Below are 63,696 nucleotides of genomic sequence, written 5' to 3'. Positions count from 1 at the left end.
GGATATACACTTTAATATTTACATCAATTACCGTGAGATGATTCCCTTTGATGACATAATCTTATACTCATGATGATTGGCTTGTGAGTCACATCTGATGTCTCCTTATCTCCCTGAGTGCATCGTGCGCCAGTTCAGTAACATGTAGTATATTCATAAAGATCCTTTTGTGTTTGCTCCTCCCATTATGAAACTTAGAGATATGGATGTTATGTTTGATGATTATGTTAATCATCCAGTACCAGATGAGGCACCAAGTACCATTGGTATCATTGCTGAGAACGACTAAAGTTACCTAGAAAATTACATCTGATGAGTTTTATGGGTGTCACGTACTTATATGGTACAAGATGCTCTGGGAGATCCACATAGGCCATTTCATCAGGAAATACTAGATGAGGAGAAGGCTAGGGCAAATCATGATGTTGATGTGTTACCTAGATGTTGTCGTATCACGGAGATTGGACAAATAGGTATTGACGAACGACTCTTTACGGATGGCTCTGAGGCGATAAACATTGTAGATATCATGATGGCGGAGGCTCTAGAGGCTCTGCAATACAGGAGACAGTGTAGGAACAAAGGGCACGAGTCTGAGCCCGACTATGAGTCAGTCATACGCAGTAGATTATGATACACTTACTCTAGATATTTTGGATTATATTTTATTTATTGACGCCATTATAAAATTTGATTTGGATTTCTATACTCTTGATTTATAACTTTATATATGTCATTTTCTTCATAGCCTTAGTATTGTCGATTCATAGTATACCTTCTAAATACACTATGCCAAATTTGTCTTTTAGCAGCACCCCTACGAAAGCGCTTTTAGGAGAAAGCGCTTTTAGGAAAAAGCGCTGCTATAGGTTTCGCTAAAAACAAAACAAAAAAACAATGGAAAAAAGCGCTGGTAAAGGGGGGGTACGAGAGCGCTTTCTAGAAAGCGCTGGTAAAGGGGGGTACGAGAGCGCTTTCTAAAAGCGCTGGTAAAGGGGGGGTACGAGAGCGCTTTCTAAAAGCGTTGGTATAGGGCACCTTAAGAAAGCGCTTTTAAAAGCGCTGCTATAAGTGTAGGATACGAAAGCGCTTTTATTTTAAAAAGCGCTGGTATAGGGGGGATACAAAGGCGCTTTTGAAAAGCGCTCTCGTAGCTAATTTAAAAATAAAATTTCTGAAACAAAATTAACAAAACACGCAATTTGCCTTCACTGTTCTTCTCTAAGCTAACGAAACCCATATCTCCCTTCGCGCTACTGCTACTGAATCATCACTATTTCTCGCCCAAAATCGCCGCCGTAGAGCTCTACAATCATCTCCTTCTCTTTACTACAACGACATTCATCCTACAATCATGTCCTTCTCTTTGCCACCGTAGCTCAACAACAAAGTTCACACGCGAAGATAACAAATCTTCCCATTCTGCATAGCTGAGTTCGAATCGATTTTGATTTTCACATCAGGTATCTTTGATTTCTAATGAATCTTGTTCGTTTAGCTGGGTTTTGTGCTCGAATTTTGAATACAGTCATTGCAATTGGCGTTAGGGTTTGTTTAATCAGAAAAGGTTTTATCGATTTTTTATTTAACTCAGACTAAAACTAAAACACATCATTGTCAAATAGCAATGGTACACGGCTATAGTGTTGCGAAATTTGAACAAATCATTGTTGCTTTCTGATACAGTGTTTTAGGCCAAAGTGTTTGAACTATAGTGTAATACAAATTGAACAAGCCGCTATTTTCTACCATATGCGATTGACAATACTGCTAGCATGATTAAGTTCTCATGACTCTGTCAATGTATGTTAGTTCTATATAAAAATTACGAAATGGTCTATAGTGCTTTTATCTAACAAAATAGTTGATGAAAACATTGGAGATCAAGGTGATATTGGTGTTGGCATTGAATCTTGTACAAGAAACGATCAAAATGAGAATGAATCTTGTACTAGAAATGATCATAATGAGGGTATTTGGATCAATCCAACCGTCCGCGTTGTTAAGAGACGCGTAGAACACAATCCTACCAAGAAAAGAAAGAGACGTTAGTGAAAAATGTAATAGTATACATATTTCGACTAATGTGCTTTATTCAATTTGTACTGATTGTTATATATTCAATTTGTATAGTTTTTTTCAATTTGTATTCTGATTGTTACAATACTTATTCAATTTTGGTGCATATTTTCGTTTTGTACATAACTTTTGAACCATGTATCCGTTTGTCGACTTCTTTACATGTAACTATACTATTTTGACGATTCTGAAGCTGCTCCTGCACTTATCTTTACATTTCTGGACTGTTTTTTTATCGGTTTTGTTTCTGCCCGTAATCAAAAGTCGGGCTTAGGGTCTGAATTTCGGAAAACCGACTTTATTTTTGAGTCCGTGGGGATGTTTTACCATAGCCATGTGTAATACGGTAAACTGACTTTTATCCGAAATGTCGCGGTTAAGCAAGAGTCGCCATCGACTTTTATTTTATCCAATTATAGAAAGGCTAAAAGAACAGAAAAAGACCTTTTGAAAAGATTTTGAGTTCGGGGGGTAAGTTATACAAAGGGAAAGTGTAAGGCACCCTTTGCATCCATGGTTATCCATGGGCTCTTAATTGCTTAGCTCACATGTTTGTTTGAATTTGTTTGAAAAGATTTTGAATAAGAAAAGATTTCGAAGAAGAACTTTAGCTTGTAAATAAGCGTAGTCTTTTTGAATTTGATTTTGAAAAGAAGTGGGAAAATATTTTGATTTGAATTTGAAATTGAAATAAGAGCAAGCAATTAATAACAACTACCCTAAGTTTTAAAATTCGTTCTTTTAGCTTTTCAGGCGAAAGGGTCTATCCATACCATGGGAGGGCAGGAAGCCTTTCAATTGGATGTTTAAGGGTCATTGAGAATAATCGTTTGCCATAAGACTGTCGCTTGCCATAAAGAGGGCAGGTAGTCTAAGGGAAGGATATAATAGTCATTAATCTTTTTAGGCATCATGCGAGGATACCTTAGCAATTGGGACAATCATCTTTTACCGAGGCAACTTCGAGGGACTAGATGATTTTCAATCTCTTTTTATGCAACCTTGCTTTAGGTATCCTCGGAATCGAGGGACTTTGACTATTTAGTATACTTAGAGGCAACATGCAACAGATAATAAGGCAACAAGGCAACGAGAGGAATTACCCTAAAGGTGTGTGGGTGCAACAATCACGTGATTAATATTCAGATAATTTTATCTTATAATTAGTGATCTAATTCATTTTCAAGGCTTGCACTCCCTAAGATTACTAACCACGCAGTTCTAAAATTGCAGAAATTAAAGGCGGAAAGATAAAAGTCCTACGCTATTACAATAAACACCTGCGGGGAAGGGAGAATAAAAACAGAAAATAAGAGGGAATAATAATTAGTTTTAAACATCCTTGAATGCCTTGATCTTCCTCGAACTCTGAAACTGAAAATTAAAAAAAAAAAGAAAATAAAAATGGTTAGTGTATTACAGATTCAATGACTATTGAGACAAACCCTATTAAAAGGCAGAATAATAAAAATAAAATGATATTTAAACAAGAGAAATTAGAAAACTTAGCTTTTTGATCTGGTAGCGCGTGGCTGAAGGATCTTGGTTAACCCTGAAAAATGAAGAAGAGAAAGGTAGAAAACTTTTTGTGGCAAATACAAGGCATTGATAATAAATAAAAGAGATTCTGAAAAAGGCAAAGGTTTTGAAAACATTCAGGGTAAACCCTGATTTTTAGGGAATGAAGGTTTTATGAGAAACTCGACACACTAAGTTAATCTGATTTTTAGGGAATGAAGGTTTTATGAGAAACTCGACACACTAAGTTAATGGACAACACCTACCAAAGGCAAAGGTTGATGATAAAACCTAAAACTAATAAGTATTATTAAAACCTAAAATAATTAGCCTAAAATTAATTAATTAAAATTATTAAACCTAAAATTATTAGCTTAAAATTAATTAACCTAATTTCTAAATTAAAGTTAACTAATTAAAGAAAATAATTCTAATTACTAATTATTTTAACATAATTAACTAATTAATTAATTTAAGAAAAGAGATTAAATTAGTTATTATGCTAATCCTAATTAATCATTAAAAAACTCTAATTATTAGTTAATTAGCCTAATTATTGAATGAAAAATAAAACTAAAAAAACAAAACATAAAAAAAAAGCTGAAAAAGAGAAAAAAAAAAAAAGGAAAGAAGAAACCTGGGGCGTTGGATCTAGTGGGGTCAGATGCTGAGTGTCCATTGTGGAGACGCATCCCAGACACCCTCGGATTTGAGCGTGCAAGCATCCTATGGTTGGCGCTGAAGGTGTATCGTGAGGTGCGTGGAGAGAGCCATACTGGATCCGCGAATAAACAATTGCTTAAAAATAATTAACGCTGCCTGGGTTCGAACCCAGGACTTGGAGGTGGCCAAATGCTTCTGGTTCCATTGAGCTGCGTATGTTAATTCAAATAAGATACAACTTGAATAAAATATAAGGAATAAAACGCACTAAGGATATTTTCTTTAAGCAAAAGTCAAAGTGGGTACCTAGTTATTGGAGAGAGCCAATGAAACGAGGAGAGAGGGATTGGTTTTGTTGACCAACCAATCAACACGTTACGCGTGGGAGAGAGAGGGACGGAAACGCTGACCGTCCAACCAGAAGCGAACACGCACGTGGTCAATGAGTCCACCATCCCAGTCATCATCTTCTTCCTTCTAACTTGCGGAAATAGCTGCGGAATCCTCCATGGATTTTCCTGCGGATTTTTCCGCAGGTGCTAACGTTTTCCATGGCTGCTATGTGAGACCTGCGAAAACACGCCAAACAACAAGAAGCAAACGCCCATATCACCTAAATCGGGCCTTGCGAACACAATGATGATATTAGTTTTCATTAAAAACGCCTGCAAGTACAAGAACGAAGGTGCATAACCTTCATGCCCTAGCCATGGTAAGCTTTGGTTTGGGCCTCAAAATTCATGGAGGATGGTTCTATTCTCCCCTAAAACACTCCATATACTCAAACAAATGGTTAAATCACGTTAAAGCATGTTAGTTTATGAAATACGAAAAAACAAAATATGCATGAGTATGGAGATTTTGGTACCCGAGTCTGCAACATGTTTACATATTATAAAACCTGCAAGATTACTCTATGATACCTTAGGAGTTGGATGAAGCAATCTTTTGGCTTTAGAAGTGGCTGGAATACGAACTTTTGATTTACACCTCTTCTTGGATTTTTTGGCAAACTTTGAAACTCTTCTTCTTCACCTAATTTTCGTTCTCCCTTGATGTGTGAATGCTATCTTATATATATGAGTGAGACTAGGGTTGGAAATAAGGGCTTGAATCATGAGATTGGTGAGAGAAAATATTTGAAGAAATTTGATTGAAAAATCACCATAAAACCTTCCATAATTGACTCAATCTTCCTTTAATCAAAATATTATATTTACTTGAGCCCCAAGAGTAGTTTTTATGATTGAGAAAATCGAATCACTCATTAATATGAATTTATGTTATTTTTCTTTGATTTATATTGAATAAAAATAAAAAATAAATAAAATAAAAATTCAATTTCTTCATCAACGAAATTCCCATGATTTCTAAATACTTCTTGGGTTCTTATATGATCCAAAACAAAGTCCTATAATTTAATTCATTATTTTTGGTGTTTTACCTAATTTATTTTGCATTTAAATGAATAAAACTCAAATAAATAAAAATAAAAAATGCCAAAGATATGAGATTGGCCTTATAGGTCCTTATTTGGGTCATATGTATGTTTGAAGTCCAAAACCTGAGCCCATTAGTTCAAAAACACAAAATTATTCAATTATGGTTTCATGCACTTCTTGAAATTTGACCAACTTCTGAGCCTCATATCTCCTTCAATTTTTGTGGTATGAACATGTTCTAGGACTTTTTAGAAAGCTTAAGGAGTCCTATAAAATCTCCTTTTGGTTTCATCTCAATTGAGTCTACCATGTTCATGTTATGAGCTTTGAGAAAAAATGCCTTTTGGCGATCTTTTAGAAGGACCTGTAATGTATTAGCTCATATCTCTCAAATGGTGCATTTCTGGCCTTGGCTTCTGAGAGACAAAATAGTAGAGAATTCAATTTCATTCAAATTGAGCTTTGAATGGAAAATTTCTGAGGTTCCATGTGAAAGTTATGGCTGGTCAAAGTTGGGTTGACTTTCTCCTTAAAACCCCTAATTTAGAAACTCTTGACTTTGTTGATTTCTGATCTTTTCTTGATGAACCACAATCAATTCTTGATCAAATTGTGAATAATACTTCAAAATAAGGATGTTGAAAAAAAGATCAAGAGTTTTGACTGTACTTTGACCACAGTTGACTTTTAGGTCAAACTAGTCGACTGTTGACCATTTGAACTTTTGACTGAGCAGTCCTATGAATCAGAGCTTGCAACTTGGAATGAGGATCCTTTGGGGCGTATGAGAGACCAAGGGTTCCATTTGAGGTCTTGTAACTTGATTTTGTCTTTGCAGAGATCAAAACCCTAGTTTGAGGGTTGTTGTTTAGGAGAGCGTACATTCAGTCAAGTCTTGAGCTTCTGAGTTTGAGTAAAGATGTGGTGGGCAAATTTTGGGGTATGAAAGCTGCCCCTGTTCAATTTTCTTAAACCTGAAGATGTGGAGTGGTTTGTGTGCCAGTCGGAATCTGAAGGTAGAAGAGGATTGAACACTAGAATACCCAGGAATTTGCCCTGGCAAAAACAGGGACTTTTGCCGGAGACGGGCTTAAGGATGTCGTCCAGGTGTATGAGAAGGGCTTAAAGATGCCATCTGATCTGATAGATATGAAATTCAGAATAAGTCGTTCGTTAGACTGTATCCGAGCTTGAAGTATTGAAAGGCATTTGTCGGAGATGGGCTTACAGATGCCATTAGTTGATGTATTGAGGTGCGTCAGACTGAGTCGTACATTAGACCGCATATGTGGTGTCAGAATTTGTTGGCTCGATTGCCCTGAGCGTCTGGATTATATGAGTGAATTGATTGTTGTGACTCTATCATCGTAACTCCATCGCCGTGACTTCATTGTCATGATTGTTTCTGAACCGAATATCGGGATTAGATATGTGACTCAATCGTCGTGACTCCGTTATCGTGACTCAGTTGTCGTGATTCCATTATCGTGACTCAGTTGTCGTGATTCCGTTATCGTGACTCAGTTGTCGTGATTCCCTTATCGTGACTCAGTTGTCGTGACTTCGTTGTCGTGACTCAGCTGTCGTGACTTCGTTGTCGTGACTCAGTTGTCGTGATTCCATTATCGTGACTCAGTTGTTGTGACTCCATTGTCGTGATCTTTTTTGAATTGAGTGTCATGATTAAGTCTGTCTCTTTCTTTTATCGTGTCAGTACCGTTCGTAGTAGCTGAATTAGACCTTGGAAGGATGATCGTGTCTACACCGTTCGTGATGATAGAATTAGATCTTGGAATATTGATCGTGTCAGCACCGTTCGTAGTAACCGAATTAGACCTTGGAAGGATGATCGTGTCTACACCGTTCGTGATGATAGAATTAGATCTTGGAATATTGATCGGGTCAGCACCGTTCGTAGTAACTGAATTAGACCTTGGAAGGATGATCGTGTCTACACCGTTCGGGATGATAGAATTAGATCTTGGGATATTGATCATTTCAGCACCGTTCGTAGTAACTGATTTAGACCTTGGAAGGATGATCGTGTCTACACCGTTCGTGATGATAGAATTAGATCTTGGAATATTGATCGTGTCAGCATCGTTCGTAGTAACTGATTTAGACCTTGGAATATTGATCGTGTCAGCATCGTTCGTAGTAACTGAATTATATCTCAGAAGGATTGGAGATTTTGTTTATCTGTTTGTACCTGTATTCTGAAATAGGTACGGTTAGTATTTATGCAATGTCATGATGCATGTATTATATGACGAGTCTCTCAAAATAGATGAGAAACCCATATGTTTATCATGAAGTAATGTATGCCATGTATGGATTTGTATGTGATGATGTATGACTGATGTTGCTTGGAGTGTTTTGAGAAAATAAATCTCTATATTGTTGTGATTTTGATGCCTGATCTTGTTTTGAAGATGCTCAGCTGGGGATTTATGATTTCTGCTTGGGGGTGAGAGCCATTAATCTTGATGTACCCTGACTGGGGATAAGAGATACGAATAAACCATGTTGGAGGAGAGAAAATTGTCGAGGAACCGGCAGTGTTGAAGATGTAAACTCCGTTGAGGAACTAAGTCTTTGTTAGGACGAGAACAATCGAAGATATCTTCTTAAGGATTACTCTGTGGGGATATGATCTTACGAAGCCAGAGTTGTGGGAAGGCATGGATGCCTTGAAAGTTGCCCTCAGTATTATAGTAACTACCACTCCTGGATTTTCATTGATTAAGACACACCACTGAGTATTGATCAAGATGTCAAACTAGACTTGCATAGATTTGCCCCTGCTAGTAGGGACTTTTGGAAAGATTCGCCTCGCGAGGACTTTATGAGATGTGTACCATGGGCGACATGCCCCCAGTAATCATAGACTTAGGATGATGCCCCATGCTGATTAGGAAGTAGTTGCAGATCCACTTGGGTGTATGCCCCTGGTTGTTTGGAATCTTGAGAGATTCTTGGAATCTTGACCTAACTGCCCCAGGTTGATTGGGTAAACCATGTCATGCCCCTTGTATTCATAAGAGTCATTGCTTCTGAAGTGGTTTTGTCCGTCGGGATAACTTTCAGTCATTAGTTGTACCATGTGCAAATTCTTCATGATGCTAACATTCGAAATTATGTAGCAAAATATGTTTAATAATGAATTCATGAGTGTAGCAACCTGCCCTAAAATTTTAGATTTAGAGTCGCCACCTCTTCTACCAAGGCGAATAGGAAACCTATGCAATTAAGAGATCAGGGTAAGATACTATATTCAGGTCGAGGGAAGGTGTTAGGCACCCTCAACCCTTTCCTAAAGGCTAACATCTCAAAGATAAAGGTTTATGGCAAGGGTTATAAAGAAAGGTGACAGAGAGTAACAAGAGTTAAAGGCTAATTATTTGAACATGATTAGAGTTTGGAAGAGGGGGACTCGCCTTGTTGCCAAGTGCCTACGTATCTCCTTATGGAGAATCAGAGTCAACGTAGTTCGGGCACAGAGTTGTACGCCTTAGAATTGAATTAGATTTGTTATGGTCGGAAATTGTTTTAAAGGCTTTTTGAATGGCCTATCACAGTTTTGAATGAGGATGAAAATCCGTAGTTTGATATTGATGTTTTGAAAGGTTTGAAAAGTGTTTTGAGGTTTGGGCGTACAACCCTGATTTTAATTTGTACCATTAATCGCGATGATCAATAGGTTTGATCACCATAATTAACAGATTAATAAAAGTATTGCTAATTATTCTAATCGATTGATTCGATTATCACCGTTAGCAAATTGATGTGTTTTAATTATTTAATTTTATCGTTATCCCTCATAATAAATAGGTTTGATTACAAATAATAACGAACTGATAAAGGAATGCTAATCATCGTAACCAATAGCTTTGGTTAAAACCATTTAGCAAAAATGAGTTTATTTGAATTATATTATTTTAATTTATAGGATTTGATTAATCAAATTAATCGATTATTAATCATCGCGACCAATAAATTTAGTCGAAACGAATAATAATTTAAATCCTAATATTTGGCCAAGGGCCAATGGGATTGAGCGAACCCTAGTGGATGGATAAACCTTTTTAGGGTTTTTGTGATTTATAATGGTTGATTAAAATTAATTAACTCGAATTAATCGAGGAAATAATCGGAGAGATAATCGGGATAATCCTAAATACTAGCCTAATCCTAATTCTAATTAATTCCTAATCCCAATTAGAAGCTCCGAAACCCTTGCAATGGCGGATTTCGATACCTGCGTCTAAAACACAATTAAACTATCCAGACAGAATCACCATGTCAATACAATCACAAATATGTAACTAATTCGTATGCAGGACGTGTGTAAGTGTGCAACCGAGTCCAAGAAAATTTGCTCTTTTCTGAACGTGTGTTCTACGCTTCTGTGCAGGCCGAGTTGAAGAAGATGATTGGGTTAGCCTCTAATAACACCAAGGAATTGATTGGCAATCTTGGAATGGTCCGAATGGAGTCAAATCTTGGTCTGTAATTCCCCTCCTTTCTCTGTCTTTTTTGTTCTTGAACCAGAGTTTATGCGGCCAAAATTCTCCCCCCCCCCCCCTTTACTTCTGATTATCTTCAGTATATATATGGGCCTTAATTAGGTTTAACAAACTTGTACCAAATCCTTTTCAATCGTGCGCTTTGATGATAAAAATTTGATTGGAACTTGATTACAATAAGCCATGAAATCTTTCCTTTTTTTTGCAAAATTTTGATTTTCTCTTAAATTAGGATAACCAACGTTGGACAATATACTAGTTATAAAAATAAATTTAAATTGAAACATCTTAAATTTATTTATTTTTTCTTTTTAATAGCCTAATAACAATGATAAATTAATAGTAATAAAATAATAGTAACACTAATAATCCCTAATGACAATTCTACTAATAATATTAACAATGATTAATTAGTAAAATTAATAATATTAATACTAATAATTAGTAATAATAAAATTAATAATAATAATAATAAAAAACAAATGTTAGTAAAAAACTATAATCCAAAAAAAAAAGATAAGGCCCTTGTAATAATTGGGCCCAAGGTTTGGATCCCAAAACACCTGTTAATTGCACCCCATTTTGTCTCGGGATATTTTATAAGAGAGCGGGTTTGACAATAGGAATGTCAAACCCCATGACTCTTAATTTTGACCCTTCGATGAATTAAAAGATATAGATCTGATCGAGCAAATTTTGGGGTATGACAATGAGATGCAGTGCGTATGTCTGTCTTGAGTTTTTGAAAAATATTAAAACTGGAGATGTAAAATCATGATATTTATAAAAACATGATGTTTGTAAAAAACAGGATATCAACCTAGCATTGGTAGTAAACCTTAAGGAGTCGGGATACCTTTTTGGTGATAGTATGCTTTCGAACTAACCATGCTTCAATTAGGACTTTCAAGGGTTGTAACGTGGCTTGGTTCACAGTTTAAGAAGCAACGGATAAAGGCTCAAAATTTGATTGTACCCACCCCTCTTCGTGATGATCTTCAGCCCTAAGCTCAGTTAATTCAACTTATGCATTCAGGTTCCACTAGACTCTTGGATTTGCACCTTTGATAATGATGATGGTTCACAAACAAAGGGAACTTTTGAGATGGCAGTCACTTCTTCCTTTTGGTAGTCGCAACATTGTGTTGTTCAAGAATTTGTTGACTTCTCTTTTTTCATCTTTTTGAAATCCCTAACTTTTGCCTGAATTGTCTATTTTGAGCTTACAGTCAGCGGGATGCCTTGATTTTTGCCTAAGTCATCTTTTTTGATTCTTGACTTAGCAGGCTTTTCTTTGTATATATGTTTTTTCATTTTTTTTTCTTTTTGAAAGATATTGACTGCTTTGCTTAATGATTGATGAAACATTATTGGCTTTTGATTGACAACTCCAACACTTCTTTGATGTGTGCGGATGAACGCTTGTGATTGAAACCTTTGTTGAAAGGTGTACTGAATGATTCTCTTAAAATAGAATGCACATCCAAATTAACTGAGAACTACCCTGCCCCAGGTTATGATTAAGGGTTTTAATTAGTACAAGAAAGAAACTTCTACTTCTTAGGCTCAAAGGGGTTGACGAGGGATTAACATCCTTATATCTCCACTATTTAGGAATTGAAACAATGCCTGTACATCGTCAGCATAGTCCGTTCGAAAGCATATTGTATAAGGCTGCGGTATCGTTTTCGTCATCCTCCCTCAAGAGGCTTACAGCTTAGTAGGAGTTGAATATCACGAAACACATGCAAAGTAAAGACATAATTTAAAATGAGTGATAGCGAAATGATTTATTCAAGACAAACATATGCAATGCACTGATGATGATTATTAAAACAGATAATGTCTATCATAAGTCGAATGTTTAAACAAACAGAAAAGAAATTGCAAATGAAAGTAAATCTAATGATCTAAAGAGTTCATCCTTCTAGATATTAATCAATCTTGTCGTGACTAGGCATGGGAGCAGTGATCACTATAGGAGTCTTGGGATGGTTGAATTCAATTTCACCAGCATCGATCATGTCTTGAATCTTGTTCCTCAATGTCCAACAATTGTCGGTGTCATGTCCAGGACTATTGGAATGATACGCACACCTCGCGTTGGGATTATAGCGAGGAGAGGAAGTGTTGGGATTCACGGGAGGATCCTTTACAGTAATCAAGTTTGCTTTCATCAGATATTGTAATGCCTGAGCCAGTGACATATTGATCTTTGTGAATTGACGCTTAGGTGTCTCTGACTTGTTTTGACGACCTTTTTGAGGTGCCGGTGTGGAGATCACAACTGCCCCAACAGATTGGTCATGGTTACTCCTTTTCTGACCATACACATCATTTGAATCTGAATTCCCATTGAAATGCTTCTTTGTAACACCTAAGGATGTAGCAGCTTAAATCTTACCACTTCGGATGCCGTTCTCGACACGTTCCCCAGTCAGTATAAGTTCAGTGAATCCAGATGATGAACTTCCCAGCAAATGACTATAGAAAGGACCAGTCAGCATGCTCATAAACATATCAACCAGCTCTCTGTCAGCCAAAGGAGGTTGAACTCTTCCAGCCAAGTCTCTCCACTTCTGAGCATACTCCTTGAAACTTTCCTTCGGCCCCATAGACATACTTTGTAGTTGCACGTGGGTCGACACAAGGTCAGCATTGTATTGGTATTGCACATAGAAAGCAGTTGCCAAATCTTCGCATGTATGGATGTTGGCACCCTCCAGTTGATAGTACCATTCGAGTTGTGTTCCAGATAAGCTTTCTTGAATAAAATGGATCCAGAGCTTCTTATCAGCAGTATGAGGCTGAATCTTTCTCACATAAGACCTCAAGTGTAATTTAGGACAAGAGACTCCGTCATATTTAGCAAAAGTCGGAATCTTGAACTTCGGAGGGATGATAACTCCAGAGATGAGTCCAAGTTCTTCAAAATCCAGCCCAGGTACCTTCTGGATCTCCATGGCTTTCATACATTCTTCAAGCAGCTTGTATTTGTCGTCTCGATGTTCATTATCATGGTAATGGTCCTCTTCTTCTTCAGAGAGCTTGGCAGAATCATGGTTACTTTTTGCATCAGTTTTGATGCTAGCATCATCATCTTGTTCATCGTCGTCACTGTCTTCAGAAACTTCAGCTTCCCTGAGTTGTAAGATCGGCCTAAGCCTTTTCCCCAGAGTCTTCTTTCCTTTCTTCTTCTTTTTAGTCAGCATGGTTTTCAGCTCTTCCTGCCCCTTGGACAAATTCAGAATCAAGGCTTGGAATTCAGCATTTTGAGCTTGGAGATCTTTAACTGATTGCTCGAGATTCATGATGCTGAAATAAACAGCGAGGACGGATGAGAGATCGATTGTAAGAAACCTGTTATGCGATGTTATGAATGCAAATGCAATGTTTTTCAAGGATCTTTAGGAGTTTAGTTAGCAACATTAGAAATTAAACCGGTTGCAACTTCGTCTAAAGAATCTTGGCTTTCGTCCTTGAACGTCATTCTTTGAGTATCAAGCTCACCATATCGAGTGGGTCATCGCCTCTGATTCAGGATACTTCTGCATTTGAAGGTATATGGCTAGAGGAAGATAAATCCTCATGCCCCTTGATAGGTACTGAGCCTTTTAATTGGAAGGTATGTGGCCAGAGGAAAATAAATCCTCTTGCCCCTAGATAAGAGTTCAGTCCTTGATAAGAGTACCTGAAATTGTGCGCCCTAAATCCCTAAGATCCTTGAAAGGGTTAGTTAATATGATATGTTATGATGTTATGACGTCATGATGTTATGCGAATGCAATGCGTCAGGCAAAACATAAGGTAATAAGGACAAACAAGTCCTACAAGGAAATCCTTCAAAGAAGCCAAAGGGTTAGTAACACACACAAGCAAGTCACACAAGTGTCCTTAGGTTTAGGGGCTTGCATAAAGTTCATAGGTAAGTACCCTCCCCACTGAAGTTTAGTTGGTTCAACCTGTCCTAGAATAGTAACCGAGTTCTATGGTGCTCATATCCCTGATCTTTCTCGCAGGCATTGTCTCAAAATGGCACTCGATCGGCCAGCCAAAAGCATCCCTAGAGTCCAATCTCAATGAGTGTAGCATCGAGTATCAACCGGCTTCAGTCAGGAATCCAAAGCCAGCTATCTCGCTACTTCCTATAGGCCAAATTCAAGTTCAACTAGGGTTCTAAGGGTGAATTAGTGCTTATGACACCACGCGGTAGCCAAATGTCTCCTCGATCATATTCAAGGGCCATCAGGACAAACCAAAGCGTCACACTAACGGTGGCCACCAGTTCAACCATAACGATACATGTCGTACAGCCTCCCTGGTCTAATGCCACATACCTGAGGTACACTAGATCCCGGTGTAGGATCTTTCACACAACAGAGTACCCAAAAACGGCTTTTAAAGATAAAGCAAACAAGTCAAACAAATTTAAAGTGATCCTAGCTCTAAGGTAACCCCTCTTTTATTCGAAAGCATCCCCAGCAGAGTCGCCAGTTCTGTAATACGGTGAACTAACTTTTATCCGAAATGTCGCGGTTAAGCAAGAGTCGCCACCGACTTTTATTTTATCCAATTATAGAAAGGCTAAAAGAACAGAAAAAGACCTTTTGAAAAGATTTTGAGTTCGGGGGGTAAGTTATACAAAGGGAAGGTGTAAGGCACCCTTTGCATCCATGGTTATCCATAGGCTCTTAATTGCTTAGCTCACTTGTTTGTTTGAATTTGTTTGAAAAGATTTTGAATAAGAAAAGATTTCGAAGAAGAACTTTAGCTTGTAAATAAGCGTGGTCTTTTTGAATTTGATTTTGAAAAGAAGTGGGAAAATATTTTGATTTGAATTTGAAATTGAAATAAGAGCAAGCAATTAATAGCAACTACCCTAAGTTTTAAAATTCGTTCTTTTAGCTTTTCAGGCGAAAGGGTCTATCCATACCATGAGAGGGCAGGAAGCCTTTCAATTGGATGTTTAAGGGTCACCGAGAATAATCGTTCGCCATAAGACTGTCCCTTGCCATAAAGAGGGTAGGTAGTCTAAGGGAAGGATATAATAGTCATTAATCTTTTTAGGCATCATGCGAGGATACCTTAGCAATTGAGACAATCATCTTTTACCGAGGCAACTTCGAGGGACTAGATGATTTTCAATCTCTTTTTAGGCAACCTTACTTTAGGTATCCTCGGAATCGAGGGACTTTGACTATTTAGTATACTTAGAGGCAACATGCAACAGATAATAAGGCAACAAGGCAACGAGAGGAATTACCCTAAAGTTGTGTGGGTGCAACAATCACGTGATTAACATTCAGATAATTTTATCTAATAATTAGTGATCTAATTCATTTTCAAGGCTTGCACTCCCTAAGATTACTAACCACGCAGTTCTAAAATTGCAGAAATTAAAGGCGGAAAGATAAAAGTCCTACGCTATTACAATAAACACCTGCAGGGAAGGGGGAATAAAAACAGAAAATAAGAGGGAACAATAATTAGTTTTAAACATCCTTGAATGCCTTGATCTTCCTCGAACTCTGAAACTAAAAATTAAAAAAAAGAAAATTAAAATGGTTAGTGTATTACAGATTCAATGGCTATTGAGACAAACCCTATTAAAAGGCAGAATAAAATAAAAATAAAATGATATTTAAACAAGAGAAATTAGAAAACTTAGCTTTTTGATCTGGTAGCGCGTGGCTGAAGGATCTTGGTTAACCCTGAAAAATGAAGAAGAGAAAGGTAGAAAACTTTTTGTGGCAAATACAAGGCATTGATAATAAATAAAAGAGATTCTGAAAAAGGCAAAGGTTTTGAAAACATTCAGGGTAAACCCTGATTTTTAGGGAATGAAGGTTTTATGAGAAACTCGACACACTAAGTTAATCTGATTTTTAGGGAATGAAGGTTTTATGAGAAACTCGACACACTAAGTTAATGGACAACACCTACCAAAGGCAAAGGTTGATGATAAAACCTAAAACTAATAAGTATTATTAAAACCTAAAATAATTAGCCTAATATTAATTAATTAAAATTATTAAACCTAAAATTATTAGCTTAAAATTAATTAACCTAATTTCTAAATTAAAGTTAACTAATTAAAGAAAATAATTCTAATTACTAATTATTTTAACCTAATTAACTAATTAATTAATTTAAGAAGAGAGATTAAATTAGTTATTATGCTGATCCTAATTAATCATTAAAAAACTCTAATTATTAGTTAATTAGCCTAATTATTGAATGAAAAATAAAACTAAAAAAACAGAACATAAAAAAAAAGCTGAAAAAGAGAGAAAAAAAAGGAAAGAAGAAACCTGGGGCGTTGGATCTAGTGGGGTCAGATGCTGAGTGTCCATTGTGGAGACGCATCCCAGACACCCTCGGATTTGAGCGTGCAAGCATCCTATGGTTGGCGCTGAAGGTGTATCGTGAGGTGCGTGGAGAGAGCCATACTGGATCCGCGAATAAACAATTGCTTAAAAATAATTAACGCTACCTGGGTTCGAACCCAGGACTTGGAGGTGGCCAAATGCTTCTGGTTCCATTGAGCTGCGTATGTTAATTCAAATAAGATACAACTTGAATAAAATATAAGGAATAAAACGCACTAAGGCTATTTTCTTTAAGCAAAAGTCAAAGTGGGTACCTAGTTATTGGAGAGAGCCAATGAAACGAGGAGAGAGGGATTGGTTTTGTTGACCAACCAATCAACACGTTGCGCGTGGGAGAGAGAGGGACGGAAACGCTGACCGTCCAACCAGAAGCGAACACGCATGTGGTCAATGAGTCCACCATCCCAGTCATCATCTTCTTCCTTCTAACTTGCGGAAATAGCTGCGGAATCCTCCATGGATTTTCCTGCGGATTTTTCCGCAGGTGCTAACGTTTTCCATGGCTGCTATGTGAGACCTGCGAAAACACGCCAAACAACAAGAAGCAAACACCCATATCACCTAAATCGGGCCTTGCGAACACAATGATGATATTAGTTTTCATTAAAAACGCCTGCAAGTACAAGAACGAAGGTGCATAACCTTCATGCCCTAGCCATGGTAAGCTTTGGTTTGGGCCTCAAAATTCATGGAGGATGGTTCTATTCTCCCCTAAAACACTCCATATACTCAAACAAAATGGTTAAATCACGTTAAAGCATGTTAGTTTATGAAATACGAAAAAACAAAATATGCATGAGTATGGAGATTTTGGTACCCGAGTCTGCAACATGTTTACATATTATAAAACCTGCAAGATTACTCTATGATACCTTAGGAGTTGGATGAAGCAATCTTTTGGCTTTAGAAGTGGCTGGAATACGAGCTTTTGATTTGCACCTCTTCTTGGATTTTTTGGCAAACTTTGAAACTCTTCTTCTTCACCTAATTTTCGTTCTCCCTTGATGTGTGAATGCTATCTTATATATATGAGTGAGACTAGGGTTGGAAATAAGGGCTTGAATCATGAGATTGGTGAGAGAAAATATTTGAAGAAATTTGATTGAAAAATCACCATAAAACCTTCCATAATTGACTCAATCTTCCTTTAATCAAAATATTATATTTACTTGAGCCCCAAGAGTAGTTTTTATGATTGAGAAAATCGAATCACTCATTAATATGAATTTATGTTATTTTTCTTTGATTTATATTGAATAAAAATAAAAAATAAATAAAATAAAAATTCAATTTCTTCATCAACGAAATTCCCATGATTTCTAAATACTTCTTGGGTTCTTATATGATCCAAAACAAAGTCCTATAATTTAATTCATTATTTTTGGTGTTTTACCTAATTTATTTTGCATTTAAATGAATAAAATTCAAATAAATAAAATTAAAAAATGCCAAAGATATGAGATTGGCCTTATAGTTCCTTATTTGGGTCATATGTATGTTTGAAGTCCAAAACCTAAGCCCATTAGTTCAAAAACACAAAATTATTCAATTATGGTTTCATGCACTTCTTGAAATTTGACCAACTTTTGAGCCTCATATCTCCTTCAATTTTTGTGGTATGAACATGTTCTGGGACTTTTTAGAAAGCTTAAAGAGTCCTCTAAAAGCTCCTTTTGGTTTCATCTCAATTGAGTCTACCATGTTCAAGTTATGAGCTTTGAGAAAAAAATGCCTTTTGGCGATCTTTTAGAAGGACCTGTAATGTATTAGCTCATATCTCTCAAATGGTGCATTTCTGGCCTTGGCTTGTGAGAGACAAAATTGTAGAGAATTCAATTTCCTTCAAATTGAGCTTTGAATGGAAAATTTCTGAGGTCCCATGTGAAAGTTATGGCTGGTCAAAGTTGGGTTGACTTTCTCCTTAAAAACCCTAATTTAGAAACTCTTGACTTTGTTGATTTCTGATCTTTTCTTGATGAACCACAATCAATTCTTGATCAAATGGTGAATAATACTTCAAAATAAGGATGTTGAAAAAAAGATCAGGAGTTTTGACTGTACTTTGACCACAGTTGACTTTTAGGTCAAACTAGTCGACTGTTGACCATTTGAACTTTTGACTGAGCAATCCTATGAATCAGAGCTTACAACTTGGCATGAGGATCCTTTGGGGCGTATGAGAGACCAAGGGTTCCATTTGAGGTCTTGTAACTTGATTTTGTCTTTGCAGAGATCAAAACCCTAGTTTGAGGGTTGTTGTTTAGGAGAGCGTACAATCAGTCAAGTCTTGAGCTTCTGAGTTTGAGTAAAGATGTGGTGGGAAAATTTTGGGGTATGACACCATGTAAATTTTGTTCAATTCTGAAAACTTTCTTTTTTTGGCGCTTATTTTGATTTCACCGATTTCGATTCCGATTTACTTGTACATGCATGGTTTGACTTCCATTTGACTTGTATAGATTGTTAACTTATTAATAGTGTACTAATGTGCTTTAGTTTGTTTGATACAAGTTCAATGGCTAGTAATCAAGAAAACTCACAAGATAGAGATGCTCCACCTGATACATCATCAAAAGAAGTTGCACGAGGCATCACCATTATGAAGGGAATCATTCGACATAGAGACCAAGGATTAATATATAATTTGGAATAGAATTCTGATAACCAACCAATTGGTCCTAATTCAGCAAAGTTGACAAGCTATAATGGTACACTTGTTCGTATGCATATTCCAGTCTCCGTAGCTAAATGGAATATGAAAAGCGAAGAGTTGGACGAGAAAAAAGACGCGATTTGGGACGAGCTTAAGGTATTATATATGGTTGTTGTTATTATCTTGACGATAATTTGTTTAAATTACTTATACTAACACACTCCATGCGTATGTTTTTTTGCAGAGGTCTTTTAACATACCAGATGAGCGTAAACGCTACATACTTGGTTTGGCCGGAAAAAGATATAGAGGGTGGAAAGCTTTTTTAACAAACACATATCTTAAGGATAAAGATGGAAACTTTCTTGAAGAGGCACCGGGACGGCCAAAAAAATATGAGCTATTCATTGATGAAGAAGATTGGGCTAAGTTTTTAGAGCAAAGAGATGAAGCTTTTCGAAAAAGGAGTGCCACAAATAGTGCGAGAGCATCACAACCCGCGTATCCATACAAAAAAGGGCATTTGGGATATGCACGCTTAGAGGAAAAAATTGTAAATAAATAGAAATGCGTTTTAATTAATTGTCTAAATGTATTTTATTTGAAGATTTTATCATTTGTGTCAATGTATAGTTAGAGGAGACGAAAAGTGAGGAAACCTCACTTCCAGTACATGTGTTGTGGAAGGAAGCTCGTGTGGGCAAGAATCAAACTGTCGATCCCGATGTTCAAAGAGTTTATGCTGAATGTGTAAGTATAACATTGTGTCTTTAATTAAATCAAATGTTTTTTAATATATAATTGATTTTTTTATCTCCACTAATAATTATTGAAATGTAAATGAATTACAGGAGACCATGTCGTAATCGGTATCCACCGGTGAGGACCGGGATGATAGGAGCGTACTTAGTAGAGCACTAAATGCTCCTGAGTATCCTGGTCGGGTGAGGGGTAAAGGTCATGGTGTGACTCCAAACTCTTTTTACAAGCATTCTAGGAGAAGAAATCCTACCAATGAAGAAGTGTTGCAAAAATTGCAGGAATTACAAGCACAAGTCTCTGAATTGCAAAGAGATAAAGAGATATATATGAGAGAAAAGTGCAATACTTCATCGGTGAAAGAAACTAGTGATAAAGTTAATATCAACTGTCAAAGAAAATTTCCCGAGGTAATTATAAATTTTTTTCCTTACAAATTGTTATATTTTATTAATGATAACGACTCTATATTTACTATTGGTTTAGGGCATTTCATCTTGCCAACTATACTTATCGTCACCGAATTATCGCCTAGTTGGCAAGGGAAAAGTGCACAACACTTTGGGAGATTTACTTCACCATAGGCCGCTCCCGGATGGACACCTGAAAGTATCAGTTGATGTTGTATTAGATCATGATGCGGTGCTACCGGTACCTGACATGGTCTCAGAGACAACATTGTTGCGAGATGCAATAGGGTCATTTGTTGCATGGCCCTCGGAGCTCACTATCATTGGTGATGAGGTATATTGAAAACCATTATGAATCATTTAGTTTTCGAATGTCAATTCTGCACCGTTACGTTAATTATTTTTTACATTTTAATTTTAGACTGCTCCTACAAAACCCGCAATTAAGGGTAAAGGGATTTTACAGGAGGAGGAGTCTGTTGCATCACTAAAAGAGGTACATTTAAAGTGTTAATATATAATCTAAATATAAAACTACATGATTTTATATTTTACCTAACTTATATGATTTTTAGGCATCTGCTCGGGGGTCACAACAAGTGACGCAGCAAGTTCGTAGCGTACCACCCAAGGGTCCTCCGAAGCCAGCGGCAAAAAAGGTGGTGCTTTTGTGCCTCGATACCGGACGACGCTCGGAACACTTGTTGATATGTCCGATTTGAAGGATGGTGCTTTCCGTGAAATCAATATGGATGAAGGTATCTTTGGTATTGAATTCATGTGAAATATTGCACTAGATGACTTGGAAGAGATTTTTACGCATGAACAACTAGGCGTCGGTAATATGCACTCATACATCCGGTAATATTCACTCATCCGATATATTATTTAATTAGTCGAACAATTTATTTACACATTTCAATGAAAATAATCTAATGTTTATTATGTTTTTATTTAAGGTTGTTGTATGACAAAGTGTTGCGCGGGACTGCATTGTCAAACAAATTCCGTTTCGTGTCTTCTGCCCATTGCAGCGGAATGTCAATTGCTACGGAACCAGAATCAGTTAGACAACGCTTAGTCGATAGATTCTTGTCCACCAGCAATACAGAAAGTCCGATTCTTTGGGCGTATAATACCCGACCAGTAGGGTTAGTTTCTCATTCTTGGTTCATCTAATCTTTGTTTCTTTTGCGTAGCAAAACTTTCATATAAACTATTGTTTTAATTTATAGAGTACACTGGTTGTTGCTTGCTATCAACCCTATAAGAGAAGTGGTATATCTTCTGAATTCGATAGATGGTGAGTGGACCAATTATTCGGCTATGAAGTCAATGATTGATACGTAAGTGGGATCGTTCTAAATATTCGTGTATATTTATATATTTAATTATTTGTGAGATTGATCTAAACATATGCTTTTATATTTTTGTTAGATCAATACAAGTGTTTCGAAGTCAAAGAGACGCACAGGTATCCCGGACTAAATCAAACAACATTACTTGGATCAAAGTGGAGGTACATTAATTTTCACAATTTTGCTTATAATATTTATGCTACTTGATAAAACAAGACAACTATAAAATCTTATTTGTTTTTCTATGTAGTGTCCGATACAGCGAAACAGTTCAGATTGTGGATACTATGTTTTGAGGTTTATGAAAGAAATCATTCAAACGAATCAATTAGAGATTCCAATCACGGTATGGATTTATAACTTAAGATAATTTCTTATAATTTATTACATTTAACTAAATCATTCATATTATGTTTTTGTTATGTAATACTTTGATGACTTCTATGCTGCTTCTTACACGAGACTTAAGTTGGAAAAAATCAAAGAAGAATTGTGTCAATTTTATATTCAGCAACTATTCATATACGTATGAATACATTATTGTGTGAACAATTTTATGAATACATTATTTTGATAATGACTTTGTGTTTGAGTTTCTTTGGTGGATGTTGGTTTATGTTTGTTTTTGTTGTTGTCGAGCCTTTAATTGACCGTGTTGTTCTGTTCATACTTTACAGGACCAGGCCGGGAAACGATCAAACTTTTGAAGTATAATATTATAGTACTCTAGGTGGTTACTAACTTTGTTCATACTGTTGCCAATATTTGAAGTATAACATTGTTGATGTTACTGATTTAGTTAATTTGTTTGACATGAGTTAGTTACATGTGAATTGAACTATAACTAGTACTTAGACCCGTGCGAGGCACGGGTTAAATATTTTCTAAGTAAAAAAATATTTTAAAAACACTTATAAATTAGAAATTTTACTTATAATAAAATATTATTGTATAGATAAAATGTAATTGTTATTAATAGTATATATAAAAAAAGAAGTTAATTTAGCTAAATTTTGTTTTTTATAAATTATAAAATTATTTGGGCATTTCTAATTTATTAATAATTTGTGTAAGTTTTAAAAAAAAATTTAACTCGTTAAATAAAAAATACCACAAAACACATATAAAATCATTTAGTTTATTAATAATTTAATCATATAAAAATTACGCAAGGTAAATTATATTATAATTTTAAAAAAATAATTAAAAATATATTGATATAAATAATTTTGATATGAGTTGCATTTGTAATTTAAAATATAAGTTAATTATTTTGATCTTTTATAATATTATATAACTGATTAAAATAAATTTAGATCAAAATAATAAATACAAAAGTGCGAGCACTGGTTAAAATTTATATAAGTAAATAATATATTTTAGAACTAATTATAATTTATAAATAAAGTTGTAATTACAAATTTACAAATAATTTATGTAAATAAAATATTTTACATCCTAAAAAGAATAAATGAAAACAAACTTTTCACTATTTATTGTCAGGTATTATTTTTCAACTTCTTATTTTTACCATCGGTGTCATATTAAAAGAACTTATAATTTCATTTTTTATTTATTTATTCTAACTCAATTAAAATATGTCAAATAATATATAAAATAGTTTACATCATCAACAAATTATTCTTTTAAATGAAAATGATTTACAAATTAAGCAAAATAAATTTTATAAATCTTACTTATTCATTAAAATTTTAATATAAAACTAATTTTTAAAAATTTAATATAATTGATATATCAGAAACAATTATTTTGATTTGTCTTATTAATTTAAACATTCAACATATCCTCAATTTTTCAAACAAAATCATTTGAAAAAATTTCATTCAATTAAGTTGAATCTTTATTTTCTATCAATTCTTCTAAAATTTATTACTTCTAAAATTCAACATATTTTCAAATATTTGGTTATAAAATCATATATAATAATGATTTAAATAAAACAATTTAAAAGAATATTTTACAAACAAAATCAATAATTTTATTTTAGAAGCACGGGAAAGAATGACTTAAATGAATACTCGTTTGAGGCACTGGAAAAAATTTCTTATTCTAAAAAAAGAAGATATTTTATAACTAACAATTTACATGAATTTCAAAAAAAACATTAACAAAGGCTTTATATCTAATTATTGGACATAAATTGACAAAATAAATTCAAAAATAAAAGAAGCTTAGAATGAAAAAAAAAATCATATTTTGATTTTCACACAAACACAACAAAACATCAATTTAATTTAGTTTAATTTAGTGATTGTTGTCATATAATAAGATATAAAGTGACAAAATAAATTGAAAAAAATGAGAAATTTCTACGAGACATTCAAAACAAAATTTATAGAGAAAGAAAACTTTATGAGTGATGAAAACATATTCTTTTAACCAATTCAAGAGTTTTATGTTTTGAAACATAACTTTCAATCAAATATGATGCCAATAAAATATATTTAAGCTACTAACTCTTTTAATATTACACATATGCATTAGGAACTTCATTTTCTGGCTTTCTATAAAATGGTGGACAATCTTCAATCATCTAGAGTAACAAAAAAAACAATTATGTTCTGGTCAATATTTTTCCAGCATCTCCAAGAATAACAATAACCCACTAATGATTGTCAACCTGTATATTCCTATTCTATATATCTACATTTAAAGTGGGCTTAAAACTATCCATAAATAAAATTATCATAACACAAGATTGTTTAGAAAATAATAATTACAGTTAAGAAACAATTGATCCAAGTTTGTTTTTAAAGAAAAATAACATAACAGCTACAAAATTGAATCTACTCTTAAAGTGAAGTAGAATGAAAACAATGAGAAATTAGAGACTCATCTCTTTGATTTCCTAACAGACAGTGCGTGTTTCGTATCACGGATTTGCCACCATAGTTTTGTATAAGATACACTCTATAATTTTTGCAAAATCACAGTAGCTTGCTGCTATTCCGTCAAATTCGCCACAAATCCAATCATGCAGAGTCTTAGTATCAATCACATCACACCTTCATCCCATATCATTTCTTTCCGAAGAGGTTCTAGTTGATAGAGGGACAGTGAGACTTAGAAAACTACTTAAATATTCACGCCTACAACTTCACAAAATTTTCTAAAGAATATTGATCTTTATAAGGACCAAAATTGAGCACATAAGTTCATTCCTGGAACAACAGAAGCAAATTTTAATAATTCTAGGATACCTCTAATGATTTAAAAATGGCCACATAAGTTTCATCTCCTATTTAGGCGTTCTTGTTCTAACTTGTCAGGAAAGCTGCACATTTTTACTAACAGTTGTAAAAATACAAACGATTGTTGAGCCACAAGTATTCATATGTGCTTTTTCTGTTATTTAGTGTTATACTTAACTATGATGATGCAATGTTATGAATAACTTTATTAAAATTATTCAAACATTGAGAGTGAACAAATTATGTTAAGTGCAGAAGTTGTGCATATTCTAAGAAAAGATTTATTGTAATTTTCAACTTGTCCATTCTTAATGTCTTATAAACATATTGAGAAACGAATTGAAGTAAATTCTGATTCATACTTTTTAAAAGGCAGAGAAACTATTTATTAGCTATTGTTGTTTTACGGATTTGAAAAATTTGAGACTGAAAAAATTACCAGGGCGGAACATCTTTTACAAAACAAAAATACACTAAATAAAAGGTCTTCTTATAGTAAAACTAACTTGTCATCAGTTTCCTGAGAGGTAAATCGATCAATATTCGTCACTGTGGTGAGCTTCGGGTGAGTTCCTGTCTGAAAAAAAGGCAAATTAAAAAGACAAAAAATAAATCAAAAAGATTGTAAATAACACAGAAATGACAGTAATATTATAATAAGAAGCAAGAAAAAAAGAAAAAAAGGGACCTCAATTGCATATTGTTCTGCAGGTAATCCAAAAAGCATCCCACTCCATTGGATGCAAGCTAGCTAGAGTATCCGTGACAGTGTATCCAAGCGGATGTCCAACATGTAAACCAGCTCCACCACAACAACAAAAAAGCACAAATCATAATCTAAATTTCATTGTAATTCTCAATATGAATCGAAAAATAGAATAATCGAAGTAACTACAATTCAAAACCTAAGGTAAGGGAACATATCAAGAATGTAATATTTAGGTTTTGACATATTGATATCATCATCGGGGGTTCTGAAAGTGCTGTGTTGCTCCCAAACCGCTGCCACTTGGGTTCAATTTCATGGAAAGGATAAGCTCTAGGAAGAGAGATTAAGAAAGAACAACAAAATCAGAAAGATCTAACCCATTTCTGCAGATCTCAACGAACGACCGGACCGTTCAACATCAACAACGTGAATCATCAGTTTAAAAAAACGCAAGCAACATCATCATCAATCCTCAAAAACACAAGCAACATCATCATCAATTCCCAAATTGTGAATCATCTACCGCCGCCACAGTTAGCGAATCGGAAGGAGAGAAGATGAAACGAAGGTTGAGATCGCCGGAGAAGATGAAGAGAGCCACCACCGCTCTTGAGCTTGAGAGAAGGAGGACAGAAGGATGAGCCGCCGTTGTGATTTGATCGGAGAAAACGGCGGAGGGTGAGGTTTTTATAGCGCCGTCGGAGTTTCAATGGTTAGGGGTTTGTTGGAGAATGAATTGTGATGCTCTCAATATTTATAGACTATAAAAATACACTGGAAATAGCTTCCCAATTGATGTCAGATGTAGTGAATCGATTCACCGAAGCATTTGAAAACATAAAAAGTTTGATGAATCAGAAATTGGAAAAGAGAAAGCATTAATTTACGGAAGACACGAGGATGATTGGAAGTGGAAGGGATGGATTTAGTTGTTTATGTCTTCAAGAACACATGTTTCAAGCGTGCATATTTTCTTTTTGAGTGATGATTATTTGCTTGGAGAAGGTGAATCAACACAGCAATATTTTCAATACAAAAGTCAATAATTAAGATAAAGTAATTTAATAGTAACAAATAATTATTAATTAATAATTATTTTAATAAGATTGATATAAATGGAAACATTTCCTATAATAGAAATAACAAAAATAGAATACTCTTTAAAATAATGACACTTGGCAAACTTGCCAAAGTTCTCATCTTGCTTTTTTATTATGAATGATGATGTATATATATAATTTTGGATATTATAATGGTATTATATATATTAGTGTATATATATATATATATATATATATATATATATATATATATATATATATATATATATATATATATATTGTCCTACCTATGGTTGAAAATATATCACAGGTCGAAAATATATTACAGGTCGAAAATATTACAGGTTGAAAATATATTACAGGTCGAAAATATTACAGGTTGAAAATAAATTTAAATTACAGGTCGAACTGGGAAGCTTAAATTACAGGTTGCACTTTAAAATACCTCATTTAGCAACGACGACGCTTTTAAAAAACGCTCTTAAAGAGCCACCTACTAAAGCGCTTTATTACTAAAAGCGTTGCGTAAGATAAAAAAAAAGCATAAAAAATAAAAAAAACGCAACATACGAAAGCGCTTTTGGAAAAGCGCTCTTCTAGGGGGGGCTACCAGAGCGCTTTTCTGGAAAAAGCGCTCTTATAGGGGGGATACTAGAGCGCTTTTGGAGTTTCAAAAGCGCTGTCGTTACCTACGGCAGCGCTTTAAAAGCCCAAAAAAAGCGCTTTTAAAGCCCTTTTCCGTAGTAGTGATATTTGATCCGAGAAGCACTTAAAATTAATCAAACTTTACTGTCTGCATTGGATCATGAGATACATCTCCAGATGCTTTACGTAGATGTATCTCCGAAATAATCTAAAGCTTAACAAATAAAGGTTCGTCCAGAGATGCATCTCCAAAATAATCTAATTTTTAACAAAAGGTGCGTCTGGTGATACATCTTTGAAAACTGAGGGTCATTTTTTAAATTACATAAGGTGCTTTTTCAGGTACATATGGTGTGTTAAGAAATTCCCTAATTGAATATGGACAAAGGGTATAATGAAGTAAAATGGATTTGGAAAATGTATCCAATCAAATTAATATTTATAATGACCCACTAAAACGGAAAAGGATAATCATGTCATAAGTGGGGAAAATGTGAAAGTTTATGCTACAAGTGAAGGATTAGATTGCTAGAAGTGAAGGATTAGATTGAAATGCTGGATTAGATGAAAGACTATATTTAAATGGTGGATTAGATAAGGATTTGATTAAAATTATAAATCAGATGAAGGACTAGATTCTAATGTTTGATTCGATGAAAGACTTAACAGGATTGCTGGATTAGAAGATGTCGTATTCTTGAAATATCCTATACTAACGAAGGCTCAATTTTGACGAAGGTTCTGTATGCAAAGATATGTGTTCCTTTGCATGGTTAAATCTCTTGGTAATCACGATGAGTATTTTCAAATAAGGAATGATGCAGTGGGTAGAATACCACTTTCACCATTGTAGAAGCACACTGCCGTTTTTATATAATATCATATGGATCTCCAGCTGGCAGTATGGATAACTATGTTGGCATCGGTGAAAACACATCATTGGAGTGCTTCAAAAAGTTTCTAACGTGCGTATGCATAATTTTCTATGCTCAGTACATAAGAAGGTCCTGCAATGAATACATTGCACGTTTACTACGAATTTTTTAGGCACACGACTTTTCAAGAATGTTGGGTTCAATTGATTTTTATGTATTGGAAATGGAAAAATTGTCAAGTTTCATGGAAAAGTCAATTTCCTATATTTGATCATGGTAAACCCATAATCATGCTTAAAGCCAATGTCGGTCATGTGCATGGGCAAACAGTGCTACAACACAGGGCCTCAGTATTTAAAGGGCCTCCAAAATTCAATCCACACTCTAATTAAATAATTATGAAAGTAATATTGTTTTAATGTTATTTTAATGTGTCACGAGCTAAGCCCTTCAATTTCTGCAACAATAAAAACTAACGTACCAATTAGTGAAGGTAGTTGGGATTTTAATACTTTTGAGTTATCGTAGAGAAACAAATTAATAATTCTATTACTTAAGAAAACTTCTTATATTAATTATACGTATTTTTTTATTTCAAAAGTATTACATATTTTATTAAGTATAAATCTTATAAGTCAAAAGTGCAAATCGTTTAAGAATAAATTCTAATGTGTATAATTAGAGGTGTTCAAATTTAAATAGATCCAATAAAAAAAATTAATTCAAACGAAATTGAATAGAATTTGATTTTTTAAACTAATTATTCAAAATCAAATTAAATCACGATTAATTTTATTTATAGATAAGATGTGTTTTTATTTTGTAATCAATTTAAACTGCGCCACAAATATCTTTATTAAGTCAATTTTTAAAATTCGAACAGGGCCTCCAGATTAATTAGGTCGAACTTACTTAAAGCCGTGACATCTCAAGACTTGTTGGTTTGACATGCACTTTTTGGCCCTTTGGGTTCCAACGACGACATTAATATGTTAAACATCTCAGAAGTCTGCAATGATATTTTGAATAGACAAGCTCATGCAATGAAATACACAGTACATCGAAGTACATATCATATAAGGTACCACCTAGTTGATGATATTTATCTTGAGTGGACAATGTTTGTCTTTACCATCTAAATGTCGTTGGAGAAAAGAGAAGTGTGTCCGTCCAACAACAAGAGTTAGTACAAAAGGATATTGAACGAGCATTAAGAGTGCTTCGAGCCCAATTCACAATTGTGTGTGGCCTGACACGTTCTTGGCATGTGAACCCATTAAAACACATAATATTAGCATGCATCATATTACATAACATGATTGTTGAAGATGAGCGAGATGCATATGCCAATAATTTTGATTACGATCACATAGATAATGATTTATCCATAAGTAGAGTATCTATCGATTCTGATTCCATTTTGACAATATTGTTTGAAAGGATATCACATGTTCATCAAAGGCAAAATCATCGCCAACTTCAAATAAACTTTGTGAAGCATATTTGAGAGTGGTTTAGTCAATAGAATAATGAAAGTTAATTTTTTTCTTATTTTGCATTTCAGTTAAAATGTAAATTGTTACTTATCGTTACGTATTTTTATGTATTATAATGAATATGTAGTTTTTATATATTATTGTTGTGCATTTTATATATTTTAATTTAGGGTTATGCTAACATGTGCCCTAAGGGCACATGTTAAGATACTATAATTAAAAATACTTAAAAGTAATTAAATACAATAAAGTCATATTTAAAGTTTCGATAGATTGAATGCACGCGTTCCAAGAAAATATTTCTATAAATATCTTATTATCTTGTGCCCTTGGGGCACATGTTAGCTTTTCCCTTTAATTTATTATATTCTATATTTATTATTATTTACAATTTATTTTGACGAACTTCATTAAAAAAATTGTTTATAAATTTAATAATTAATATTTTTATGTATGTTAATGAAAATAGTTAAAGTAATATTAATTTTGAATCAAAAGTAATTAAAAAAAAATTGTGTGTCGATTTTGACTTCTTAGAACCATTATTAAACTAAATATTTCATGGATTAACTATAGATCACTCAAATCCTACAAGTCCATTTAACCCCATTAAAAATAATCTAGTATATGTTTTGATTGACGGTTGATAAAATAATTTAGTGTATATTTTTATTGATGGTGGATAAAATTGATTATGATAGAATTGAGTTTGGTAGAATTATTTTTATCATAATTAAATTATGTTTGAATACATTTATGTAAAAATTAGTTGAACAATTTTTTTAGCGAATTTACAGCTAAAAAATTACAAACTTTAACTTCATTCAAAAATCAAAAATCAAACCAAACATGCTATTAGATTATCCACTTAATCACTCGATTATAAATGCTACAAGTGGAGATTTCAAAAAAATGTTATAAGTGGTTGATATATTATAAAGTTGCCACCTTAACATCATTTTGCACACATCAGTGTAGCGGGGAAAATTTGAGATCAAAGCCATTAGATTGATTTGGCTCATAATTTCAATAAAAGTTGCCACCACGCTTTATTATTTCCAAAGGAAATGGGAAAAGAGCGAAATAAACCCAAAAAAGAAGTTTTTAAAACAAAAACAACAAAAAGAGATCTTAGGTACGAGTGTTGATTATACAAGGGAAATGTTTTAAGCACCCCTTATATCTGTGGTACTTCACAAGAACTTTTTTGAAAATCTGTGTTTATTAAAGAAAGATATTGTGTGCAAAGAAAGGATTTGTTTTGATTAAAATAAGCTCGGCAAGACATTACATCATAGGCCTACATACCTCCTCGGTGTAATGGAGAAGTCAGAGCTAATGTAGTTCCACATAAAAGAGAAAAGGTTTTTAAAAAGGAATAAACACTTTATCATCATAGGAGAGAATACTCAGCCATTGATCTTAAATATGAGAACAAATGTCTCATTTGCATCACAAATGAAAGAAGGGATCCAACTTAGATAAAATTAACAAGTATGCCACTAGCTCTCTCAAGTGGAAAAGGTTCCATCATATCAATCAATATAAAGATCGTGGGGTATCACAACTCACCACAACAATCAATCGTGTCTAAACTTTTAAAGAAAAGCCACTAAGGGCAAAATGTATTTTTAAAGAAATATTTTTAAAAGAGTTTGCAAACATAAGAATGTTTTGGAAAAAGGGAGGAGATTTTGAAAATCTAAGAAGGGGGAAGAAGATGAAGGGACTATCATAGAGCATAAAATAAAAGCTAAGGAAAAGAATGATCTAACCAAATAAGAAGCCAACATTTGACATTAAGAGTCAATGTAGATTTCTCATCCTTTGGACTACCAACATTAAACCAACATAATACCAATTGGGGATCCAGATGAACTTGATTATCTTTAACACAACTTGCACTAAGCCTTTATAATGTATCATAAGCTCTTGACAAAAATCGGGCAGAGTAACGGCTGTGTACAGATGAATTCTTTATCACAATGCCTTGGGATTAACCATCAAGGACTTTAAAAGAAACACATGCATACACAAAGAGAAAACAACCCAACGCCTTGGAGTAAACCCCAAGGACTTCCAGACAAAATAACAGTAATATAACAAGGTCCAGAGGTGTCAAGGTAACAAGGATCCTAATGGTAAGTCCAAGAGGTTCAGATCTCAAAAGTGGTCAGGATAGTAATCAATAGTCCACAAAGAGTCTTTTAAGGATTTTTATTGTTCAAGTTAGTTATTAGTGTTTTAAGCACAAAAGTAAAATATGGTCCAAATGGACAAAAGAAAAATGGCGGAAACATAAACATACGTCCAAGTGGACAAAGGAAAAAAGGCATGAACGTAAAGATGATGAATGATAAATGAGAGAATAAAAGCATAAAGTGGAAAATAAAATAAATGACAATATAATAAAAAGCATAAAAATAAAGTTAATGGTTATTGTCAATTGTTAATTTTTGTAGATCAATGGTGAGTGAGTGATGATCTCGGGTTAAAATTCAATGAAAGCTCATCAGAAGATTGATAGAATCAAAGCAACTACACGATAAACTTTCAAAAGTCTTAAACCAACCGCATACAATCTCTGCCATTTTTGATCTTTTTTCGATTCGGGACAAGAAATGTAGCGCTATGTTAAGCAATCGCCAAGTAACTTATATAGAAGTCACCCTACAACGAGGCCGGTCAATAACGATTTGTGTGCTAATGCATGCGAGAGAAACAATATGTAGGTCGTTTTCCGAAAGCGATGCCGCACGAAAAGAAAAGAGGTAACTATCTAATCTTCATCAAGAACTCAAAATAATTCCAATGATATCGAAGATTTTCATCGTCCAAAATGAAAGAGAAGAAAAAGATGGAATTACATTAAAGGTTCCTTCCATCTTCAAGTTCAATCACTTAATATTGTGGATTAGGATTTTCACCCATCAACACTCTAAGTCCATTGAATTTGAAGAGGAATTAGATCTCTAAACTTGTAATTCAAAGTAAACATCAAAAGAAGGGAGTAGGAGAAGAGGAAGTATCAAAAACAAGTTAAAAGAGGCAAAAAACTGCAAATGCTGTCAGGAAACTGGCTTCCCAAAACAGGGAAACAGGTTTCCTGTACACGTTTTGTTCAAAATCTGGCATAAACCAGTTAGGGAAATCGATATCCCCAAACATAGTAAACGATTTCTTGCACGAAATTTTTCAGAAAATCAGCATTTTAAGAGAAAAAACTTTGCTCAAACATAACATCAAACACCTTATGATCTTGATTGTGATTGAGCATACCATCAAATCACCAGCAAATAGGACAAAAGTAATACCAAAGGTGTAGCACACATAATCAACAAAGAATCACGTCTTGAAGGATGGAAGTGGAACAAAAAATTACCAATTGAAATCAACTTCTTCAAGAACAAACACCAACAAGCCTTGATCTACCAAAAACGGATGAAGAAAAAGTGTTTGGATGAAGGTTTAGCTCAAAGATTAGTAAGATTCAATGTGAATCTCCCTAACTTTTTTGGTGTAAGAAGAGCTTTGAGTGATTTGGGGAAAGGATGAGAAGAGAATTTGCAAGAGTGATTTTGGCTCTCCAAAGCTTGTGTAATGAATGAGAGGAGACCTCTATTTATAGAATTGGAAGTGGGGGTAGTGGCAAATTGGTAATTGTCCCTTGGAGATTAATTTGAATTTAATTGGTAAAAATGAGATTAAAGTGGGTTTATGAAGGAAATTAATTATAGTAATGATTTGGAATATTGGTGATGATAAAGAATAATCAAAGAGATGGGATTGGTGCCAAAATGATGTCATGTTACCTTTTTTTTTTTCTTTCAAAATTCGTCCATGGAAACCGATTTTCCCTATATGGGTAAATCGTTTCCCCAACCAATTTTCAAAAAAAAAAAACCTTTTGAATTGCTTTGGCTCTGAATCAATCTTTACCTGTAAAACAAACAAAAATGCACATTTTTGATTTTGGTTAATACAACATATACAAGCTAAACAACTATAGGGGCTTGATGGTTCCCCTCAGAGATGAAGTGAGCATAACACCAAAGATAAACCTTCAAGAGTGTGATTTTGACCAATAATTAGAATGGATAATCTTAGGGTCAAAAATTGGAGTACGACAATCTGCATCATAACATCATGGTGAGTTTTTTTGTTTAACATAGTTAAACATAAATTAACTCAAAAAATGATATCAATGTGTAGGTTTAGATACATCATACTACATGTGCGTGCGCGTATGTACAAGAGATATAAATTTATTTAAAGTTGTGGAAAGGGAGCAAGTGGTTGAGGCATATAACTTTAGTTGGGGAATTGCAAAAAAATGATTTTATTTAAAGAGTTTTAAAAAATTCAAACCGGCTTTTAAATTTGATTAACTCAATTGCTTGAAATTTTGTTAGGGTAAAGGTGGTGATTAGCTTCTCATTTCATAGGCCAATGCCTTATATACACAAGTACAATAGGATGCAATAGCTAAATCACAGAGGCCCAGTCAATTGGCCTTTAAGCCCAACAAACCCTCCCTTAAGTTGAATATCACAACAGATATCAACTAAAACAACAAACAAGAAAAAGAACATACAGCAGTAAGTAAAATTACATAAGAGAACTAATATCACACATTCCAAGTCCCTCCCTTAATCTGCAGAATGTTTCCAGCTTTAGAGCCTTGGTCATGATGTCTGCAAGTTGCTCTTCAGATTTGCAATGCTTCAGTTCTACAATTTCATCCCTGCTTAATTCTCTAAGGAAGTGGTATCTCACATCAATGTGTTTAGACCTCCCATGCATGACTGGATTCTTTGATAACTTTATGGATGAACTATTGTCACAGTACACAATCGTGTTCCCAGTTTGTTCTTGCTGCAGTTGCTTCATTATAGCTCTCAACCACACACTTTGACATGCACAAGAAGCAGCTGCCACAAATTCTGCCTCAGTGGTTGACAGAGTAACTATGGGCTGTTTTTTAGAACACCATGATATAGCTCCTGATCCTATAGTAAAGACATAGCCTGATGTGCTTCTCCTATCATCATAATCTCCAGCATAGTCAGAGTCTGTCCATCCTACCAATTTCAAATTTCCATCATCACTGTGCTTGTACAAAATTCCATAACTCATAGTGCCTTTTAAGTATCTCAAAATCCTCTTGATAGCAGCTACATGTAATTCAGTGGGCCTTTCCATGTACCTTGCAGCAAGACATACTGAGAAAGCCATGTCTGGTCTAGTTGCCAATAGATACATCAGACAACCAATCATCTGTTTGTAGTAGGTGGCATCAGTAGGCTTTCCATGTTCATCTTTGATAAGTTTACATCCAGGCACCATTGGGCTGCAAACCTTGTTACAATCAGTCATTCCAAATCTGCTCAGTATCTCAGAGGCATATCTGTGTTGATGAATGAAGATTCCTTGTTGGGTCTGATTCACTTCAACCCCCAAGAAATACTTCATTTTGCCTAAGTCAGTCATGGCAAATTTCTCCTTCATAGATTCCTTGAATTGTTTCATCATTTGTTCATTGTTTCCAGTGTAGATTAAGTCATCTACATATAGGCTAACAATTAGAATCTTGTTTTTTCCTTCACACTTAACAAACAGTGTGTGTTCATGAGAACACTTCATGAATTTTTCAATGATAAAATAAGACTCTATCTTGCTGTACCAAGCCCTAGGGGCTTGTTTTAATCCATATAATGCCTTCTTGAGCTTGTACACTTGATTCCTGTTCTTTGTTTCAAAACCCAAGGGTTGATCTACATACACATCTTCAATTAGTTCACCATGCAAGAAAGCACTTTTAACATCTAATTGAAAAACACTTTGAGCATATCCCTTTGCTACAAGCCTAGCCTTGTGCTTCTCAATTTTTCCCTCCTCATTATATTTTGTCTTGAAAATCCACTTCGCCCCAATAGATTTTATACCCTGTGGAAGTTCAGTTAATACCCAAGTGTCATTCCTTTGAATTGAATCAATTTCTGACTCCATTGCTTTTCTCCATACTTCATGTTTTACAGCTTCATCATAAGTATCAGGATCTTCTTTAGAGCTAAACAGGGCAAGGCTTTGCATTGAATCGTGTTGATCTTCTGTGACATAATCTCTGAGGTAACTAAGTGGCTGTCTTGTCCTAGCAGGCCTTTCTTCCACACTGTCACTGTCACTGTGTTCTTCTCCAGCTTCTTGTCCTTCTTCTGTAATGTTGTCATCTGCACCATTGTTTCCACCAGTTTCATTAACAGCTTCAATCTCATCTTGGCTATCTAGTGCCTCACTAATTTGCTCTACTTCATTGTCAGCAATCTGATTTTCTCCCCTGCTGTTACCTTTGTTGCCCCAGTCCCAGCTCTTATGCTCTTCAAACACAACATCTCTGCTGCTGATGATCTTTCTTTCAGTTGGATTATACAATTTGTAAGCCTTGGATTCTTCACTAACACCAAGGAGAATGCACTTTGTACTCTTCCCATCCAATTTCTTTCTCTGCACATCTGGAATATGTACATGTTCCAGACAACCAAACACCTTGAAATGATGGACTGAGGGTTTTATACCACTCCATGCTTCTTCTGGAGTCATGTTCTTCACAGCAAAGGTAGGACATCTGTTCATGACATAAGTGGCCCAGTTTACAGCTTCAGGCCAAAATCTCTTGGGAACACTTCTAGCTGACATCATGCTTCTAACCATGTTCAAAATAGTCCTATTTTTCCTTTCAGATACTCCATTCTGCTGAGGTGTGTAAGCTGCAGTTAAGTGTCTTTTTATCCCTTGTGCACTACAAAATTCATTGAAAGTTGTTGATGTAAATTCTCCACCTCTATCTGTTCTAAGACACTGAATAGCACAGTTTGATTCTTTTTCAACTAAGGACTTAAATTTTTTGAAAAATTCAAGAGCTGCAGATTTTTCTTGCAAAAAATAAGTCCAAGTTTTCCTAGTGTAATCATCTGTGAAGGTAATAAAGTACCTGTTGCCACCATTAGATTCTGGCTTAATTGGTCCGCATATATCCGAGTGCACTAATTCAAGCCTTTGAGAAGCTCTCCAACTAGATTTCTTAGGGATGTTGTCTCTGTGTTGCTTGCCAGATATACAGTCTGCACATTTGTCTTCTGTAGCTTTCACCTCTGGCAGTCCCCTCACCATTTTCTTTTGATTGAGAGTCCTCAAACCCTTGAAACTAAGATGAGCATACCTGTGATGCCACAAGTAGGATTCATCAATTTTGCTCATCTGCAGACACTTGGGTAGAATTACAGGAGCAAAAATCCTGTACATTCTATTGTTTGAAATTTGAGTGGTGAGAATTAACCCCTTTTCATCATGAATAACTTGGCAGATATCCCTTTTGAAGATTAGAGTTAAATTTCTCTGTTGAAGTTGGCCAACACTCAACAAGTTGCTACTCAGCCCAGGCAGATAGTAAACCTCAGTAATCACATGAACCTTTCCTCCAATATTCAGTTTGATGTTGCCTTTGCCCATAACTGCCATCTTGGAGTCATTTCCTAGCTTGACTGATTCTGTGAAACTGTCATCAAAATCATGTAACCATTCCTTTGTGCCAATCATATGATTGCTACAGCCGGAATCAAGATACCAAATCTCCTCTTTGGTGCATTCACAGTTCGATTCAGCCATCAGTAGCATTTCTTCTTCCTCGTAAACCTCAGCGTAATTTGCATTTTCCCATTCAGGACACTCATTTTGATAGTGTCCAAATCTATGACACTTATAGCATTGAACAATTTCTTTGCTTAGTCTTCCTCTTCCTCTTCCTCTTGCAGAGAATCTTCCCCTTCCTCTGCTACCACCTCTGCTAGCGCTAGCTACCTTCAATGCTTGTTCATCACTTTGGTCCTTCTGACACTTCATTCTTCCCTCATGAACAAGCAAGCTGCTCTGTAGCTCATCAATGGAGAGGATTGTAACGTCATTCGATTCTTCAATATAACACACCACATAGTTGAATTTAGCCGGCATAGAGCGGAGAATCTTTTCAACCACTGTGATTTGTTCAAGCTTTTCACCATGACTTGTCATGCGATTCGCAATTGCAAGCGTTCTCGCAAAGTAGTCATTCACCGTCTCATTTTCCCCCATTGCAAGAATTTCAAATTCTCGCCGTAAAGATTGTAACTGTGCTCGCTTGACCTTCGTAGAACCTTGATACTTCTTGCGCATCGCCTCCCAGATATCTTGTGCAGTATCACGAGTGAGAATCGTCTCCAAGATCGATCGATCGATAGCTTGAAAAAGATAGTTCTTGACCTTCAAATCACAGAGTTTACTGGCTGCCGCAGCTTGTTGTTGAGCCTCAGTTGCATTTGCCGGTGCTATTGTGACGCCATTTTCAATTTGTCCCCAATATTCCTTCGATCGGAGAAGGTTTTCCATAAGCATTGCCCAATGTTCGTAATATCCTTCGAATTTGGGAACCGCCGGTTGCAGAAATTGAGAGGAGTCAGCCATGAACAAGCCTGAGAGAAAAGAATGCAAGAATTGGAAAAGAAAGAAGGAGTGCGAGACGGTTAGAACCGTTAGAAACAGAAACTGCAGTTTTGTGAATTGTGAGAAAAATGGATCGGGGCTCTTTGATACCAATTGTTAGGGTAAAGGTGGTGATTAGCTTCTCATTTCATAGGCCAATGCCTTATATACACAAGTACAATATGATGCAATAGCTAAATCACAGAGGCCCAGTCAATTGGCCTTTAAGCCCAACAAATTTGTGATTCAAATCATTAATCATTTATGTTCTATTCAATTGCATGGATATATCTGAATCCGGCAGTCCACTGCGGCAAAGGCTTGCAAAAATCTCCTCATAAACTGACAGAGAATGTAAGTTCAGGAAGAAACAAGAGTAGCCAAACTGTACAAACAATCCCCATTTTTAATTTTCATAACAACAACAACAACAACAAAAAGAGATGCAAATTACTTTCTTAGTTAACTGGATAACCAGGAGATTAAAAACAATCAGCATAAAAACATTGCGACTATGCACAGTAAACAGTCTCAAGTTTTCACTGCCATAGGAAAATTACTGCACCATAAAAGGCAGAAAAGTCATGTCAATGTCTTCAACTTGTCTGAACACTCGCCATGATCCACTGGTGCTTTGAAGTTCTTCACTGATTTCCCCAAGACGTTTAAAGCAGCAACTCGTTGTAATTCTTTAGCTGTCATTGATGAATTGATATGTGAGAAAAAAATCATCAGCTTCCTGTTGTCTCAAAATACTGTTTGCTAAAACTAACAATCAATTGCGGTAAGAATATTTATGGATATATGGAACAGGTCAAGGATATCGACAATACAAAAAAACATATAATTTCCACAATGTTATAATCCAGACATGGGAAAAAATGCTACTAATATACAAAAAAAATGTTGAAACATCAGAGTTCTGACAGTTCTCTTGCCTAAGTCTCAAGCATCAAATATAGGCCGAAACAGGGAGGTGGAATAAACTGTATAAAGCATTCTGTTTCAGTAAATAGAGACCAAACAAAATGAATAACAGAATAAAACAAAGGCAGATGCATAAAACAATAAATGGCATGAATGGGAGTAATTCAAAGACTTGCTCACAATAACTGAACTACCACAAGCACTATTGATAGTGAATAATCATAAGATTTGAGTTAATGCCTGATTCCACTCTCCCCGTCCTAATGTGTAAGTGTCATCTCTAAGTCAGTGATTGCATAGGAAACATGTGGAACAATGATTCCATTACCTTCCTCAAGTGAAAGCTGAATTGATCTCTTCTCTAACTCAACAGCATGTCTGCTAAGTTCAACCGAAGACAGAGATTGAAGCACTGCCATAGAATGAAATCAGTCAAATAAAATAACAGGAATTTTGAAGAAAGCGTTTGAGTCGTTCCTAGACATACTTTGGATGTAGTCGGCTTGGTCTGATTGGTCCAATTTCCTTAAAAACAACTGCAACTGTTGATAACGCTCTTCCCAATGCACATTTTTAAATAGCTTAGGATTGGCAATGGTATGTCCAGAAGAAGGTGGGACGTAATTGGACTCAAGTGGCGCCAACATCATGCCAGACTTCCCATGAGAAACAGGAATAGAAGGGTTTCCAGATGAGGTTATTGAAGATGCCATAGGAAAAGGTGCAAATGGTGGGACACAAGAAACGTTTATGTGAGGTTTTGGTTGAGCAATTTCCTCTTGACAATAAAGTTGGGTTGAAAGTGGAGAAGAAGAAGCATTAACAGTTGTATTTTCAAAAGGGGTATTTTTGGGCATTTCTCCTTCTGATTTTCTACGGACATAGACGAGATGTCCATTGGCAGCATTATTGGGTGGAGATTGTTGGAGAGGGTGGTCAGAGGAGGGTGTGTTAGAATTGGTAGCAGGATCCTTATCCTCCTTTAAGAAGGAAGAGGTTCCGATATCGGAGGTTGGCAGCAGATGAGTAAGCGATGTGTTGTTTGCAGCAGCATTGGGCAAATCCATTTTAGAATTGCCCTGATTGTAATCACAAAACTTTGAATCTATACTTTGTTGGAGCATCTCCAGCTGTCCCAAAAAGTAAATATTAGGTATAGCATTAGTGAAAGGTTCGAGGAGGTTCCATCCCTTTAGTTTCAAGTAGTAAGAATTGGTATAGTACATTACATTACTGATAATCTATAGAAAAATAATCATGGGAAAACACACACACACACACACACCATGTGCAGGGAAGTTAAATAATGAAAGGGTCTAAAAATAGCAAGCATGGGAAGTGACAGAGACGGAAACCCTAGGGTTAATTAATCCCAATAACAGATACATGATTAGTGAGTAATGTATCAGTAGAATCAGAGTTATGAAAACAAACCTGAGAGATGACCGGAACATTATATCACCCTCCGCCGCGATCAACAACAGCCCTGAGGTGTGCGCTGCTGCTCTTATATCAATTCCATCAATTTCTTTTTCATTCAATCCCCTCCATTTAACTAACTACTAACTTCTATTTAAAATCCAAATAATAATGTAATTCAAAACAGAACAAACTATTTAACCTCTTTTTTTAATGGAAAAACAAATTTATCTTTTTAATATTATTTTTGGGTTTAATCTAATAGAAAACCAACCCATATCATTAATTTTTTTTTTTATAAAATAAAGCGTGATGTTGTTGGATACATGGTTGTGATTGATAAAATTATTTTATATTGTGTATCACACATTTTCTTCTTATTTTTTATTGAATAAAACACACATGAATATTTCACTTTGTGAATGGATCATACATTAAGTGGTATGACTTACATGTGTTTTCTCTTTTAAAAAAATATATTATAGTGTAATATAAAGAGAATGTTCCTAACATTCATATTACTTCATTAATATTAGAGCAATTTTATTTTAAAATTGGATTTCCAACACCATATGTGACATGCTTTAACAAAATATTCTGGGTGTGAATCAAATTCCATGTTGACATTTTTAGCACATTTGTTATATAATTTATCTCATGTCTTGAAATTTCTTCTCTAATCACCTCAAACTCCTTTCTTAGGAAATAAGGTAAGGCTTCAAGGTTAGACACATTTAAATTCATTCATCATATATCTCTTAAAGTTAGGTATCTCAAACTCATCACTTTGAGTTATGGTGAGTTATGGTTATGTGATCAATGTACATTTCACAGTTGCACACACTTCACAAACCTTTTTTGAGGTAGGAAAACATCAATCTTCTTAATCCATTTTCTAGGGGTTTGTTCCAAGTTATGTAGAGCATTCTTCAACCTATATATGATGATCACTTTGCCTTTTATCTTAAAATTTGTCCCTTATTCTATTAATTCTCCATTAAAGAAATACTAAATTTACATTTACATGATTGATTGACCATTTCGTGGAGTAAATGAAAAGTAAATGCGGTGTTTAGACTAATGGTGCAATTTAGACTATAATGAGATACATTTACAGATGACTAGTGGATCTAAATTGCACCATTAGTCTAACTGTCTCAATTCTAGGCAGAGGTGCATGTATCTCATTGTAGTTTAGACGATGTTTTTTCACTTTCCAAAAGTTTTGCTTTGTATTCTATTATCCCACATGTTGGCTTCATCATAGTATTTTAGACCCACTTCACATCTATGCACTTCTTATCAACATACAATTCTACCAATATCCAAGTTCTATGTGGACTTCAACTCTTCAAGTATAAAATTTTCCAATGTCATTCCTTCAATTCGTGCTCTAGACATGTTGGTTCTTGTTCAGCAAGTAAAACTTATTGAACTAGATCACCACTATCATTCATGATAAAACAAGGAATCTAACACAATATTTCAATCTTTTTGGAGGTTAATTGTGTGTATTGAATCTCCTCACACATTCTTCATATGTGATCACCTATTGTCCAAGTTGATTTGATTCAGGAAAATTAAAATGCCTTAATTTGATTGGGTGTTTCCTTCCCAAAGTCATTCTCTAGCCTCGCCAAATTAAAAATATTTATTGATCACTATATTTTGTCTTTTAGGAGTATGGAACATGTATGCAATAGTTGAACGATAACTTATCATCAAAATAGGTTGATTCTTATCATTCAACTTCTTCCTAAATGTATGGTATATGTATCATCAAATGCTTAACACAAGGTTTGATCCTAACCAAACTTCCCCAAGTGTTAGCCCATTCAATCTCTTGGTTGGACACCTATTCAAGTGTATGGGGAAATTACTTAATGTCTTGTGCCATTTGATACACAAAATGATTTAAAAAAAGATATTAGATGTGTATTCACTACCACCATCACTTCTAAGTCCACCAATTAATTTTCTACTTTTATTTTAAACTATCACATTAAACCTTTTGAACACCTCAAACACCTCATTATTCTTGGTTATCAGTTAAATCCACAATTTCCTAGTGTATTCATCAATGAAGTAGACAAAATATCAATTACCTCATGATAACTTGACTTCGTAGGGGTCATAAACACCATAGTGGATGAATTCAAGCTTCCATGTGGCCTTGATTGACACTTCAAATTGGTAGATATTTCTTGACTATTTATATGTGCAACATTTTTCTAAAACATACTTTGGTCATTCGATTCGTGGAACGTCCTTCACTATTTTCGTGTGCAACATACTTAAATCTCTAAAATTCAAATGTCCATGCCTCTAGTGTCATATTCAATTTTTATCACATGTGGTTAACGTCATGCTTTGATTTTCATCTACATTAATTCCGATCTTAAAGGTCATTTACAGTGGTGCCTTAAAGATCAATTCTCTCTTTTCGATCATACACCTTCATTAGCCTCTCATTCATCTTCTTGGTATAACCTTTCTTTAATAATTGACAAAGACTAAATACAACACCTAAAAAATATATATTTTTTTCCTATTTATTCTTTGGATCATTACTTCCCTAATTCCTTCTGGACTCACCACATTATCATAAGCAAATCTATATTTTTGTTTATTTATTCATCAAGATCAATGAGCCAATCCTTCCCTCCACTCATATGATTTGAGAAACATGTACCATTTATCCTGATCTTCACATTCACCTTTAATTGTTGCCATTAGCAAAACTTTTATAAGTCAAAATCATCATGTGAAAAGTGAACTTTATATGTCTTGTCTCTTGGAGACCTTCTTTGACTTATATTCATAAGTAAAATAGACTTACTTTTGACTGTTTTAACATCGAATATCTTATTTTGTTCTTTGTATTACTTGAACCACCTTTGGCATTCCCTTCACCATGATTCTTGGAAGTTTGATTCTTTCAATTCATTATGCCTTTCTTGAAATTCCTTTTCTTGTAAGGCTTGATTATATACACTCAACACATGTGCTTTAAGTGAAGTTACCTTTAGAATTAATTTGAATAATTACTAATAAAACCAAACAATTTTTTGAGATATATTTTCTTCATTATTAACATAATTTTGTTTATGACAGGAGAAATGATTAAATATCTTTATTCTTTATTATTAAAATTTCCTTTAAATATTTTGCGAGCATAACTACATATTTAAAAAATAACAATTTACTAGAAATTACAAGAGTAGGAATTGAACACCGGATTATGCAATAACTTTTTTGAAAAGTTTGCATAATCATTTTTTTAAATAATACTTTTTCAATAGAAATGAAAATTTTAATACTAATATGTTCCTTTTCTTAAAACCCTCACACAACTTATTTAATAATAAATAACTCACCATATTTTGATAATAACCCTCACCACCTATTTTTCTTAATAATAATAACCCTCACCAACTTTTTTATAATATATATATATATATATATATATATATATATATATACACACACACACACACACACACACACACACACACACACACACACACACACACTTAAATAAAAATATAATTTATGAATACTATATTTATTATTAAATTTAAGTATATTTCTTCCTTATATTTATTTATAAATATATTTTATTAGTATACTTGTTAGTGGAATATAATATGTAATTTTAAGTATTTAATTTATTCAACATGCTACAAATAGTGGATTATATTTATTATTAAATTTATACATATTATTTAGTTATATAATATGCATGCATTAATGATAAAAATTGATTTTACACATATACATAACCACATTTTGTTATTTAGATATTTGTATAGATATTTTTAAAAATACTTTTTTTCCTATAATTTTTAAATTATTATTTCACTTTTAAATTATATAAATATTATAAAACCAAATTTTGTATGATACTTGTGTTTATCCGTGAAAACTAGTTCCATAAACAAAATAACAACATCAAAAAGAAAAAGTACTCTATCTTTGGCACCCAGTGCGCAAGCTTAAAGTGTCCTTTGAATCTGATACTGGTACAACACAACTTAAACTTGGTCTAACATTGTCTTCAAATATTTGAAAATCATCTTCACAAGTCACCATATAGTCCAATCATATCCTACAATTGGCAGCTGAAAAAGAAGCACAAGAGAATAAGGATTAAGTGAGTAAAACATGGAAAATACCAAGTGGCAGTCCAAATGAGTTCTTAGGTAAACAACTTAATTAAACACTTCTCATATAAAACTCCAAAATTGAATGATTGTGGATAATTATACTTTGTATAAGAGGTTTCTACAAAACTACAATAGACAAACTAACACTGAAATATTTTCAAACTAACACTGAATTTAACAATTATACAAAATATATTATACGCTACTCACTACAATAGACAAACTGATTCAGATCGAGAGTAATTCTGCCCTGTTTCGCGGTATCGAATGAAGTAAATAAATTCCTGTGAGAAATAAAGAATTATTACAACATTATACTGAAAAGTAAAATGAAAATTCAAACAAGGGGCTTTGTTATATTTTGTATGGTGTGTGAACATACCGAGCTGATTGTAAGAATATACAGAGTGATATGAAGTCATCCAGCCGAAACCTCCCATTTTTACTTTGATCAAAGCTCTGAGAAGAATCAAAAGAAATGTTTTGGCATGGTCTTCTAAATTGCAATGTTGCATAGATATGGCCTACGAAAGTTTACTCTAGGAGGCAAAACAATGAAATAATGCCAAATAAATTTACATAGTCGGACACAGTGCAACATTGGTTTCTCTGTCTCACCACTACATTCAAGCTATCATGATGCTTGTGTATACTACCTTGCCATGATTTTGACAATAACCATGGATTGTTAAACGCAACCTCTCCAGCATAAATTTAGTTTTACATCTAAAACGAAAGATACTTTACCTCACAGACAGAGTAAAAAGCAGGAGAATCCAGCATGAAGCCAATTTTCACTACGGCCTGAAAAGGTATTTAGGAATTCATCAAGACGGGGGATTGCAAGAGAGAACCTAATGCAGTATAAAACCAGTTATGAAGATTCTCATTAACAACATCCTTATATCTAGGTAATAACAAATAAAGCAAGGACACCGTTGTAAGAGGAGAACATTGTGATAGAAACTATGTAGAAATCAAGAAAAGTAATGATTTTTATGGAAAAAGCCCTAGTTCTCAATCTGCAGCAGTGGGGGGGTCCCAGAGTTAGGACTTTTCTGTAAGAAGTCCTTTCTGAAACCAAAGATAACCTCACTAATCTTCTTTTCCTCTAATTTAGAGTCTATCATAATAAAACCATGGATGAGGTGACAAAAGAGATCCACATTACTGGATCCACAAGATTATCCTAAGAAGATACATGACACGAACATGGACACTGCGGCACAGCTAATGTCCAAAATATAGGACAATGAGACAGCACATATGTATATGTATAATTAGCACGCCAAAATTCAAAATTGAGAATTATGATTAAATATATTCACTTTCTAAAAACAATGTTATGATACTGACTATCAAAAAATATTAATACTAAGAGGGATCATTCACTATGTAATCCACTAGTGCTTACAAAAATAATCCTAAGAAACGAAGATGAATCATGCCTCCTAGAACAATTAGTCAATCCTCAGATAGTCAGCCTAAAAAATGGCTGAAGAGGTAACATTTTGTCAAAAAAAGTAAACGATCTAGAGTAGTAACCTAACCTGTACCCTCCACATAAACTCAATATGATACGGAGATGTTACCTGATCTATATATTCCTGCTCGTGCTGAAACCATTGACTCAAAATTACCATCAACACCTATTTCTCCAGCAGAAATCAGCCAAGGAGATCCGTGTGCATTAGGTTTACCAATACGATTCTGCTACTAGTAAAGTAGCATATCCAATTAATGACTACATCAGGCACAATAATCTCTCTCTTTCATATGACAAGTATATATTGCCACTCAATTCAGAAAGAGCCCACTTCCTACATGGGAAGCATGTACATAACAATGTTGGATACATGTTATTCATGCTGAATCGAAGGCTCTAGAAGAAAAACATACTTGGACTCCAGTAGATTTGCCTCTTACTGTCAAACCTATAGGAAGCAAATGGACTTACAAGGTAGAACAATAGAGGTTTAAGGCCAGACTTCCAACTCAAAGCAAAAGGGTATAATCAAATTGAGGGTATTAATTTGAGACTTTCTTACCTGTTGCAGATGGTGTCGTAGTTGCATCTATTAACAAATAGTTGGTTCACCAATTATACATTAATATTGCTTTTCTGCATGGTTTTATGGGGGTATTTCTGTAAGTATAAGATTGCGCCTAAGAGGGGGGGTGAATTAGGTTTTCAAAAATTTAATCGGTTTTATGAGAATACTTCTAATAATTTTTGGTTAAGTGTTTGAAGGCTTTTGATGGTTTTTATCTTTTTCTTGGTAATGGTAATGAAAGCGGTAAAAGCGAAAAGATAAAGAACACAACGATATATACTGGTTCCCCTCACAATCCGAGAGTACTCCAGTCCCCTTTCAAACACGAAAGAGATTTCACTATAGTTAGAATTATTGTACAAGCCTATGCCTACTATCTAACCTATTTTTGAAAAAATTCACGTGGGAACCGGTTCCCTTAAAACAGAACCCGGGTTCCCTATATGCAATGTTTAAAAAATTTGAAAATTTGAACTGGGGAACCGGTTCCCAGAAAGTGGAACTCGGTTCCTGGATATGATGAACGAAAATATGCTTGGCAGTGGGATCTGGGAACCGGTTCCTCCAAACTGGAACTCGGTTCCCACATGCAAAAAATGCCAAAAACTCATTTTTAATGGCTTGAATGATTTTCTAATGATTTGCAAATATTATGGAACATGTATGAATGTTTGAGAACACTTGTTTATGCATCAAGAGAGTTGTATATTATATACCTTAATATTTTTGATCAATGAAGTTTAAACTCTTTTTGAAATACTTGAATCTTTATGCTTTCATATGAATTGATCCATTCCTTTTGCAATTGAAATCTTGTCTTCATCAAAACCAAATTGTAGAAGGATTGTCTTCACAATTTCAGCAAACAAAGGGTGCATGTTTCTGAAATCGTTCTATGATCTCAGTGTGAATAAGGGTTTGTTCCTAGAATAAGGGTTTGTTTCTAGAATAAGGGAAACAAATTAGAAATTGACTTGTTCTCATTAAAATGTAATTATTTAGTGTAATTACCAATATAGCCCTGTAACCTCTATATATACGAGAAATAATAATGAGAAAAACATCAAGCCAAGAATTCTTGACATGGTATCAGCCTCGTAGATCAAACCTGTGATTTTCTGGTTCTGATTTTTTTCTCTCTTGGTTCTGTGACAACATCCTGATCAATTCAGTTTGTTGTTCATCGTTTCTGGTTCCTGATCGTTCACCGTGGAATTCGTTTAGCATCGATTGCCATCGTGATTCTGGGTTTAGGGCTTCGGCTTACTTCGGTTGTTTGCGATCCTCCTTTCACGAATAGTGATTCTAGGTCGTGACCGGTTTGTTTTCGTGGTTATAATTTTGTTTTATTTTGGTTCGTGGTTCGTGGTTTGTGGTTATAATTTGGTTCCGCCGCTAATTCCAAATTGAAACATTGGAATTGTTACGGTTTCACGAGTGGTACTGTTCTTGGGATATATTGGTACTGCACGAGCTTTGTTCCTTTTGGTTGCAGGTTGTTATTATAATAATAATAATTATTATTATTATTATAATAATAATAATTATTATAGTAATACATCAATAGTGAGGTTGAATCTAATTACAACATAATTTCAATGGCTTCCGAAAAAGAAAGAGATAACTTCTGTGTTCGTTTCACCGGCAAGAATTATTCGGCTTGGGAATTTCAATTCAAGATGTATGTTAGAGGAAAGGGATTATGGAGTCACTTAGATGGTGTTTCTAAGGCCCCGACGGATAAAACTGCTTTAGATGTATGGGAAACTCAAGATGCTCAAATCATCACTTGGATTCTCAATAGTATTGATCCTCAGATGATAAATAATTTGCGCTCCTTTTCAACTGCTCAAGAAATATGGAATTATCTGAAGCGCATTTACAACCAGGACAATTCGGCAAAACGTTTTCAATTGGAGCTAGACATAGCCAACTACAAACAAGGTGACCTACCTATTCAATAATACTATTCTGGTTTTCTGAATCTCTGGACAGAACACTCTGCTATTATACATGCTAATGTTCCCAAAACCTCTCTCACGGCTGTTCAAGAGGTCTACGACACAAGTAGGCGAGATCAATTTCTCTTGAAACTTCGTCCAGAATTCGAGATTGTTAGAGGCGCTTTGCTCAATAGGAATCCTGTTCCTTCTTTGGATACTTGTGTCGGTGAACTTCTAAGGGAGGAACAACGTCTACTTACGCAAGGAACCATGTCTCATGATGCTGTTAGTTCCGAACCTGTGGCAATTGCATATGCTGCTCAAAGTAGAGGAAAGGGTCGTGATATGCGACAAGTTCAATGTTTTTCTTGCAAACAATTTGGATATGTAGCTCGCAACTGCAGTAAGAAGTTTTGCAACTACTGCAAACAACAGGGTCATATCATCTCTGACTGTCCCACACGTCCTCCCCGACCAGTACAACGTCCAACTCAAGCATTCCATGCCACTACCAACTCTGCAGTTGGTCCTCTTAGTACTGGTACCGGTAGTGTTCTACAACCTGAAATGATTCAACAAATGGTACTTTCTGCTCTTTCAGCCTTGGGAATTCAGGGTAAGTCTTCTAATAATTCTCAATCATGGTTTCTTGATTCTGGTGCATCCAATCACATGACGGGTTCCTCTAAATACTTACAAAATGTACATTCCTATAATGGTAATCAGCAAATTCAAATTGCTGATGGTAATAAACTTTCTATCACTGATGTTGGTGACATAGACTCAAACTTTCGTGACGTGCTTGTATCACCCGGACTTGCTTCCAACTTATTGTAGGTTGGTCAATTGGTGGATAACAATTGTAATGTTAGTTTTTCTCGTGTTGGTTGTCTTGTGCAGGAGCAGGTGTCGGGAAAGGTGATCGCGAAGGGGCCTAAAGTGGGAAGATTGTTTCCACTCCAGTTTAGTTCTAGTCATTTATCTTTTGCATGTAATACTGTTTTGAACTCTTATGAGGATTGGCATAGAAAATTGGGCCATCCGAATTCTGTTGTTTTGTCTCATTTATTTAAAACTGGTTTGTTGGGAAATAAACATGCGTGTACTACTTCTATTTCATGTGCCGTTTGCAAATTGGCTAAAAGTAAAATACTCCCTTTTCCGTCAGGCGCTCATCGTGCTTCTACTTGTTTTGAGATGATTCATAGTGATGTGTGGGGAATGTCTCCTGCAACATCTCATGCTCACTATAAATATTTTGTCACATTTATTGATGATTACAGCCGCTTTACTTGGATATATTTTCTTAGATCTAAGTCTGAAGTGTTTTCTATGTTTCAGAAGTTTTTGACATATGTTGAAAATCAATTTCAAGCAAGTGTTAAAATTTTTCGATCTGACTCGGGAGGTGAGTATATGTCTCATGAATTTCAGGAATACCTTCAACAAAAAGGGATCTTGTCTCAACGGTCTTGTCCCAATACCCCTCAACAAAACGGGATGGCAGAGCGAAAGAATCGTCATTTGCTTGATGTAACACGCACATTACTTCTTCAAGCTTCTGTGCCATCCCGATTTTGGGTTGAGGCTCTTTCCACAGCCGTATTCTTGATCAATCGTCTTCCTTCTACGGTTATTGATTTTGATTCTCCCTTCTTTCGCCTTTTTAAAATTTAGCCTAGTTATAATCATTTACATACTTTTGGATGTGTTTGTTTTGTGCACTTACCTCCATTTGAAAGACATAAGCTTGGAGCACAGTCTGTTCAATGTGCGTTTATGGGGTATAGTCACTCGCATAAGGGATTTGTGTGTTATGATGTCACTAACCATCGTTTTCGCATTTCTAGGAATGTGACATTTTTTGATAATCAGTTTATATTTCCATGCGTTTCTCCTGTCATGAATGATATTGTTACTCTTCCTAAGTTCTCTATTATGCCTCAATCTATAGAGCGTTATAAACCAGGTCATGTATATGTCAGAAAACACAAACAGCAGGTTCCCACACCCCTTCCCGACGCTGAACCGCCACCTGATCCTGTAACGGTTGAACCACGACGTTCTGTTCGAATATCTCGAGCACCAGACAGATATTCACCAGACAGGTATGATTCAGCACATACTTCTCTGACTGCCACGCTCTCTGGCATATCTATTCCTACTTGTTATTCACAGGCTGTTAAAGATGTACGTTGGATAAAAGCAATGAATGAGGAACTTCAAGCTCTTCAAGAGAATTTCACATGGGATATTGTCTCTTGTCCTCCTGATGTCAAACCCATTGGCTGCAAATGGGTGTATTCTGTGAAATTGAATTCGGATGGGTCCCTCAACCGTTTCAAGGCTCGCTTGGTTGCCTTAGGAAACAAGCAGGAATATGGAATTGATTATGATGAGACATTTACACTGGTTGCTAAAATGACATCTGTTCGTACGGTACTCTCTATAGTTGCTTTTAACGGGTGGGCTCTTTATCAATTAGATGTGAAAAATGCTTTTCTTCATGGTGACCTCGCGGAAGACATTTATATGACTCCTCCTCAAGGTTTATTTTCATCATCTAAGGGTGTGTGCAAGCTTAAACGCTCCTTATACGGTTTGAAACAAGCGCCTAGAGCATGGTATGAAAAATTCCGCTTCACTCTACTTGGGTTCTCCTTTACTCAGAGTCAGTATGATTCTTCTCTATTTATTCATAGAACGTCTACTGGAATCGTCCTACTTCTTCTGTATGTTGATGATATGATTATTACTGGTTCTGATCATGCTTCCATTCAAAGCCTTAAACAGCAGTTACAAGTAGCGTTTCATATGAAAGATCTTGGTAATTTGCATTATTTTCTTGGTCTTGAGGTTCATTCTACATCCAAGGGCATATTCCTCCATCAACACAAGTATGCCACAGATTTAATTTCCATGGCTGGTCTCCAATCGGCTAATCCAGTGGATACTCCGCTTGAGGTTAATGTTAAATATCATCGTGATGATGGTGATCTGTTGCATGATCCCTTATTGTATCGTCAACTCGTGGGTAGCCTTAATTACTTGACTATTACTCACCCTGACATATCGTTTGCTGTTCAACAAGTAAGTCAATTCATGCACTCTCCTCGCCACCTTCACTTGGCAGCAGTTCGTCGTATAATTCGTTACTTGAAGGGAAGCTCTCATCGTGGTTTATTCTTTCCTAGTGGAGTTGCTCCTAAATTGAGTGCTTATAGTGATGCAGATTGGGCAGGGTGTCCTGATACTCGACGATCTGTCACTGGTTGGTGCATGTTTCTTGGCTCTTCATTGATCTCATGGAAAAGTAAGAAACAAGCGAGAGTCTCTAAATCTTCTACTGAATCTGAGTATCGTGCCATGTCTGCTGCTTGTTCTGAAATAATTTGGCTTCGTGGTCTTTTGGCTGAACTTGGATTTCCTCAAATAGAGCCAACTTCGCTTTATGCTGACAATACAAGTGCCATCCAAATTGTTGCGAATCCTGTTTTTCATGAACGCACCAAACATATTGAAGTTGACTGTCACTCAATTCGTGATGCTTATGATGACCGAATCATATCACTTCCTCATGTCAGTACTCAGTTGCAGATTGCAGATATTCTTACCAAGGCTGTTCCGCGTCCACGTCATCAGTTTCTTGTTAGCAAATTGATGCTTATTGACAAGCAGCATCAATTTGAGGGGGGATGTGAATAAGGGTTTGTTCCTAGAATAAGGGTTTGTTTCTAGAATAAGGGAAACAAATTAGAAATTGACTTGTTCTCATTAAAATGTAATTATTTAGTGTAATTACCAATATAGCCCTGTAACCTCTATATATACGAGAAATAATAATGAGAAAAACATCAAGCCAAGAATTCTTGACACTCAGAGAGGCTAGCAAAAAAAGGAATGAGAACTTATAGCGGTTTCTTACTCAGTTTGGTTATAATCAAGCAGTTCAAATCCAGGCCTTCACATCAAGAGAAATGCCACTACATTTACTGTGTTATCAGCATATATAGATACAGATGACATGATCTTGAGTGGGAAATCTCTAGAGGGATTTGCAAAGGTTAAGGTAAATCTACAAGTTATGATTGGCATAACGGACCTCAGGTTACTCAAGTTCTTCCAGGGAGGTTGCTTATTCTGGAAAGGCAACTTTGTTATGTCAAAAGCAATATTTTGAACTGTTTACCGAGGCAGGGGCCTGAGGGTTTAAGCTGCTAGTATCCCTCAGGATTTAGGAACTCGCTTGTTTAATGATGATGGGTACAAAAGGCAGGCAGATACTTAGAGCGCTTTTGTGATATCTCAAGAGCTGCCATGGAAAGGTTATGTTTTTCACTAGTCATCTGAATTCTAGCTCCTTGGATTACATGATGTAGATTGGGGGCTGTCCTAATCATTGCCACATAATTCATAATTCTCTTCGGTACGGTACACAAGTAAGCTATAGGTGAAGAATTCAACTTACAACCTAATAGATTACATAGTATGCTGTAAACAATTTTTTTTTAGCAAAAGTTAAAAATTATTAATTGCAAAATATTTATAAAAGTACATTGTCCCTATGACCATTTTCCCCACTACCCATGGATGCCTCCCAAAACCTCTTAATAATGTTAGAATAGTACAGAAAAGGCGGCAGGACAAGACTAGGCATCCCAAAACCTTTTAAATTTTCACTTTTTTCTAACTTGCTTTCCTTTTCTTTTAATGAAAGGGACTATTCCCCTTCTCTAAAAGTTTTCTACTCCCGGGGAGTTCCATACACATCCGGTTCTCCTTCTACATCTACAGCTCACACTAATTCACATCTAATTCATAAACCGAGCTAAGTGGGTGAAGATGGAAACAAGTACTCACGGACCAATTTGCGGTTGGAAGGCATGTCAAGTGAATGATGTGTCCACTGTCTTAATATAAGAAGGTATATTAGTAGACATCGATTAGTTCGAAGTGATTCCTTAATTTCCTCGAAGTCTAAGAAGCAAGATATAATAGCTAGATCTTTTCCTGGAAGTCTAAGGTTTTTGTGTATATTTAGTTAACAAGTTTGATGAGATTGGCAGAAAAATAGTTTGAATATACCTGAAAGACATCATCAGGTAGAAGGAAACCACGACCCCTGCATGAGTGAGAAGAAGAGAGTGAGAAGATGTTTTGATTTTGTAAGAGTAGTAAAAGTTAATGGAGCATGAAATACTAGAGGAGAAGAAAAGATAACCTTTCTAGATCAGAAAATGCATGTTGAACCTGCAGGGGCATTATACATACAAGTGGTGATGAGTATTGAAGGGGGGAGAAAGATAAGTGGGAGGAAGTAGTAAGCACCTTAAGAAGGAAGTTGTTGAGAGCAACGAATTCTGGAAGGAAGAAAGAAGAAATAGAATGATAGGGATGTGATGGGATGGGAGAGTAATAATAAATATAAAATGAAAAGCAAATTACAATAAATACCTTGAAAACTCATGGTACCATTCCTGTCAAAATCGTACATCCTGTTGTTGTTGTATATGAATGAATGAAAGAAAAAAGGTGAAAAAGAATAATGAAATTGGAGAAGAAGTGAAATTAGAGGAGCTAACCTGATCATCTGCTCAACAACTGAGAGGGAAAATTCCAGGTTTCCCTTACCTAGAGCTGACTGATTTATTAATTGGTTGTTAGAATCATATATGATATCATGATCGATGAGAAATTAGGAAATTGAATAACCTGGAGTTGGAGCGCGGTTATGCTTCCACTATTCTCCGAGTCAACTCGATTGAACCATTCCCGCAGTACCGTTTCATTCATCCTCTTCCTCTCTTTTCTCTTTCTCACGCCACTATTAACTCTTCTTTTTTTTGCTGTAAACCAAAATCAATTATTATATTTTTATATAAATGAATTTTATTTTATTTTTATAATAAGAGTTTTATTTTTTCAACCAACTAATATTTTTGAGAGAAGGCAATAAATAAATTCATATTAGTAGCATTTTATTATTACATAAAATAATTTATTGTCAAAAACAATAGTCAAATATATTTTTAATTGTGAGAAGAAGAAAAAAAAATGACGAAGAGGGGGAGGGCAGGTCGGAGCGTAGACGGGGGATGAGTGGAGGACGACGGAGATAAGATAAGTTTGACCTAACAACTCTGATCACGGATCGTCCATCATCTTTTCATTCCAATTCTCTCTCTCTCTCTGTTACGGTAACTTCACTCCTTCCTCTGATCCCCAATTTCTGATATTCTCATTCTGATCCATCAACAACACTGGCAGCAACTGAGTTGAAATTCAATTATTATTATTATGGTGTGAGTTGGTTGGTTGGTTGGTTCAATGTTGGAATTACTTTACTCCCCTCCTCTATGGGCAACTCTTATCGCCGCTGCTTTTCTCCTTACCACTCTTACTCTCTCCCTCTATCTTCTTTTTGAGCATCTTTCCGCTTATAAGAATCCCGAAGAGCAGAAGTTCTTGATTGGTGTTATCCTCATGGTTCCCTGCTACTCTATTGAATCTGTATGTTACGTTACTGCTTTTTTCTATCTCTTTATTATTTCCAATTCATCATTAATTAATGACTTCTTCTTCTTGTTCAGTTTGTGTCCTTGGTCAATCCTTCCATTAGTGTTGACTGCGAGATACTCCGTGATTGCTATGAATCATTTGCCATGTATTGCTTTGGAAGATACCTTATTGCCTGCCTCGGAGGCGAAGAAAGGACTCTTTTGTTTATGGAAAGAGAAGGCCGTGCTACTTTTAAAACTCCTCTTCTCCACCATTCTTCTCACTCTGGCATTATAAACCATCCTTTTCCTCTCAAATACTTCCTTAACCCATGGAAACTTGGTCCCCGCTTTTTCCAAATTGTCAAATCTGGTATTGTTCAATATGTATGTATTCTCCATTTATCTCACTTTCATCCTTCGTTTTTTATATTTTCTTTCCTTCTATTTAAATCTCTCCAACTCCTTACAGATGATCATCAAATCTTTTACTGCTGTTTTGGCCGTAATCCTTGAAGCCTTTGGAGTCTACTGTGAAGGAGAATTCAAAGTAGGATGTGGGTAAGCAATTTTTAAACTATTACCCTTGGTACCATAATCAACAATTGCCACATACTTATTATATTTTATCATCATTTTCTTGTTTCAACTATCTTGGTTGTGTTTCTTTATTAACTTCCATTCCATTATATCCTATTTTTGATATCCAAGTAATGGAACACCATTCCATCCTATTCCACTTATCAAACATCTCATAGAAGCTATTGCAATTATTGAACTACTCAAATTTCATGTAAACTTGGAGCATTACAAGATTATCAGACAGCAAATATAGGAAGAAAATACCCAAACTTGGGAAGGCTTTCATGTTGATCTTTGAAGTAGATGATTAAACTATTTCCCTTTTTGGTCATGCTGCATAAGTTTGTCCCTTGACAAATTATAGGCACTGATCGTGAGCTGGTACCTGAGAATGCCAGCATAAAGACTAGTCAGTAATATAACCATTGTAAAACATGATTTTTTTTTTTACCAAGAGGAAACCTTGGGATGTCAAGACTCAAAATTAGCACTGGGACAAAGAAATTTAATCTGGTTGTAGATTGGCTCTCACACCTGGCTCCTTGGCCTTCATATCTTAGATGTGCCTCCTACTGGCTGTGAAGTGTGATACTCCATTGTTTTAGAATGTAATTGGTGTTTTTTTTAATGTGAAAATTTTCCGTTTTCCTGTTGTTTTATCCTCTCCTTGTTAGAGAAGAAACATTTTGCACTCCCTCCGTCTCAAAATAAAAGTCTTTTAAGGTTGTTGCACACTGATTAAGAAAAGTAATGAGTGAAGGAATAAATGTAACAATTTTACAAAATTGTCCTTAATTGTTATTAGTTACACATGGATTGTCATAAATGTAAGTGAGATTTAATGTCTTGAGATTTGTGCAGACAATAATAATCTAGAGAAATACTCCCTCCGTCTCATAATAAGTGTCTCATTTCCACTTTTTTTATGTCTCAAAATAAATGTCTCTTTAGAATATCAATGCAACATTTATTACTTTTTTCCACTACTATACCCTTATATATTAGCTTTCACGTTTTTCAACTATTCCATTACCTATAATAAATAAGGGTACTTTAGTAAATGATATTAATTTTATCATTAAAATCAATACATCTAATCATTTTCTTAAAAAACGTGCAAAGCTCAAATAAGACACTTATTATGAGACGGAGGGAGTAGGTACAAATGAATTAATGTTGCATTGAGAAAGTAAAATGACACTTATTTTGAGACAAATTTTTTAGACTAAAAAGACACTTATTTTGAGACAGAGGGTGTAATAAACTAGAGAAATGCGAAGTCTTCTTAAAACATTAGCTTGGTATTCCTCCTAATTATTTGAGGGAAAGAAAAAACATAAAGGGATGTTTTGAAACTCTAGCAAGTATTGCGCTTGTCTTTTATATCTTTCTTTACTCAAGAAATTAGAAGTAATGTTTGGATGTTAGTGTATTTAGCATTTCTCTCTAAATTATACCTTTTAAGTGATGTTTTTGTCTACATTTGCTTGTTACTTATTCTATTGTGAATTATTTGCATAAAGTGGTGTTGAATTGATTATATGATAATTATGGATTTGGTAATTGAAATTTTATATTCAAATGTTCGGTATATTCATATTAAAGTTTATCTTTTTATGCTCTTTTATAACAGGTTAAGGTACTTAAGATATTTCTGAATGCATGAGCTATTTTGCTACATTTGCAGGTATCCTTATGTGGCAGTGGTTCTAAATTTCAGTCAGTCATGGGCACTGTACTGCCTTGTTCAATTTTATACTGTTACAAAGGAAGAATTGGCTCATATAAAGCCATTGGCCAAATTTTTGACATTTAAATCAATTGTGTTTCTCACTTGGTGGCAAGGTGTGGCAATTGCTCTATTATATACGTTTGGTTTGTTCAAAAGTCCCATCGCACAAGGCTTGCATTTTAAGTCAAGTGTCCAAGATTTCATCATTTGCATTGAGGTAGATGTCCTTCACTGAAGTTAAGCTTGCATTTTTTGCAAGAGCAATTGCTTCCGCATTTATGTTCAACGTGCCTTGCAACTTACTGTTGCGAGGAAACTTTTATTCAACCATGATTGATTCAAAGGCCCTGCTCATCCCTGGTCTGGAATGCAGGACCTTGATTAGTGAGCGTGATTTCCCGAATGGATTCTTTCTTTTGGTAACCATCTTCTGAGTTTGTCTAGATGATTTGAGTCCGTTTGTTGCTAATTAATCTGTCCATAGATCTTCCGCACATATCTTTGTATTATATTGTCACCAACCTTTAATATAATATGATTGTTTCTCATGGAACTAGGTTTCGTGAAAAACAATCATATCATACTAAAGCTTGGTGACTATATAATAGTACTCTCTCTGGTTCTAAATATACGAGAAAGCTGGGTCAGCAAAAGCAGATGTATTTGACCCAAAATCTTTTATTTTTAAGACTAGATGATGTAATAATAATAAATATAAACAGGATACAAAGGTTTGGTGTGGTCGTTTTTTCTTTCAGTTTAACCCTTCACTTAAACTATTTTACATTAAATTTTGTCATTATTTTCCCAATTAAATAATTTTTTTTTTTTTAAAATAACAACATAAAATTTTGTAACTTTATTTTGTCAAAACTTCTAGTAGTATTTACCACTTCGAGCATGGAAGTGGAGCTGTAAGCCCCAACTTATAAACGCCTATGTCAAGTGGTTGATGACTTAATTGATTTTATTAATAGTCAAGCAAAGCAACCCAATGTCATGGGAGGAATGTATGCTAGAAAGTTCCATATTTTATTTTATAATATGTAGTTTGCTGTTGTATTTTGCATTTATGATTGTCAACACTCCATCTCTTGGGTTTCTGTACACTGATTCTGGAACTTGTACTAACTGGAACCTTCTTGGACACATAAGTAAAATGTTCTTTCTTGCTTATCTTCATGATTTAGATTTTAGTTACTGTTTCAGACAAGAGGAAGAGTAAAGTTTAACAGTACTTTCTATTCATCCAGCACAGATGGGCATTGCTTCCATAGTTCACCTGTATGTATTTCCAGCAAAGCCTTATGAGCTAATGGGAGAGCGCCTCTCAGGAAGTGTTTCAGTTCTGGGAGATTACTCTGCTGATTGTCCTCTTGACCCTGATGAGATTAGAGACAGTGAGAGACCCACAAAACTGCGTCTTCCTGCACCTGATGTTGATGCCAAGAGTGGGATGACAATTAGAGAGAGTGTTCGTGATGTTGTTATTGGCGGCGGTGGATATGTAAGTGTCCTTAGTAGCTACAATATACATGATTTTAATTTTTTATTTTCTGGCGTGTGGTGCTAGTAAACATTCAGTAAAGTCCCCTTCCTAGTAAAGGTTAGGAAATTATATTGTTTTTTCATTCCATGAAAACTTAATCTCTTCAACGCACTTATGAACTTGTCATAAAGGAACTAATTCATAGCTGAAATGAACGAAAACTGTTTTCTTTCAAATTATAATAAGGGGATTAGTTCAAATATTCTACTCAGCTATGGATGTTATTGTGTCATAGAGAATATTTTACTTTTAATGTTTTCAAACTGTCAAAGTAGCGTATATTGCTGTGGGAAAAGAAAATGAAAAGTTGTCTAAGATGATACAGTAGCTAGCTATGTAGTTATTTAAACAAGCTTGTATGAATCATTTCCTAATGTGTGCAATTTTGTAGTTGTTAAACTGGTGTCTAAAGTGAACAGTCTGCATAAAATGCTGTGTATCACTGTATAAATGCAACTGTGCTCTCAACTAATACTTTATTGAGATGCACACTAAATATGCACACTAAATATACTTTAGAAGGACGTTATGGCATAGTTTGATCCATGTATCTGACCCAACTTAATGGGATAAAACTTGGTTGTTGTTGTAATATTTTTGTAAAAGAAAACATTTATAGGAATAGAAGGATGTTGGATACTAGCTGATGAGATCTCGGGTAAAATTGAAGGATAATGGAATTGGAAACACAATGTATGGTGCAGTTATCTAAAGTAATTTTTATTTATATTTCAGTTACAGTTTTTGCCCCATGCCCACAGTTAGTTTATTTTCTAAACATGCATATGGACTTATTAGGAACATTCAAGACAACAATAGATTGGAAACTCTATAGAATTATCTTTATCAATAATATTTACATATTGGGTTTAGTTTCGTATTAATATCAAATCCTCTTAATTTTTATCTGCTGCCCTTTTTGTATCATTCAGATTGTTAAAGATGTGAGGTTCACGGTCCATCAAGCAGTGGAGCCTGTGGAAAAGGGGTTCACTAGATTCAATGAAAAACTACATAAGATATCCCAAAACATTAAAAAGCATGAGAAAGATAAAAGAAGAATCAAGGATGACAGCTGCATCGGGTCATCATCACCTGCAAGGAGGTTGATTCGGGGAATCGATGATCCCCTCTTGAATGGGAGTGTCAGTGATAGTGCGATGTCGAGGGGAAAGAAGCACCACCGTCGGAAATCTGGATATACGAGTGGAGAGAGTGGTGGAGAAAGCAGTAGTGATCAAACCTATGGTAGCTACCAGGTTAGGGGCCATAGGTGGGTTACTAAAGAGTAATGAATGCTTTAGGGGACTAGTTTGGCGAAGTTGCTAGATTCTGGCGGTTGATGTACCTAGCGCTGAGCTGTGATGTATTGTGGGAGAAATTATTTGTTACGTGTACTCAGGCTTGCTTTTATAACATGCCCGATGCTGAGAGTTCAGTTGAAATTTATTATTTATCATTTTCCGTCAGATGAAATCACGATGTCCATGTGACATTACTATAATTGGTCTTCTTCTGTATTGTATAGAGGTTTCTTCTCGCAGCTGCTTTGTACCAAAAAAGAAATTTCCAACAGTTGCTAGAATAAGCTGCATATTTGTTGGGGATAATATTGTGTGCTTCTGGAGCTATTTAGCATTTTAAATTTGAATGTGAATGTTAGTTTTATATGATTATATATCAACTTTTAGACCACTTTTGCAGGCTCCATAAACGTTCGACCTTAACCCAGCCCAACCCAGGGGAGGGCACCTCTAGCAGATAGGATCAAGAACTTTAGACACAATTTTCCAGCATATATCTCGCAAGCTGGTTGCTTGATTATAATGCATAACATACCTGTTGAATTCAAACCAGCGATACCGCAGCCTGATGAAGGTCTCAGTATGCACTTCCATATTCCTCCACTACCTTGATGCCCTACTGTATTGTCGCTTACTTTTGGGACCAGTTTGAGTTATCCATTTTATATGCACAAGAGTTAACCAGTTTTTCATCATGCGTGTACATTGGTATTGCAAAGTATTTATTTCCGTTTCTGCAAATATTTCTTTTCCATTATATTCTCACTGTTCATTAAACTAAAGAAGTTAACAAAAATATGCGCCAAGCATCCAAGTGATGAAGAAAGATGGGGAGAAATGGGATGAAATACTATAGGAGGTCTTGCATAGCTGCCTTGCACATCTACGATCAATTATGCAAGGACATTGGATGGAACCCGGAAGAAAAATGATTATATTTCCAAAATCCTGACATATATACACCATTGTGTAAAATGGTCGTAATAATAAAGTGGTAAATAGATATTCTTCTTGCAATACTTGTGTTAGCAATTTCTATAAAACTAGTGATCAAGCATTTTAATTTATGAGAAAAGAAAGATGATAAATATTATCATGTATTAAAAAGTGCAGGTTTTGTTAAGTTTAGTAAAGGATTTGAGTTTGCGAAGTGAGATAAAAAAAATGCTTCCTTTAAAGACTTCGTAGATTGTCAGTGATGATTCATGGTGTTATATTACCCAAGTGCAAAAGTAACTTATTTATATTTTCAACAACGGAAAATAAAAAATAGAATAATATTCAGTTTTTTTTATGTCTAAGTATTGAGGTTTAGAGCATTACTTGATCCACTCCTTGAAGGGTTAGTTTATCACGGTAAAAATGTCACTTTCGACCATTTGAGAGATAAGTGGTGATTTTTAAACTTTAAAATCTGTTCAAAATGGTGCGCTGATGTCAACGTAACCTCTTTATCAAAACATCTTTTTGAGACGTGCATCTAAAATATTTCCATCAAGGCTTCGTTTTTCCAAGAAAAACGTGGGCTACATAACAAAACTTGTCTTTTCTACTTCTGAATGAAAGACACGTGAATACTAAAGAGCGCCAACGGTCGATTCTTAAGAAAGAGAAAACAAAAAATGAAGAGTTTTTCATATGACTATAAGTATATTCTCTTTCGCCATTTTTTCTTTTCCCTCATTTTATCTCCAATTTCCCAATTAAAAAAAAAAAACACATTCTTATCACACTTCATCATCCTCAAAGCTACTCATGAATTCTGCAACAATGTCGTCTTTATCAAACCCAAAGAAAACGCTTTCACTCACTGCAACCATTAAAGTTCTTACTCTTGTTGGAAAACCAAGCTTAAGTTCTTGAGCCGCTCAAGGAAAAAGAGAAATATCTGATAAAGAAATCTCATATACTGATTCTCTTCTCCATCTCAGACAAAATACATGCATTTTTAGGTCCATTCCTATTCCCTATTGCGAACACTAAGAAAGTGAAAAAAAATCTTTCCTTGCTATTATCGCACTAAACCTTGTTTTTTCTTAGATCAAACTTATGATATGATCTTCATGAGTGCTTCCTGTCGCGTCTTGCATTTTGCACCTTACGTCAAGCAAAAAGATTACATCCAATGGCTAAATAAGATGGAATAAAAAAAATATAAGTTTGGAAGAAACATGGTCTCTTTGACTTGGTCGAGCTATCTAGGGTTGGCCATACGTACAGTTCAAACACGCTCATCGCAACATTGCAATTTTGGGAAAGTTCGACAAATGCCTTCTAACTCTGCTGTGGGATGATCACGTCAACTATGTTCGATGTAGCCGCCATCACTTGTTTTCGACCGATTGGTGACATTGTTTACCCAGCCGTGCAGGATGAATATACCATTAACTTCAATTTCAAATGCGCTAGTTTCACCAACTTAATTACTTAACCATCATACAAACCAAACTTAAGACGCGTCAGATGAAGATCTTATCAACTTGTTGACAATATGGTTATAACTTTTCATTTTCTGTCCTAAATCTCTTAAAGTAGCCAAGTAGTTTGTCACTTTGGCTAACCAGTTACCTGAAAGAGAAAACATTTGTTTAAAAAGAAGACGTTATTAATCTTATTTTTTATTTTAGAAGAAGTTGATGAAAATGAAACACTTAGACCATACCAATAACATGAACCAAAATTTAAAACATGTGTTGATTCAACTAGGAAATTGAACAATGATCTAATAAATATAAATGCATTTTGCAATGAATATGTTAAATATGAATCCATATTTGTGAAAGTTTAAATTAATTTGTTCTATTTTGTGATAATTTGTAATAAGTTTGTTGACAATTTATGTAAAACCATATTTTAAATTTAGTATTGTCTCGTCTTCATGTTGTAAAACAACATTATCCCTTGGTATTAGATTTTTTTGTAAGACAATATTCTAGTGTAAGGCAAAATGAAGTTATAAGGTTATGGTTTGGTATTGTATGGTAACACTATACTATTCAGATTATTCTTATTTTATTATTAGATTACAATATTGGAACCATGTCCAATTTATGTATATAATGTATGACAATAACAAAAAATTAACAAGTTAACATGAAGTAATTTATATCTACCAATTTATGGATTTATAATGCATATGTGCCAATTTGTAAAAGAAAATTAGGACTAGTGTTTAAGACACACTATGACCAATTTAAGACAATCTATAATGCAC

At 34.9% G+C, this 63,696-nt stretch overlaps 3 protein-coding genes and 1 long non-coding RNA gene across 5 annotated transcripts; 1 reads left to right on the top strand and 3 right to left on the bottom strand.

Moving 5' to 3' along the window:
• Positions 1-24,562: 24,562 nt before the first annotated feature.
• On the bottom strand, positions 24,563-26,725 carry LOC131655048 (uncharacterized). Its single transcript, XR_009299638.1, has 3 exons — positions 25,698-26,725; positions 25,516-25,586; positions 24,563-24,856 (listed from the first exon to the last, which is right to left on the bottom strand). It is a non-coding gene; the product is annotated as an uncharacterized LOC131655048 (long non-coding RNA).
• An 11,970-nt stretch (positions 26,726-38,695) lies between these two features.
• Positions 38,696-40,828, bottom strand: LOC131660516 (uncharacterized). Its single transcript, XM_058929761.1, has 4 exons — positions 40,671-40,828; positions 39,724-40,366; positions 39,565-39,648; positions 38,696-39,004 (listed from the first exon to the last, which is right to left on the bottom strand). Exons 2-4 carry the CDS (start codon positions 40,358-40,360, stop codon positions 38,892-38,894), a joined length of 834 nt encoding a protein of 277 aa, XP_058785744.1. The 5' UTR covers positions 40,361-40,366; positions 40,671-40,828; the 3' UTR covers positions 38,696-38,891.
• A 3,705-nt stretch (positions 40,829-44,533) lies between these two features.
• On the bottom strand, positions 44,534-54,690 carry LOC131660515 (uncharacterized). 2 transcript variants are annotated; one of them, XM_058929759.1, is made up of 10 exons: positions 54,531-54,690; positions 54,401-54,459; positions 54,273-54,313; positions 54,147-54,178; positions 54,040-54,068; positions 53,904-53,940; positions 45,569-45,625; positions 45,204-45,280; positions 45,032-45,105; positions 44,534-44,776 (listed from the first exon to the last, which is right to left on the bottom strand). In XM_058929759.1, the coding sequence occupies exons 1-10, from the start codon at positions 54,609-54,611 to the stop codon at positions 44,757-44,759; spliced, it is 507 nt and encodes a 168-aa protein (XP_058785742.1). In that variant the 5' UTR covers positions 54,612-54,690; the 3' UTR covers positions 44,534-44,756. The 2 variants fall into 2 exon arrangements, with proteins under 2 accessions (XP_058785742.1, XP_058785743.1); XM_058929760.1 differs by having other exon boundaries at positions 54,273-54,295.
• Positions 54,691-54,823: 133 nt separating this feature from the next.
• Positions 54,824-60,846, top strand: LOC131660514 (protein LAZ1). The gene is made up of 6 exons (XM_058929758.1): positions 54,824-55,328; positions 55,409-55,702; positions 55,788-55,876; positions 57,585-57,846; positions 58,888-59,136; positions 60,111-60,846. Exons 1-6 carry the CDS (start codon positions 55,146-55,148, stop codon positions 60,468-60,470), a joined length of 1,437 nt encoding a protein of 478 aa, XP_058785741.1. The 5' UTR covers positions 54,824-55,145; the 3' UTR covers positions 60,471-60,846.
• Positions 60,847-63,696: the final 2,850 nt, after the last annotated feature.

The sequence above is a fragment of the Vicia villosa genome, linkage group LG3 (assembly GCF_029867415.1).
Source record: "Vicia villosa cultivar HV-30 ecotype Madison, WI linkage group LG3, Vvil1.0, whole genome shotgun sequence".
NCBI lineage: Eukaryota > Viridiplantae > Streptophyta > Magnoliopsida > Fabales > Fabaceae > Vicia > Vicia villosa.
The sequence above is the reverse complement of the archived record's forward strand: the minus strand, read 5'-3'. Positions and strand labels throughout refer to the sequence as shown.

Excerpts from the sequence above, each read along its gene's own strand:
- LOC131660516 (XM_058929761.1), bottom strand. The coding sequence starts at position 40,360 with ATGCTCCAACAAAGTATAGATTCAAAGTTTTGTGATTACAATCAGGGC. Across the intron at positions 39,649-39,723 it reads CCAAGCCGACTACATCCAAA|TGCTTCAATCTCTGTCTTCG; the intron begins GTATGTCTAGGA and ends ATTCTATGGCAG. Across the intron at positions 39,005-39,564 it reads TCAGCTTTCACTTGAGGAAG|CTAAAGAATTACAACGAGTT; the intron begins GTAATGGAATCA and ends CATCAATGACAG.
- LOC131660515 (XM_058929759.1), bottom strand. The coding sequence starts at position 54,611 with ATGAATGAAACGGTACTGCGGGAATGGTTCAATCGAGTTGACTCGGAG. Across the intron at positions 45,626-53,903 it reads TACCTGATGATGTCTTTCAG|GCCGTAGTGAAAATTGGCTT; the intron begins GTATATTCAAAC and ends ATACCTTTTCAG. Across the intron at positions 44,777-45,031 it reads GAATCAGTTTGTCTATTGTA|CTGCCAATTGTAGGATATGA; the intron begins GTGAGTAGCGTA and ends CTTCTTTTTCAG.
- LOC131660514 (XM_058929758.1), top strand. The coding sequence starts at position 55,146 with ATGTTGGAATTACTTTACTCCCCTCCTCTATGGGCAACTCTTATCGCC. Across the intron at positions 55,329-55,408 it reads CCTGCTACTCTATTGAATCT|TTTGTGTCCTTGGTCAATCC; the intron begins GTATGTTACGTT and ends CTTCTTGTTCAG. Across the intron at positions 55,703-55,787 it reads AATCTGGTATTGTTCAATAT|ATGATCATCAAATCTTTTAC; the intron begins GTATGTATTCTC and ends AACTCCTTACAG.